This window comes from Sminthopsis crassicaudata, chromosome 5 (assembly GCF_048593235.1).
Source record: "Sminthopsis crassicaudata isolate SCR6 chromosome 5, ASM4859323v1, whole genome shotgun sequence".
Lineage (NCBI taxonomy): Eukaryota > Metazoa > Chordata > Mammalia > Dasyuromorphia > Dasyuridae > Sminthopsis > Sminthopsis crassicaudata.
The window spans coordinates 275015-333985 of record NC_133621.1 but is presented as its reverse complement, the minus strand read 5'-3'; the positions used below and the strand labels follow the sequence as shown (position 1 = coordinate 333985).

General features: G+C 38.8%; 1 protein-coding gene across 1 annotated transcript; it reads right to left on the bottom strand.

Annotated features, from left to right (window-relative positions):
* Positions 1-42692: 42692 nt before the first annotated feature.
* Positions 42693-57633, bottom strand: LOC141544495 (uncharacterized). Its single transcript, XM_074270757.1, has 5 exons — positions 57425-57633; positions 56042-56094; positions 48220-48346; positions 46659-46754; positions 42693-45955 (listed from the first exon to the last, which is right to left on the bottom strand). Exons 2-5 carry the CDS (start codon positions 56072-56074, stop codon positions 43848-43850), a joined length of 2364 nt encoding a protein of 787 aa, XP_074126858.1. The 5' UTR covers positions 56075-56094; positions 57425-57633; the 3' UTR covers positions 42693-43847.
* Between the last annotated feature and the right edge of the window lie 1338 nt (positions 57634-58971).

Here is a 58971-nt window from a genome sequence, read left to right as displayed (position 1 = left end):
CCCTCCCATTTTATCCTGAGTGCTACAAAGTATAATACCTGGGATCAGCAGGGATGGCTGGATTGCAACTTGTGTCTTGTGTTTTTTGCAACATGTATCTTTGTCAGGAGATCACATTGTGTCTCCTCCAGCCTGTTTGAACTCTCTTTTCCATCCCTTTGTGACCCTAGTTGCTTCTGGTGGTCACTGTACAGCCTGAGGTGTGAGACCTTGGGTTTCCACAGAAACATGCAAATGAGAGAAATATCCTGTGAAGAGAGCAGCCTTTTGTAAATCTTCTAACTGGAATTTAGAATTAAAACCAGACTTACCTGGCTGGGGGTTGTGAAAGCAGAAAAGTAGGCTAAAGTTTGTAGCTTAGCCTTCCATCACATGCTTAATTTCTTTAGGAACATTAACTTCTCCTTCCTGGAGGAGCTTAGGCTCATCTTAATGATCACGTGATATATATATATATATGGTGGGAGGGGGAACATATGTAGGGATAAGTATATGTGAGATGAAGGGGGAAGTTGTATGTCCTGGAGCATCCAGCAAATGGGGAAGTGGGAAGGACCTTGTGGCCAGGAAGAAGGAGAGAGTGCTTGATCTTCCTCTCTCCTGGTGTGTGCCTATTCTATAATGGACACATGGGCTTTTGCGGGTGTGTAATAAGACAGCCTTTTAACATCCTCCCTTTCTGAGTCCAGAAGGTTTATTGCCTCCAGAAGGTAATCTTTACAGAAGAAATCCCTGGGTGGAAGTGGCACTCACCAAGCATTTGAACCCCTCAAGATGATGATTCCTGCTGCAAAAGCATTGCAGATAATCTATGAAGAATGTATCACTCAATGCCATGTCAAGGTTCAAAGAGTTGAGATTAGGCCTTGTTGCATAGCTCTGCTGATACAGAAGGGACCGGGTAGAATATTACACATAGTCGTGTCCAGAGAATCAGCTTCCCATACAAAACTAGAGGGGGTATAAGAATTGTAGCCTTCAAGCCTGGAAATGTCCAATTCAAGAAGAATCGAGGTCAGGTGAGATGGGTGCAGAGGGCCCAGATTGATAACAGCCCTACATAATTGGCCCCCAAATGGGAATCTACTCATTGACATTGACTATTGCAGTCAAGAATCCTGAGTTCTGGTCCAAACTCAACCTATAGATAGTAGCGAGACTTTTGCCTAGTCATGTCCCCTTACAGGATATCATTTCCTCATGGATTAATGGAAGGAGTTAACTTACTAGAAGCTGTTGAATTACACCATTTCAGGTTCCAGTTATACCATCATAGGATGATGGAATTGTAGAGGATTATAGAGGTGATCTGCTTCAACCCTTCATTTAACAGATGAGTAAACTGAGCCCTATAGAGAGAAGTGACCACAGGATTTAAAATTTCAAGTCCCCTTTTACATGTTTCCCCATGTAATTCTCTAATTCTCAAAGAGAAGTCTTAAAGGGGAGACGTCAATGTTTTTCTTTACCAATTCATAATCTCCAGGAAGTAGTGGGACAGAAAATATCTTTAATTTATGTCCTAATCCCACCTCAGGAAATTATTTCCTGAAAGTACTCAATTCTTCAACTAATTTGACTTTATATCGGATCATGTAAGTTTCCCCAGGTATTTCTGAAGCCATTCCTCTAGTCATCTCTCATTCTTTAGTTTTTATTTGTTTGTTTGTTTTGTTTTGTTTTGGTTTTTGTTTTGTTGTTGAGGCAATTGGGGGTTAAGTGACTTGCCCAACACAGATAGGAAGTGTCCGAGGCCAAATTTGAACTCAGATCCACCTGACTTCAGGGCTGGTGCTCTATCCACTGAGTCACCCAGCTTCCCCCCTTGTCATTTCTTATACAAGAGGAGTTTTCCATGCCATTTAAGTAGTAATAGTTTTTATCTCATTCCCTGTGAGGTGGTTATTACAGGTTATTCCCAGTTTATAGTTAGGAAACTCAGGTTGAGAGCCATCAACTTCCACACTGAGAAATTAAACACCACTACTGAAGAAATAGAAGGGGCAGGATTTCATTCCAGGCTGTTCTAACTCTAGGACCACTGGGCTATCTGCTACACTTCTATTCCTTTACACTATATTAGAGACAATAGGATTCAGTAAAGAGTTTTGCATTTGGAGATTTCCACTTTTGTGACTAGAGGCAAAGGGCGGAATATTGGAATTGAGCCCAGGCTCTGGAGCTCCATTCCATACTTAATTCCATACTTAAACCTGCTTTCAACTACAAGATGCCCTCAGGGTTGTAAGAGGGCTCTTGAGATTTCTTTCTTTCTTTTTTTAAATTAATTTTATAATTTTAACATTTTTTTGACAGTACATATGCATAAGTATTGTTTTACAACATTATTCCTTGTACTCCCTTCTGTTGGGAATTTTTCCCCTCTTTCCCTCCACCCCCTCCCCTAGATGAGAGGCATTCCCATACATATTAAATGTTGTAGTAAGGGGCAGCTAGGTGGGGCAGTGGATAAGAGCACCAGCCTTGAATTCAGGAGTTCAAATCTGATCTCAGACACTTAACACTTCCTAACTGTGTGACCCTGGGCAAGTCATTTAACCCCAGCCTAAAAATAAATAAATAAATAAATAAATATGTTATAGTATATCCTAGGTACAATTTATATATATATATATATATATATATATATAATATATATAATATGTGCAGAACCGAATTTTGGTGTTGTTGTTGTTGTTGTTGCAAAGGAAGAATTGGATTCAGAAGGTAAAAATAACCTGGGGAGAAAAACAAAAAAATGCTAACAGTTTACACTCATTTCCCAGTGTTCCTTTCTGGGTATAGCTGATTCTGTCCATCATTGATCAATTAGAATTGCATTAGCTCTTCTCTATGTTGAATACATCCTCATACAGTATCCTTGTTGAAGTGTATAATGATCTTCTGGTTCTGCTCATTTCACTCTGCATCAGTTGATGTAAGTCTCTCCAAACCTCTCTGTATCCATCCTGTTGGTCGTTTCTTACAGAACAATAATACTCCATAACCTTCATATACCATAATTTACCCAACCATTCTCCAATTGAAGGGCATTCATTCATTTTCCAGTTTCTAGCCACTACGAAAAGGGCTGCCACAAACATTTGGCTCTTGAGATTTCAGGGAAATATTTTTGCCACTATTCTCCATGTTTACAATTTATCATCCAGTAAGGTTGGTCAGCACATTTCCAGGTCTACAGGAAAACACTGGGAATTGTTAGTTGCACCTTGGAAAATGGCAAACCACACACACATACTCCTTTTTTTTTTTTTTTTTTTTTTTTTTTTTTTTTTTTCCCATTTAGATAGCCATTTACTAGTATGCCATTAATAACCATAGCTCAAAGTGCTTTAAATGGCCTCTGGCAGCTGTGAAAACCTTCCATAGACTAGCTTTCTCAGGGGAAGGTTCACCCTGTGGGGCACAAGTTCTTTTAAAAAATAGTTGTTCATCCATCCAGTCATTTTTTTTTTTTAACTTATATATGCTAAATTATTTCCCTCATCTCTTCTCCTCCCCCATAATTGAAAAAATAAGCAATATTTTACCCATTACATAGGAACGGAAATTCCCTGAAGAAGGGACTTTTTGGTGTTTACAGACACAGATGTGCTCAAAAGGATAAACAGAACATATTTTGGAAGTGAATTCATAATGATTTCATGTATTTTTGTAGCTGAATATCTATACCTGAATTTTTACTCTTTCTCTAAATGTCTCAGATATACAAGCAAACTTGTAAACTTGGAACCCTACCCTACACTCCTTTGGATTTCCTAGGATCCATTTTTTCTTGGATAAAAGATTTTTTAAAAAAATTCAGTCTCAATATGATTATTATTCAAAGTGGAAAAAAATTTCTGTTGCACCATCTTGAAGAGTCTTCATAAGTGCCTGAATTTCCCATATCAGCAATGGATTCTAGCCTTTAAGCCCCTTCAGCCATCAAGTCTTTTATTAAAATAATATAGATTTCCTAGGTGAAAATGTATAAGGAGCTTTTAAACTAACATTTGCCTAGAATTTAATTTATGAATTCTTTCTAATTTCCCTATCTAATGTAACAACTACCTGATTGGAAGTCTGCTAAAAAGGAACACAAAATAAGGCTCTGGAAGAAGAGGAAGGAGTGCTCCCCTCCACCTCCAAAGGCAAACTCTTTCTTTGCCATTTACAAAGGACCTTCCCCTGCTAGTAATTCAATGATAACTTGTAAAGGATGGCAAGTATGAAATATCTTGTACAGTGTGCTTCATCTCAAAACCGTAAAATTTCCAAATCACTATTGATCAGAGAAATGCAAATTAAGACAACTCTGAGATACCACTACACACCTGTCAGATTGGCTAAGATGACAGGAACAAATAATGATGAATATTGGAGGGGATGTGGGAAAACTGGGACACTGATGCATTGTTGGTGCAGTTGTGAAAGAATCCAACCATTCTGGAGAGTAATCTGGAATTATGCCCAAAAAGTTATCAAACTGTGCATACCCTTTGATCAGCAGTGCTACTACTGGGTTTATATCCCAAGGAAATACTAAAGAAGGGAAAGGGACCTGTATGTGCCAAAATGTTTGTGGCAGCTCTTTTTGTAGTAGCTAGAAACTGGAAGTTGAATGGATGTCCATCAATTGGAGAATGGTTGGGTAAATTATGGTATATGAAGGTTATGGAATATTATTGCTCTGTAAGAAATGACCAGCAGGAGGAATACAGAGAGGCTGGAGAGACTTACATCAACTGATGCTGAGTGAAATGAGCAGAACCAGAAGATCACTATACACTTCAACAACAATACTGTATGAGGATGTATTCTGATAGAAGTGGAAATCTTCAACATAAAGAAGATCCAACTCACTTCCAGTTGATCAATGACAGACAGAAATAACTACACCCAGAGAAGGAACACTGGGAAGCGAATGTAAATTGTTAGCACTACTGTCTATCTACCCAGGTTACTTATACCTCCGGAAGCTAATAATTAATGTGCAACAAGAAAAAGGTATTTACACACATATATTGTATCTAGGTTATATTGTAACACATGTAAAATGTATGGGATTACCTGCCATGGGGGGAGGCAGGGAGGGGATAATTTGGAAAAATGAATTAAAAAAAAATGTTTGTGGCAGCTCTTTTTATAGTGGCTAGAAACTGGAAAATGAATGGATGCCCATCCATTGGAGAATGGTTGGGTAAATTATGGTATATGAAGGTTATGGAATATTATTGTTCTGTAAGAAATGACCAGCAGGATGAATACAGAGAGGCTTGGAGAGACTTACATCAATTGATCCTGAGTGAAACGAGCAGAACTAGGGGATCATTATACACTTCAACAATGATACTGTATGAGGATGTATTCTGATGGAAGTGGATGTCTTCAACATAGAGAAGAGTTAATCCAATTCCAGTTGATCAATGATGGACAGAATCAGCTACACCCAGAAAAGGAACACTGGGAAATGAGTGTAAACTGTGAGCAATTTTGTTTTTGTTTTTGTTTTTCTCCCCAGGTTATTTTTACCTTCTGAATACAATTCTTCCTTTGCAACAGCAACAACAACTAAATTTGGTTCTGCACATATATATTGTACCTAGGATATACTATAAGATATTTAATATGTATGGGAATGCCTGCCATCTAGGGGAGGCGCTGGAGGGAAGGAGGGGAAAAATTCAGAACAGAAGGGAGTACAAGGGATAATGTAAAAAAAAAAAAAAAAATGACCTATGCATATATACTGTCAAAAAAAAAAGTTATAATTATAAAATTAATAAAAAAATAAATATTTTAAAAAAAAAACCTGTAAGATTATAGCGTCCAGTTTTCTATTGTTGCCAGAGAGGACTTATTGAAATGAGAGCAGTTTCACTAGTTTGGTGTATAGTAGAGTACTGTAACCATTGTTTATGGTTTTCTATCACCTTATGGTTCACTTCTTTTACATTGTTTTGCTCTCTCTTCTTCTAATGCCCATAACCCATTGCCTTTTATTAGTTTAGTGTTGACTCCCTATTCTGGTTCTCTACTAATAGCTGGTATTTCTAGAGTTATCTAAGTTTGCAAAGTACTTTACAGATGTTAATTCATTTGATCCTCACAAAACAAATCTGGAAGGTAGGTATTATTTGTAAATGTTTGATTTCTTCCCTGTTACAGGTAAAAACAATTTTTGACATTCACCTTTTAAAAATTTTGAAGTACAAATTCTCTGTTTCCTTCCTTCCCTGTCCTTTCCACCCTTTGAAAAGAAAAGCAATTTGATAGATTATATATTTGCAGTCATGCAAAACATAGTTACGTGCAGATTAAATAAATGTAAGAGAAACAAAGTAAAACATATGCTTCTACCTTCATCTGGATTCTATCAGTTCTTTTTCTGGAGGTATGGAGTATTTTTCATGATGAATCCTTTAGATTTGTCAGAATATCCGTCATTCCCAGTTCTTCACTGTACAATCTTGCTATTATGAAGTGCAGTTTTCTTCGTTCTGTAAACTTTGTGTAAGTCTTCCCAAGTTTTTCTAACTATATCTGGCTTAGCATTTCATATTGCATAACAGTGCTTTCTCAACACTATGTACAAGTAGTAGCAGCCACAGCAATAATAGTTTGGCTCAGTAGTGGGGAAGCTGCCCGAGGGCAAGTTCTGATTCCTTGGATCTAATGTGTCTGCCAGGAATTGTCCTACACGTCATTGGCATGTTGTTACCACTGATGGAAGCATTATTGGGTAACTGGTATGACTGGGTTGGGTGGTTGGCTTTAATGGCAGAGAGTTAGCGTGTACTCGTGTAGTCGGCCTGTGTCTTCTGCATCCGATGAAAAAGTGTTAGCATCTTCCATCAGTATGGAACTTTTCCCTCCTTCTTTGTCAGGTTGCCTTTACTTTCTTAGATTTTTCTTCTCACTTCTCCAAAGCTGAGGATTCAACTGTTCCCTTGGGGCAGAATAATTATTTCCGAAGTTTGCTAAGACACATCACCAGCTTACATTCTGAGAATACTAGAACATACATTGGCTATCCCTTTTTTGATGAATACTGACATAGAGAGAAGTGGGGAGATGGGGATTATAAAAGCACAAACAATCTCTCCAACATGGCATCTTTGGGGTACTGTGGCCCTTAGCCTAACCCCTTGAAAAACCAATGGGCTTATAACTAACTGGGATCACTTTTTAAGCTGGGACTTTTTATGTAAGAGGCCAGCATGTTCAGGAGGATGCTTCAGAGGCCTGTCAATGAGATAGATAGATTTGGGAATTTAGACATGGAGGGGACTGAAATACCAGTGGCTTTTGAACATAGGCTTATTAGGACATTGATGTGCTAGCTGGGTAGTTGTGGATGATTAAAGCAATCCTTTAAAAAAAAAAAATTCCATATCTCCCCAAAAGTAGTAATTGCTCTCTGTGAAGACCAAGTTAGCCCCTGGATACCTTAGAATCAGACAAAGTCATGATCTCCACACCTTTCTCTCTCTCCACTGCCAAAGAGTGATTCCCCCATGTCCTACTCCACCCTTTAATCCCTCTCACAAATCTCTGTCTACACCCACAGACCAAGCCAGCACAGAATAGTTGGGCAGGGCCATTCTCCCAAGCATATGTTAATAAAGTATTGTCCAATTGGTAATTAGCTTTAAGTGCTCGGTTATGCAAGTGCATCTGCTTAGAGATTCAGCCCTTTACAATTCTCATTCAGAGCCCTTTCCTGAGATGATCTATGACCCATCCAGAATCAAATCCAATATAAAATGCATTATCTGTGGAAGACTGTCTTAGGGGTTTCCCCTTGACATCTGAGAAGAATTCTGGAACAAAAAAGAATAAATAAGTTAGCTCCTTTCTTTTTCTTTCTTTCTTTTTTTTCTTAATAGTTTTTATTTACCAGATATACCCATTGGGTAATTTTACAACATTGACAATTGCCAAGCCTTTTGTTCTAATTTTCCCCCTCCTTTCCCATCCCCCAGATAGCGGGTTGACCAACACATGTTAAATAGGTTAAACTATAAATTAAATACAATATATGTATATATGTCCAAACAGTTCTTTTGCTGTACAAAAAGAATCAGACTTTGAAACAGTGTACAATTAGCCTGTGAAGGAAATCAAAAATGCAGGTGGACAAAAATAGGGGGATTGGGAATTCTATGTAGTGGTTCATAGTTGTCTCCCAGAGTTCTTTCCCTGGGTGGAGCTGGTTCAGTTCATTACTGCTCTATTGGAACTGATTTGGTTCATCTCATTGTTGAAAATGGCCACATCCATCAGAATTGATCATCATACAATATTGTTGTTGAAGTATATAATGATCTTCTGGTCCTGCTCATTTCATTCAGCATCAGTTCATGTAAGTCTCTCCAGGCCTCTCTGAAATCATCCTGCTTGTCATTTCTTACAGAACAATAATATTCCATAACATCCATATGCCAGAATTTATTCAGCCATTCTTTAATTGATGGGCATCTACTGTTTCTAGTTTCTGGCCACTACAAAGAGGGCTACCACAAACATTCTTGCAAATACAGGTCCCTTTCTCTTCATTAAGATCTCTTTGGGATATAAGCCCAGTAGTAACACTGCTGGGTCAAAGGGGATGCACAGTTTGATAACTTTTTGAGCATAATTCCAAATTGCTCTCCAGAATGGCTGGATTCTTTCACAACTCCACCAACAATGAATCAGTGTCCCTGTTTTCCCACATTCCCTGTGCATTATCTTTCCCTGCCATTCTAGCTAATCTGACAGGTGTGTAGCGGTATCTCAAAGTTGTCTTAATTTGTATTTCTCTGATTAATAATGAGTTGGAGCATCTTTTCATATGGCTAGAAATAGTTTCGATTTCATCTGAGAATTGTCTGTTCATATCCTTTGACCATTTATCAATTGGAGAATGGCTTGATTTCTTATAAATTAGAATCAATTCTCTCTATATTTTGGAAATGAGGCCTTTATGTTTTCTCAGTTTATTGTTTCCCCTTTAATCTTTCTGCATTAGTTTTGCTTGTACAAAAACTTTTCAATTTGATATAATCAAAGTTTTCGACTTTGTGGTCAGTAATGATCTCTAGTTTTTCTTTGGAGATAAATTCATTCCTCTTTATTAGTAATCACCTCCAATAGACATGAGGTATAAATTCTGTCTGCCAAGTACTTGACTATTCCTCCTAGAAACTGAGAGGAGCTAGGCAACACATATGCTTTATAGAGTGAGAAAAGCTCTATATACATAACTTTTTCAATGATCTAAAATCTTCTACATTGTTCACTGAGGGCAATCAGTTGAGAGTTTCAGATGGATAGATGCATAGAGTAAAACAATGAATTGAACTGATGTCATTTGAGTGTCAATAATTGTAAGAGGACTTGCCAACTCCCCTCCAGCCTTGGACATTGAGCAGGGCACTGCTCAGGTCAACTGAGCATAGCCTCGTAAGGGTGAACAGGATGGCATTGGGAGGAAGGGGGTCTGACCCAAAGGAGCAACGTGGCAGTTCCCAGGAGAGGCATGCTGCACCTTGGAGGAGAGTACAATGACCATGTGCACCATTACGAAAAGGAATGCTCACTCTGTGTCTGGGTGCCGCTTTCCATAGAGAATCATGTATCTGCTGTAGGTTAGGTTGTGCTTACCTTAAGATATAGGAACTAGGGGCATGCACTGAGGAGATCAAAGTACTAGCTATCTTTGTAATAAAGGGAGTCTCACACCACCCTGGCTCTCTCCCTTCATTGCTCATAGTCTTTGTTACTCAGGTGAATAGGCAATGCTGGTGGCATAAGGTCTGTTTCATGGGGAGTTGAGGCTGAACCCAAACAAATAGCTATTTCATATTTTAAATCCATGAAATAATTTATTACATTCTAATTTTTCTTGTTTGGAAGTGTGGGGAAACCATTGTGTAGGAGGTGCTGCTAATGAAAAAATTGTCTCTGGAGAATCATACACTCATACCTTTACTACAATGAATAAAGCTAATCCAAAGTGGGCTTACAATGCTTGAGTTTCAATTGGGGAAGCTTTGTTTAGAAACAAATAATAACTCACTGATTGGCAAAAGTGAAGAAGTGCTTGAAAATTCTCCCAACTCTTTGGGAATTTAATAGATGACTTGGGACCTTCTTTTCGGAAAAAGTCAAAAAATCTTATCAACCCTGGGGAAGACATTGATAAAAGTTTTTCTGATACTAAATAAATAAGGTCTCTTGGCATCCGAGGGCATTTTTATTTAGAAGTATATTTCTCACATGGAAATGATTTTAATATGACAGATTGACTACTAGTGGTGAAAATTATGAAATAGGATCTGGAAAGGTATATATGGAAGTTATCCCATCAAGCCATCTTAGTCTCAGCATACTCTAAACTTGGTTTGAAATGCTGGCAACTTAAAAGATGAGATTTGACAGGATCACATAACTGTACCCATCCTCAAAAGATACCATTGGCAGAACTTTTTCCTGAATATATTTTATAAATAGGGAAAATCATCACACCATAGAGGTATGACCTAAATGACTGCACTTAAGAATATGCTTGTGGAAGTGATGAATAAATTGAAGGAATGGATCTAGTAGATAAGAGTACCTGAAGAAATAAGCAGTAGCAGTAGCAACATCAACTGGAATAAACTTTCCAAAGAAAAAGAAAGAGCAAGAAAAGAAGATGACTCTACAAATATCTGAGGAAAGAAGGAAAGGGAAAAGAGAAAGACAAAGATATAACCCACTGAACTCAAAATCCAGAGAATATTATGGAGAAATAAGGATTGCTTAAATGAGAAATCCAGAGACAGAAGAATAGAATGGGAAAGTCAAGAGATCTCTCCAAGAAAATCAGAGATACCATCACATACCAGTAAACCTATGCTTAAGATTCTTCAGGTTAGGCTTCAGCAATGTGTGAATTAAGAATTAGCAGAAGAGCCAGAGGGTTTTCAGAGACCCTGAGCAACCCTGAGAAACAAGGGAGTTTTCAAGGGGAAAAGATAGATACTTCTGGTGCACTGATTAGGCAAAAGCCTTTGACAGTATGGATCACAACAAAATGTGGCAAGTCCTCAAACAGATGGGAGAATCAGATCATCTTGTCTCCTGAGGAATCTTCAGGAGGGCTAAGAGGAAACAGCTAGAATTGAATGTGGAACAACTACTGATTGATTTAAGATGGGGAAAGGAACCTTGCAAGGTTGCACACAGTCACCTTATTTATTTCACTTGTATGCAAAGTATTTTATGTGATATGCCAGGCTGTAGGACTCAAAAAATGAAATTAAAGTTGCCAACAGAAATACAAACAAAGCCAATCTCAGATATGTAGAAGGAACCACTTTCATGGAAAAGAGTGAAAAGAAATGAAGGCTCTTGAGAGCTTGAAAAAGGGGAGTTTGGCTTCCTGCCTGGGGTGTGAGAAGACATAAAGGGAAAATATTAAATACTTTGTATAAAGCTTTGATTAAGAGCAAACTGTTTGCTTATGCTATATGAAAATGTTATAAATATATAAAAATGTTATTAATATTAATAATTACTGGTTATTACTGGTAGTATTCTTCAAACTATTATCATTACTAAGATAATTTGAATGAAAGATTGTGATTAACTTGTTTGTGACAGGGTGATTCTAAAGAACAACAACAAAAAAAAAAGGTAAAAAAAAATACTTTCCTCATAAAGATGGGACATGAAAGGAAGAACTAGTACAAAGGATGGAGGTGGGGGTGGAAGGCTGCAATGTTGGTGTTATTCTCATGTGGGCTGAAGAGGAAACATACACATGTAGAGAGGTCTAGAAGTCTTCTGAACTTGGAACAGAAAGATGGTACAATGGATAGAACAGCAGCCCTGGAGTCAAAAGGACCCAAATTCAAATTCACCTAGACAGTTAACACATAATAGCTGAGAGATCCTGGACACAAAACAAAACAAAACCTGAGGGGTAGGATGAGATTGGGGCTTTTTCAAGGGTACATGGAATAAAATTAGAAAAGTAGGGAAAAGATAAGGAAAGGGAATTTAAAGGTTTGCATTAAATAAACAATAAGAGGGTAAGAAGCAAAAAAAAAAAAGTATCAAAAGTAGGGCAAAAAGGAGACTTCAAAGAAAAATAGGGAATAATCATAAGAGGGAGACTCAAATTGTAAACAGAACTTTGTTAAATCTCTGAGAATATAAATCATTCCCCAAATTGATAAATGAAATGAATGGGCAGTTTTTCAAGGAAAAAACCAAAAAAACAAAATAATTTATAGTCATATGTAAAAAAAAGGTTTTAGATCAACATTGATTACATATGTAGACTAAAATTACCTTGAAGTGCCATTTTACACCTACCATATTGGCTAAAATGATCTGAAGGGAGAGGGGACATGCTAAAGTCTTCCCTAGCTTATGAATTTTACTTATAGGGCAGCTACACGGACTGGGACATGGATGCACTGCTGGCAGAACTGTGAATGGAGCCAACCATTCTGGAGAGCAATTTGGAACTATCCTCAAAAAGTTTTCAAACCATACATACCATTTGATCCATCACTGTTTCTACTGGGATAATATCCCACAGATTTTAAATGAGGGAAAGGGACCCACATATACCAAAATGTTTGTGGAAGCCCTTTTTGTAGTGGCAAGAAAGTGGAAACTGAGTGGATTCCCACCAGGTGGAGAATGGCTGAATAAATTATGGTATATGGATGTTTTGGGATATTGTTGTTCTGTAAGAAATGACCAGCAGGTTGAATTCAGAGAGACTTGGAGGGACCTACATGAACTGATGCTGAGTGAAATGAGCAGAACGAGAAACAACAAGACAATACAATGATCATTTATGATGAATGTGGTTTTCTTTAACAATGATGTGATTCAAACCAGGTCCAATTGTTCAGTGATGAGAGCCATCTAAACCCAGAGAGAGGCCTGTGCTAACTAAGTATGGACCACAACATAGCATTCTCACTCTTTCTGTTATTGTTTGCTTGCATTTTATTTTCTTTCTGAGTTTTTCTTTTTTTTTTTTCCTTCTTGATCTGATTTTTCTTGTGCAGCAAGATAACTGTATAAATATGTATAGACATATTGGATTTAACATGTATTTTAACATATTTAACATGTATTGCACTACTAATCAGAGAAATGCAAATTAAGACAACTCTGAGATACCACTACACACCTGTCAGATTGGCTAAGATGACAAGAACAAATAATGATGAATGTTGGAGGGACTGTGGGAAAACTGGGACACTGATGCATTGTTGGTGCAGTTATGAAAGAATCCAGCCATTCTGGAGAACAATCTGGAACTATGCCCTACAGTCATCAAACTGTGCATACCCTTTGATCCAGCATTGCTGCTATTGGGCTTATATCCCAAAGAAATACTAAATTGTGGTATATGAAGGTTATGGAATATTATTGTTCTGTAAGAAATGACCAGCAGGAGGAATACAGAGAGGCTTGGAGAGATTTATATGAACTGTTGCTGAGTGAAATGAGCAGAACCAGAAGATCACTATACACTTCAACAACGATACCGTATGAGGATGTATTCTGACTGAAGTGGATCATAAAGAAGATCCAACTCACTTCCAGTTGATCAATGATGGACAGAAATAACTACACCCAGAGAAGGAACACTGGGAAGTGAATATAAACTGTTAGCACTACTGTCTATCTACCCAGGTTACTTATACCTTTGGAATCCAATTCTTAACGTGCAACAAGAAAATGGGATTTACACACATATATTGTATCTAGGTTATACTGTAACACATATAAAATGTATGAGATTGCCTGTCATCTAGGGGAGGGAGTAGAGGGAGGGAGGGGAAAATTTGGAAAAATGAATACAAGGGATAATGTTATAAAAAAAATTACTCATGAATATATACTGTCAAAAAATTTTTATAATTATAAAATTTATTAAAAACAAACAAACAACAACAACAACAACAACAAAAAAAAAAAAAAAAAAAAAAAAAAAAAAAACCTCTCTAGTGAGGATTCTCTGATGTATACTGTTATACCCCTAACTCTAACCTGGTAGCTCCCCTTAGTCTTAATGCCGTCTGTGGATGGCACGGCTAGGCCACACTTACCGTCTTCGGGCACCAACCCGGATCCCACAGAGACAGACCACCAGGAGGTAGGGGTGAAGTGAAAGAGAACTTTATTCTTAGATAACATATTTATACCCCGCTGATGATATGGGGGAAGGGGGAAGTCCTCTAGGAACCTGGCATAATGGGATTGGCCTGAGAAGAAGGAGGGAGGTGTGCTAGGCTTTGAGAGCACAAAGGAGGGAGATGTGGTAGCTGGAATCAAGACACCGCCTCATGGGGCTGTGCCCCATCACCACGTAGGACTCGCCTGCGCCTCAGAACCTCTCATCCCTCAAGTCCTCCCACATGCCTTGAACTGCATTCCTTGCTTCTAGAGGCTTTTTAACCCTTACATATACTATAGTAAGAAATGCCTTTTTTTTGAAAGCCTTTCCATATTGATTACAGTCATAAGGTTTTTCTCCATTGTGGATTCTCTGATGTACAGTAAGATTTCCTTAAGACTAAAAATCTTTCCACATTGGTTACATTTATAAGGTTTCTCTCCAGTGTAGATTCTCTGATATGCAGTAAGAGATACCTTATGTATAAAAGTTTTTCCATATTGATTAAATTTATAAGGTTCCTCTCCAATGTGGAATCTGTGATGTACAGTAAGAGCTATCTTGTCTCTAAAAGCCTTTCCACATTGGTTATATTCATAAGGTTTCTCTTCATTATAGATTCTCTGATGTGCAGTAAGACGTGACTTTTTTGTGAAAACCTTTCCTCATTGGTTACATTCATAAGGTTTCTCTCCATTGTGGTTTCTCTGATGTACAGTAAGAATTCCTTTATGATTAAAAACCTTTCCACACTGGTTACATTCATAAGGCCTCTCTGTAGCATGGATTTTATGATGAAGAGGAAAACTATTTTTATATTTGAAAATCTTTCTATATTGGTTACATTCAGTAGGTTTCTCTCTAATGTCTTATGTCCAGTAAGAGCCCATCTTTCTGTGAAAACTTTTCCACTTTGATTATGCTCATAGGATTTCTCTCCACTGTGGATTTTCTCAAATGTATTACAAAAATCTTTCCAAGGGAAGCTACCAGGACCATCACTGATGAACCTTGACTTTCTGCTCAAATATCTTGGATCCTTACAGTAAACCAGTTACAGTACAGTAACAATACAGAAAGTATTTTCATTTTCACTGTGTGCTCAACTCAGGCCAACAGCTCAGAATGGTTGAAGAGAGTTGAATGAAGTCCCAGCAGCTGAGACTGGAATTCACACTGTGTGGAATTCACCATAGCATTAGATACATTATCCCCACTCTCAATTTTTCCCTTTCCCTTTCATTGTCTGTACTTTCTGGTGATCACTTTTAATTTATTAATTAATTTTTTAAAAAATTTATTTAATTTATTATTTATTTAAATTAATTTAATTTTATTTATTAATTTTTCTGACATTATCTGAGGTCACATTCACAATACTAACACTCTTGCTTTTTGTAGGTTTTTTTTTTCTTTTTATCTAAGGCTGTGTTTCCCTAAGTGTGGTATGAGTACCCCAAGGGATATGGAAAGAGTTTGGTGGGGGTACACACTGCACTGGAGTTTGGTGTGGATATGTGCTGCACTGTGCTTAGCTGTGCCTATTTCTATGTTCTCATGAATCAAGTCACAAGATTGTGAGGCGTGAGATGGTCCTGTGTGACAAGGCATAAAATATACCACACTTCGTTACAGAGACAACTTACTTCATTAATAGTTAGTGGCTTCTCCAGGTGTCTGTGTGTAGTGTTTTCTTCTCTAAATATATAATCATTCTCTGTGAGCAGATCCCTTGGGGAACTTGTGGAGGCAGCCTTGGCTTCAGTTCAGTTCAATAATCCCAAATGCAGCCAGGAGTTAAAGTCCAGATCCTTTATTGCGTCCTTCAAAATCCAATCTTTTCCTGGGCCCGGTTAGCTTTCTTAGAGGCCTATGTCTCTCCTTGGTTCCTGAGATCCAAATGTCCAAATGTCTCCAGCCAGCACGAAGGTGGACTAAAGGATCATCTTTGTCTAACCCCCATAAAATTCTTTTGCAAATCTCATTGGCATTTTCCTTAGCCAGATGTCTGGTCATTATTTCTGTAGCTGCATTTTCTCCAATAGTTCTTTTGACAGCAGTTTGCAGACGGCCCACAAAATCCGCAAAAGGTTCATTGGGACCTTGCTCTATTTTAGTGAAAGCCTCTCCCCGATCTTTCTGTCTAGGGAGGACACCATAAGCTTTTATTGCAGCCTTAGCAATTTGTTCATACACTGTCATGGTATAATTAATCTGTTTTGAATTCTCTCCATACTGACCTTCACCAGCTAAGTGCTCAAAAGTGAATTGTGTGTTGACACCTGTTTCCAAATTGCATCTGACTTGGATCTTACATAATTCATGAAACTCTACAAGCCACAACAGATTTTGTCCAGGTTCTAAACATGTCCTTGCTATGGATTTCCAATCATTTGGGGTTAGGACTTCATAAGACAAACCATCTAGTAACATTTTAACATAAGCTGATGTAGCCCCATAAAGGGTACAACCTTTTTTCAAATCTTTAATTTTATTCAAATCTAAAGGTGCACATTTTCTCCTTTTTTGACCTACAGAGTCAATCTCTTCAATCACAGGATATATCCTGTCCTTCTCTCTTAGCTTTAACCAATACTTTTTCTAGTCTTGTCATAGGCTGCTTCACAGGTGATTCTGTTTGTGTTTCTGCCCCTTCCCCTCCTCCTTCCTCCTCCACCCCTGAAGGGTTAATTGAGGGAGGAGATGGGAAATGCTCCTGTTGCTCAGAATTGTACTTAACTCCATTGTTATCCGATTCATCCTCTTCACCTAGTTTAGTTGGATCGTCCTCCTTTGGCTCTTTCTTCTTTTTCTTTAGTCTATAACTTATATAATTTTCTAAAGCCAGTTGAATTATATTGTAAGTTTGAAGTGTATATTTAGAAATTGAGTTTGAATTGGAATTGAAGTGTTCACCTTGTTGCTCTCCTACTAATTCCCATTCATCTAGATCCAATTCTTTTTCCAGAGAAAAACAAGAACATATGACTTGCACAGTTTTTAAAAGTTCAGTGATCTCCTAGATAGAGCACCAGCCTTGAATTCAGGAGGACCCGAGTTTAAATCTGGTCTCAGATACTTAACACTTCCTAGCTGTGTGACCCTGGGCAAGTCACTTAACCCCAGCCTCAAAAAAAAAAAAAAAAAATTGCCCCATTTCACTGAAATTCTACTTTAGCTCTTTAATAAAGTTTCCTTGTTATTAACGCTTATTTCTGTGTCAGAGAGACTTTTCCACTGGAATCAGGATCTTGTCAGTCCCTGTTGAGGTGCCAAAATGTCAAGGTACGGGCTAGCTCCTCTGAAGGGCTTGAATAAGTCCTTGTCAGGATAAGCAAAAGTCTTTACCCCACATTGGGCGCCAAATTGTAAAGGTCCTGTCAGCTCTCAGTTGTTAATCCTTCTCTGGGAAGAGGTTTTTTTTTTTTTTTTTTTTTCTGTATAATCATTTCCTCTGTGAGCAGGCTTCTTCTTTTTTTTTTTTTTTTTTTAATTTTATAATTATAACATTTTTTTGACAGTACATATGCATGGGTAATTTTTTACAACATTATCCCTTGCACTTACTTCTATTCAGATTTTTTCCCTTCCTCCCCCAACCCCCTCCCCCAGATGGCAGGCAGTCTTATACATGTTAAATATATTACAGTATATTCTAGATACAATATATGTGTGTAGAACCGAATTTTTTGTTGCACAGGAAGAATTGGATTCAGAAGGTAAAAATAACAGTTTACACTCATTTCCCAGTGTTCCTTTTCTGGATGTAGCTGGTTCTGTGTGAGCAGGCTTCTTACCAGGCTTCTGGAGCCTTCTCCTCCAAAAGTGTGGGACTGCTGGACTTGCAAATCTACAGGATGTCTTCTCTTTGACTCAATCCAGACTGCTGCACCAACTCAATGTCCCAGTCTAGATTGCTCTTCAGACTCAATGTTGCCTTCTTTTATCCTAGAAGAGAATGGGCTTGTGAGAACTCCCAGGCACTTGTGGGAACTCCTACAGCCAATGAATTTGCTTCTTTAAAGGTGTAAACTCCTTTCAAAGGTTTGAACTAAAGGTGTGAACTCTGAGCTAGAGAATTGTTTAGATAACCTGAGTTATCACCTTGTAATCCTAACAGGTGGAAGTGGGAATGACTCTTGATTCCTCCTCCCAGAGAGTGGGCTTGTGGGTTTCAGTGGGCTTGTGGGAGCTCCTGAAAAGTATGCTCTCTTAAAGGTGTGAATCTTGTGGAATTTTAGTAAGTACATTTCTGAACTAGAGAACTGTTAAGTTCCATGCTAAATTAGATAATTATTGTCTCCATTCCATTCCAGTGACTTAGCACCTTGTAAGAATGCTAACATCTGTGTATTTTTAGCTTTTGTGCAATTTTTCTTATAATAAAAGTTTGTTATGTGCTTTATTAAGTCCCACTGATTTTGACTATTTTTATATAGAAGGATGAAATTGTTTGTGCTGAGATAACAGATTATCATAATTTGATTCCCTGGTTGCTAATTTTAATCTGAAATGCGGCTCTACATCCAATAGTCTGTTCTTTTTTTTTCAATTTAATGTCAACAAATGCTGAAAAAGCAACTTCACATAAATATGAATTTGGAAAAGGCGCAAAAATTATCATTGTCTTTCTCTTTAAAATGTAGTGTTGACTTCAGGGTAACTCCAGGAATCCTCAGTCACCACAACTTTCATACCCCAGATGGCACCAACTCACCTGGAGAGTAGCTCCTCAGGCCTTCTTGGTCATGGATCCATTGTGATTTTCTTTGCTTAAATAAGAGATCACATATTCACTGGGAACTAGAAGGCCTAGAGAGGGAAATGAATTAGGAAAGAAGATGGAGAGAATTTTGTCATTTAGTTTTCCTGAGGGAAACAGTGAAGATCCAGAACTGCCTCTATTTTGAGATTTGCCTCTTTAGGTTCATGTATATCAGGCTATACTCATCCATTAGTGCTGTGAAGGAAGGAAGTCCCAATAGGATGTGCCCTATTCTGCTGTTGTACCACTTGTTCTGAGAAAGAGAAAATGTTCTTCCCTCACCACCTCTCCTTTTAGGCTCCATTCTAGCAGAAACTTTTAATCTGGGTAAAGAGTTATTGAGCCTGAGAAGCCTTGAGCCTGATCAATAGGCCTTTAGTCTTGCCACCCCTTCTTCATAGAAGGACAAACATATCCTATAGTTTCCATTATCTATTATCTAGAAATTATCTAAAAATTTAAGGGAGCCAGTAGTGCAGTGGAGATACAGTGTACCAGAGTTTATATTAAGCCTCAGACAGTTACTACCTGTATACTCCTTTCTAAGTCAATTAAACCTGTTTGTCTTAGTTTCCTCAACTCCTAAATGGGGATAACAGTATCACCTAACTTGGAAGGTTAATATGACATAAATTGACATATTCTGCTTTATCTTTCATTTATAAACAAGCATTTCTATAACATAGTAGAATAAAAAAGAAGATTGAACACAAAACTGCAAATTTACAATGTACAACAACTTCAATTAGAGAACCAAATTATCAAGTAGATTTTTTTCCTTTACTTTGCCTGTCCCCATACTAGAGATGGCTACCATTACATAAAAACATGTATACATATACCCACAAAAACATATAAGTATACATATACATATACATATATATGTGTGTGTATGTGTATATATATATAAACATATAGATGTGTAAAATAATGCTATACATATTTGTACCTATTAGTTCTTTATGTGGATGCAAATAGAATCTTCATTTCCTTTTTTATCTATAATTTGGGAACTTAAAATAGTCAAAATAGCTCATTTCCTGGAAGTTGTTCTTATATAATATTGTTGGGAATATATTGTAAAGAAAGCAGATGGCACAAAACTTGGCAAGAGTAGTTGAAAAGAAATGCTTATTCCCTTCCACCTCTTTCCCACTGTTTATGATGGAATTTAAGGGTAATGGAAAAGCATATCAAGGATAAACTTCCTGTACTGGGGACAAGTAGGACTTTGGGATATAAATGGATGCTCTTACAAAAGAATATTCCAAATGCTGGAACCATGCCAAAGAAGAATGGATTGTAAGGAAAAGCTGCTTGAGCAATTTTCAGAGCTTTGGAAATGAATTTGTGTCCAAGTAGAGGTTAGACAACAAAACCTCTGAGATTAGTTCCATGTCTGAGAGGCTTCTACACTGATTTGATCTCTGACTTGAAGCTGCCTAGAATAGGGAAGAGACAGCTTCAGGATCAACAAAAGACACCCTCAGTTTCCTATCATACAGGGCAAAGTACAGGAGGAGACTGTCTCTTGGACACAGGAGATCAGCACTTTCCCCATTCTGAGATCCTGGACCCAAAGATATTCCCTTTGATTGCAGATCCAGAGTTACCCATAGAAATATCCTTACCCAGGGAGAGCAGGTTCCAGGTATTCTCCAACAGGACCTCCTTGTACACCTCCTTCTGAGGATCATTCAAGAGGCCCCATTCCTTCTGAATAAAGTCCACAGCCACATCCCTGAATGTCACCACCTATTAAATCAACAACAATCATGAGATATGGAGCCAACACTCTCTTCAGAATTCAAGAATCCAATCACCTTCAATTTCCAGAAGGAAACTGAAGCACAGAGAAGGGATTTGCTCAAAGATCACACCATTCGTGAGTGTCAGAGTTAGCTCCTGGAACCGTGGTCAGTAAGAGCCTTCTTGAATTTTGAGAAAAGCATTTTATAGGATCAGTTGGAAAAAAAAAAACTTGAGAAATGTTTTATGTGGAATGCATTTCCTTGTGGAATCAGGAAGAATGTCTGTGTTTTATCTGTAAGGTAGAGAGAACTAGAGGGTGATAGGAAATTTCTTCCTCAGCAGAACTGATTTCAGTGATATGTTCTAAAGAAAATTCTGCACAGTGTTTGTGAAAAGCTGGCAAGTACAGCATAGTCTGGGAGAAAAAAGGTTTATGTAATCATTTAAAAGAGAACAGAATTAAGGAAAAAATGTATTTCATTTTCTGAGAAGCTGGAATAAAGTCTTATCTGATGAAAATGAGGATTCTGAAGAGATATTCAGGAGGATCTGGACAGCACTACGTGATAGGAGACAATTTCCAGTGGAGTCAAGTAGAATTACCTATTGTTATATTGAAGGCCATCCTGTGTATGATGTTGTCATGGGCAAAATAGCCCACATTTGTAATTATTTGTAATTGCTTTCATTTGTTTAAAACAATTATTAATTGGAAAGAGGCTTCCTTCATGAATTAAAATCTAATTCATGGGGACAATATTGCCAGATTCTGTATGAGAATTGAACCTTTTAAAGAGATGCCTGGAAATCTATCATTTTGGGAGAAGAAGAATCACAAAATTGTGTTAAAAAGCCAACAGACTGACGAGATATTGGAAAGGATGGACAGATCTTAGAACATCCTTGTGCTTGGCAAGGTTTGTCCATATTTCCAGCCTGGTAGACAGACACCATGTGTTTGGCCAATGCACTTAGATTCTGATGGTTTTCCATCCCATGTTTACCTTTTCTGTTGATGTGATCTGTGGTGTGGGTTTGTCACCAAATGATGTCAGGCACCCAAAGTTGGGGTTCGGTCATGTGAAGAATTCACTCTGGCCACACTCTTTGACAAAAGGTAGATGTATTTAGGGGAATAGGTTACAGGCAAAATGAAGGGATTCAATAGACCAGGAGTGGTCATAATGAAGTAGATTTGGGAGAGCATATCAAAGAGAAGGAATTCCTAATTATCTTATAGAAAGGGAGTACCCCTAAATCCTAAATTTCCTAGGGGAAATATAGCAATAATTTCAAGGGTTCCTGACCTTTGAATGCTTCTGTTTTAATAATCTGTCAAGGAATCAGGGGGCTCTTGGCTTTAGAATCAGTGATCCCAAGGTCCCCTTGACCTTAGAGTTCTATTGTCCTGACAATCTATCTGTCAATTATTGTAAAAGTCTTCTGACCTAGGAATAGAACAATATGTCTTCCTTAGACTTTGAGGAAGATACATTAGTGATCCTGAGACCCTCTGACCTAAGAGTGTGATTGTCAGTGATTTCAAAGTCTTCTGGTCTACACACATTGTTGACTGACACATTATCTGCTGGTCAGTGACCAGCAAGGTCTGACACTCTTACTGTAGCTCACTTAGGATCCGACCTTTAGAGTCCTCTAGGCCAAGAGATCATGTGACTTCATGCAACCTGGGGTCCCATACCTGATCTTCTGGCTCTGCAGGCCTCTGAAAACAGGGACCAGGTTACTTAGGCCTAGTCTCACAGACTTTTTGAGAAAACTTCAGCCAATCCCATTGAAATGGAGAACCAGAGAGGGCACATCCCAGGAGGCAGTGTTCCCTGCAGTGGAGCAGTGTTCTCCCTGTCCCCTGCAGTTATCCACAGGATTCTGAAAGGAAGACACAATGGAAAGGAGGAATCTGGAAATGGGCTGCAAGCAATGGCAGAAAGTGCCTATGATGAGGTCTAGAAATGGGGTTCCCAAGTGAAATTAAGGTTTAATTGAGGTCTAGTGGCAGATTCGGGGTACAAGGAGACAAATAGAGCTCCCCTGCAACCTCTTTGGATTCGGCACAAGGATACAGAGTTAAATGAGGTCTAGTAGCAGTGCCACGTAAAGGAATTTACAGACCCGAAAACCTAGATTGATAAAAGAGGTTTATTATGGGGTTTGGAAGTAAGATTAAAGACTAGTTAATAAAAAGGGAAGGTAGAGATGAGAGGGCACTGGAAATAGGATTCCAGGGGGCAGAGAGCCTTTGGTGCTAGGCATGGTGCTGGCATGTTTACTCCCTTTGCAAAGAAAGCACTCCAGCTTGGTTCTTTTATAATGAGAGATTTAGCTAAAGGGGCCTGTGGGTGAAGTCCCAAGTTGGCTCCTAGCTGCGTTTCAGTGAGGGTTAGAATTTGCTTGGTAGGGGTTGGGAAACCTGAGCAGATCATTAGAATGGGGGCTGGGACAGCCTAAGTTGCCTCAGATCCGGTGCGGGCTTGGAGAGCATGATATCCAATAGGAATTCCAAGGGATGCTTTTGACCAGGATTTGTGAATCAAAGGCCCTAGCTTCTTGAATTGGTAATGCATCAGCTAGTAGGGGTTGGGAATCAGAAAGGAATAAATCATTCTGAAAGGAGTAGTTTCTTAAAGGGACCACAACCCGCATCACCTACAAGGCAGAGTTCAGAAGGGTCATCCTGGGGACTTTCACTGCAGGAAGTGTACAGGGAAAAGAGAAAGAGTAGAGAGAGAGAGAGAGAGAGAGAGAGAGAGGCCATGGATCAGAGGAGAATCTAGGCAAAACAGAGAGAGAAGAGGAACAGTGAGGGGAAGGAGAGAAATGTTCATTGGAAAAGGGAAAAAAAATGGATAAAATTTAAGAGATGAACAAATGTTTAAAGAAACTGGAGGTAAAGGACATTCAGCATCTTCTGAATGGGACAAAAGGAATATTCAAATTTCTTTGCAACATGTGGAACTTCTACAAAAATTAAGCACTAGCATAAAGAGAGACTGCACCCAAATGTAAAAAAGGTACAAATAATCAAAACATCATTTCATTCCCTGTGAGAAATGGACGGATATTTAGTGATTTCCCCAGTTATGAGAATTAAATTGGAGAAATGAAACTTAAATTAGAAACCTGAAACCCACAAGGCCATCAATAATCAAGGGTGGAGGTCATCTTCCCCCAAGAGAATGTAAGCTCCTTCAAGGCAGAGCCTGTCTTTTGTAATTAGGGGCTTCCTGCCAACCCAATCTGGGAGGGATTTGCTAGTCCCAGAAGCTCCTTCCTGTCCATCTTAGAGGAAACCCTTTCATCCAATCACATTTAGGGGCAGGATTTAAGGATTCTCACTGCCTCTCCAACTTGATCCTTGCCCTGCCTTCTCCACTTTCACCCCCCCCCCCCCACCAAACAGGTACACAAAACTCCTTCCAGGCCTCAAAAATCCACCCTAGGCTCACACTCCACCTGAGTTGTCAACTCCCTGGCTGGTTATCTGTGAGTTCTTTCTTCCCTCCCAGACTCATCTCCTGTTGAGCAGAGAGACTGCCTGCTAAAAGAAGAGGACACTAAAAAAATGTTGTTCCCTTCTGACTGAGAGACCTCTCAGTATTCATGGTGCTGGGGTTTAGATGTTTGTTTTAAATATGAGTGTTTATAATATACAATAATATGTAAAAAAAAATATATATATATATATATATACATATATATATATAAAATCTGGTAGATTGACCCTTGATGGTAAAAACTGTAACCCTGAATGTGGAAAAGTTTGTATGGAAGTTCTACCTTTGAGCACCTTCAGTCTCAGCAGGCCCTGGCCTTGATTCAGAGTGGGGGGAGTTGATACAATCACCTGGGAGTTGACAGGATGACAGGATAAATCAGGTGAAACTGCTGTGAATCCTGCCCTAAGATTTCATTAGATGACATATCTTTACCAACCCTCCAAAGAGTTGGATATGACTGAATGACTCAATAATAGCAATAACAAAAGTTCTATAAACTCACAGCCTCCTCTAAGGTGAGACTAAGCACTGCTTGGGGGGTGCCACAGTGCCCAGAGCCCTGGCTTTGCAATCAGGAAGATTCAACTTCAGAGGTTTAAATCTTGCCTCAGTCACTTATCACACATGTCAGCCTGGTCTGTTTCCTCATGTGTAAAATGAGCTGGAGAAGGAACCCGCAAACCACTCTAACATCTTTATCACCACAGAAATGACTGAACCACAAATCACATGAAACTGCTTTGAATGAAGCCCATTGGATTTAAGTGGTTGATGATGGCTTTCATGAGTCCAATATGTTCATGTACCACAATTTGTTAGACATCCTTCAACTGAAGAGCATCTATTTTGTTTATCTTTTGCATCTGCCTTTCTCTCCCTCAGTTCCTTTGAGTTTAAGCATTACACTGGGGTCTCTGTGTCACATTTGATCACCTTTTAGTAAATCCTAATACCAACTGGCTTTTCAGAATTTTTGCACCAATTGATACTACATACACTGTATGTTATTGTCCCTCTGATTCTCTAGCCCCCTAATGATATTTCATCTTTTAGGGTCATCACCATCAGTCTCATGGATGTAAGCTGTAGCCTCAGAGTTGAAATATTTCATCAGTGAAAGCATCTTAATAAAACATTTTCTGCCTGAGTAAATATGGCAAGGAACCTGCTTCATTAGTTGCACAGAAAGATCTGCTTATTTAGGAAGGACGTGCAAGTTTGCCAATTCAAAAAAAACCTACGTTTACAATTCCCCATATCTTGCTGCCTCTCCCAAGTGCCAGTCACATCCAGAAAACTAAGTGAGTTCATCTGAAGTATGAGCCCAAATCGGAAGCTGAGGACCCGGCGAGAAGTGGCTTTGAGGATTTACCTTCAAGTTCCTTTGGCTTCTCAGATCCACAGGATCAAAAGATTCAGGCCTTGAGGACACCTTAACCCTCACCTAAATGCAATGAGAGCCAGTTAATTGCAAATACTTCCCCCAAACCAGAGAGGTGCAGAGACAGGATTCCTACTCATGTCCTCTGACTCAAAATCTAGTGATGTTTTCATTCCACCATACTGCTTTTCTTATAGGACTTCCAGGTAGAAAAGAAGGATCCTACATGCCTAAGAAGCTATCTGCTATCTCTAGTCATCTTTCCTTTTCCCTCCTTCCTGCTCCTATTAGAATTATGACTAGAGTAGGTTAAGTATAGAAGGCAGCAGCAACACTACTCTGCTGCCAATCTTTACTGTCTAATTCATTTTCCTCTTCATTTTAATGATTTTAACTTTTCTTTTTATTAAAGCTTTTATTTTTCAAGTCATATGCTTGGACAATTGTTGTAAAACCTTGTGTTCCAATTTCCCTCCCCTTCCCTCACACCCTCCCATACATGGCCACTAATCCAATATATGTTAAACATAGTAGAAATATGTTAAATCCAATATATGCATATATATTTATACAACTTTTGTGCTACAGAAGAAAAATCAAATCAAACCCATAAAAAGCAAAAGAGAAAGAGAGAAGCAAAAGAAAATGCAAGCAAACAACAATACAAAGAGTGTAAATGCTATGTGGTGACACACTCCATTCCCACAGTCCTCTCTCTGGGTGTAGATGGATCTCTTCATCACTGAACAATTGGAATGTGTTTGAATCATGTCATGTTGAAGAGAGCCATGTCCATTAGAACTGATCGTTGTATAGTCTTGTTGTGGCTATGTACAGTGATTTTCTGGTTCTTCTCATTTCACTCAGCATCAGTTCATGTAAGTCTCCCCAGGCTTCTCTGACATCAGACTATTGATCATTTCTTAAAGAACTATAATAATGTATAATATTCATATACCATAACTTATTCAGTTATTCTCCAATTGATGGGCATCCATTCAGTTTCCAGTTTCTTGCCACTACAAATATTGGCTGTCACAAATATTTTTGTACATTTAGGTCTCTTTCCCTCCTTTAAGATCACTTTGGGATATAAGCCCAGTAAGGTACACTCATTTCTAAAATATGTAGAGAAGTGACTCAAATTTATAAGAATTCAAGCCATTCTTCAATTGACAAATGGTCAAATGATACCAACAGACAATTTTCAGATGAAGAAATTGAAGCTATTTCTACATATGAAAAGATGCTCCAAATCACTATTGATCAGAGAAATGCAAATTAATACAACTCAGAGATATCCCTACACACTTCTCAGGTTAGCCAAAGTAAAGGAAAAAATAATGATGAATGTTGGAGGGGATGTGGGAAAATTGGGACACTGATACATTGTTGGTGGAACTATGATCCAAAGATTCTGGAGAGCAATTTGCAACTATTCTCAAAAAGTTATCAAGCTGTGTATACCCTTTGACCCGGCAGTATTTCTACTGGGATTATATCTCAAAGAAATTTTAAAGAAGGGAAAGCAACCCACATGTGCAGTTTTTATTATTTTCAAATCTTATGCAAGGATAATTTTTCAGCATTAACTCTTACAAATCCTTGTGTTGCAAATTGTCCCTTCCTTCTCTTACTCCCTCCTCTAGATGGCAAGTTATCCAATATATGTTAAACTTGTTAAAATATGCATTAAATAAAATATATATATACATATATATATTATATATTTATGCAATGAGTGTATTGCAGAAGAAAAATCAGATCAAAAAGTAAAAAAGAATGAGAAAGGAAACAAAATGCAAGCAAAAAAGAGTGAAAATGCTATGCTGTGCTCCACACTCAGTTCTTACACTCCTCTCTCTGGGTGTAGATGGCTTTCTTCATCACAAGTTCATTGGAACTGGCCTTGGTCATCTTCTTGTTGAAAAGAGCCACTTCTATCAGAATTGATCATCATATAGTCTTGTTGTTGCCATGTATAATGATCTCCAGGTTCTGCTTATTTCACTCAGTGTTAGATTCTTACTAAGTGCTAATGAGATAATGAGATGGTAGGTTCTAACTAAGTGCTAAGTCGGTACTTAACAATTCTCTAGTTCCTGCCTTTAAAGGGAGTTTTACCCCTTTGAACTTTGTAGTGTACGGTTGTCTCCAGATGCTGCCGATCGCTCTCTGGGGGGAGATCTGCTGTGTCAACTCAAATCTCTCAGGACAGATTCTTCTTCCTGTAGAGAGCCGACTTCCCTTCCTGCAGAGAGCCGAGTCAGGCCTGATGTAGCCAGATACTTCTCCTCTTTCTGGAGTGCTGTCCTCTTTTATCCTCCCAGAGAATGGGCATGGGGTAATGCAAGGGCTTGTGGGAAGAACCACTTCAACCAATGAGCTTGCTCCTCCCAAGCATGCAAGCTCTTCCTTAGGAATTCACAAGTCAAACTACCAGGAAAGGCCGGAACTAGAGAATTGTTAGGTACCGACTTAGCACTTAGTAAGAACCCAACAGAACTTCTGGGGAGGAGCTTAATGTTTAAAAGGAGCAAGTTCATTGTAGAAGTAATCTTCCCACAAGCCCTTGCGCCCATTCTCTGGGAACATAAAAGAGGGCGGCACTCTGGAGGAGGAGGTCTCTACTCTAGGTCAGAATTGGCGGCTCTTTACATGAAGAAGAATCTGACAGCAAGTCTCCACCCAGAGAGCGATGGGCAGTTTCTGGAGACGATCAGAACTTTACAACTCATCATCAGTTCCTGAAAGTCTCTCCAGGTCTCTCTGAAACTTCCTGCTGCTGTTTCTTACAGAACAATAATATTCCATCACATTCATATACCATAAATTATTCAGTCATTCCCCAACTGATGGCAGTCACTCAGTTTCTAGTTTTTGCCAATATGAAAAGGGCTGCCATAAACATTTTTGCACTTGTGGGTCCCTTTCCCTCTTTTAAGATCTCTTTGGGATATAAGCCCAGTCAAAACAAAACACTGCTGGGTCAAAAGGTATGCACAGTTTGGTAGTGCTTTGGGCATAGTTCCAAATTGCTCTCCAGAATGATTGAATCAGTTCTTAACTCTACCAGCAATGTATGAGTGTCCCAATTTTCCCACTTCCCCTCCAACATTTGTCATTTTGTTTTCCTGTCATCTCATTAAATCTGAGAGATGTGCAGTGATACCTAAGAATTGTCTTAATTGGCATTTCTTTGATAAATAGGTGACTTAGCACCTCTTTATATATGACTAGAAATGGTTTTAATTTAATTTGTTTATTTGAAAATTGCCTGTTTGGGGCAGCTAGGTGGCACAGTGGGTAGAGCACCAGCCCTGAAGTCAGGAAGACCTGACTTCAAATTTGGTCTCAGACACTTAACAATTCCTAGCTTTGTGTTCCTGGGCAGTCATTTAACCCCAATTGCATAGGAAGGAAGGAAAGAAGGAAGCAAAGAAGAAAATTGTTCTTATCCTTTGAGTATCAATTGGAGAATTGCTTTACTTCTTATAAATTTGAGTCAATATTGTATATATTTGAGAAATGAAGCCTTTATCAGAACCCTTGAATACAAATTGCTTTCCCAGTTTAGTCAGATTTCTTTTGGATTTTTTTGCTCATTTCCTTTAAAAGTTGATATATATTTTTCACATGCCCTGGGGCCAGAGTTTATGACTGACTTCCAGTGCAGGCCAAGTCCCAACCCGCTGGCTGAGCTCAGCAGACTGTTTCCTGAACAATTGGAACAGAACTGTTTTGAAGTTCTTCCAAAGTTTCTTCTTCTGGAAATGTGTTATACTCTAAATATTTGTGGGTTCTGTCCCTCCATAAAACAGACTTCAGAGGCTTAATCTGCTTTTGGTTTGAGAGAAGGTTAGATCTTGGCTCCACCCCACCTAGATTTAGTAATTTTAACTATGAATGGCAATAGGATAAAATCTCCCAGAAAACAGAAGTGGATAGCAGACTGGATTAAAAGTCAGAATTCTACCATTTGTTATTTACAGGAAACTCTTTTAAAGCAGAGTGACACATTCTGAGTAAAGGTAAAAGGCTGGAGCACAAACTGTGATGCTTCAGGTGAAGCAAGATAAGCAGGGGTAGCCATCCTGATCTCACATCAAGCAAAAGCAAAAATATATCTCATTAAAAGAGATAAAGAAGAAAATTACATCCCACTAAAAGGTACCATACACAATGAGGCAATGTCAATACCAAATATATACATATATATATATATACACACACCAAGTGGGATAGTGTAACATGCTGTCGTCTCCAGAAGCTGCTGATCGCTCTCTGGGAGGAGATCGGCTGTGTCAACTCAAATCTCTCAGACAGATTCTTCTTCCTGTAGAGAACCATTGTCTCCAGACAGTTGCTGTTAACTGTTGTCCAGAGAAGTGGCTTCCCTTCCTGCAGAGAGCCACATCAAGCCTGATCTAAAGCAGAGACTAATTTTTTCTTCCAGAGCTGCCCTCTTTATCCTCCCAGAGAATGGGCATGGGATAAGTCAAGGGCTTCTGGGAAGAAGTACTTCAACCAATTAGATTGCTCCTCCTAAGCATGCAAGCTCTTCTCCAGGAAAGGCCGGAACTAGAGAATTGTCAAGTACCAACTTAGCACTTAGTAAGAACCTAACATCTCCCCCTTTCTTTTGATTTAGAACATAGGGTGGTCATGACCTTGAAACATAAATCCATCAATATGGGGGGTATTACACATAATTACATAAATTACATAAGCACATAGTAACATAATACATGCTAGAAGTATATAACAAATAACATGATCAAATAATCATAAATTGAAAATTTATACATGTCCATAAGTCGATTGTCCATTAGTTAAATCCAATAATTCCTGCAAGTTTTTAAGACCTACAATAGTCTCATCTTGTGTTAGGGAATCTTTAAGAGTCTCCTTATCAGCCATGCTCTTTCAGTGTCAGATGTTTCTTAGATTTTCTCCTTTGTTTTGAGGTCTTTCTCTTTTTCTGTCTCTCTCTGATGGACAAGGTGAATACGACTCATTGGCATCCATCTGATTCCTTCTCCATCTGAAGAAATCCAAGCAAACCCTCTCTCCCAGGCAGTTAACCTATCTAATTTCCTCCTATTTACCACTTTCTAAATCTCTCCTCATCATCTGGCAATTACATTGGAGCTGTTTGCACAGGACACAGCCCTGTTGGTTTAAAAGGCCTGTATTCTCCCCAAGTGTAATCCATTTTTGCAACCTGATTGCCTTTTGGCTGACTTATTAGGTAATCCCTTTCTGCCATGTGATCGCTTTTCTGCTGGTTGATCAAATCAGAATCCTGACCTTCTAAAGACTCTTTGGGTGTAACCTCAGCTGCCATCATGCCCCAAGTCTTTTTTGCCTGGGGCCCTGGACCTGGGCCCCTCATCCCATTTCCCTGAATTATTCTACACTCTGATGCCCAATGGAGTCCTCTGTTGCATTTTGGACATGGGGTTTTAGGTCTTCTCTCACCCTGTTTTCTTGCTCTATCTCCATATTTCCACTGAGCTCTTAGATGTCCAATTTTTCCACATTGAAAACATTGCCGAGTTTCTCTAGAAGTCCCTTGCCAGGAAGGACCCTGTCTTTCCATGTTCATCATTGTCCAGGTGTAAAAATCATTTGTTCCCACTGTAGTATGTCTTATGATCTCCTCTAAAGAAGCATCTTTGTCTAGTCCCCATATAATTCTTTTGCAAATCTCATTGGCATTTTCCTTAGCCAGATGTCTGGTCATTATTTCTGTAGCTGCATTTTCTCCAGTAGTTCCTCTGACAGCAGTTTGCAAATTCTGATGGATGTGGCCATTTTCAATAATGAGACGAACTAAATCAGTTCCAATAGAGCAGTAATGAACTGAACCAGATACACAAAGCAAAAGAACTCTAGGAGATGATAATGAACCACTACATAGAATTCCCAATCCCTTTAAGTTTGTCCACCTGCAGTTTTGATTTCCTTCACAGGCTAATTGTACACTATTTCAAAGTCTGGTTCTTTTTGTACATATATATACATATATGTACCATTATCTTATCAATTCCATTGAGTTAACACCTTGTAAGAATCCCAGTTTCAGAGTTCTGGCTTATTACATCCCCTTTTGCTGTTTATATGTCTCTGTCTCTTGCTCTCTCTTTGGCTGTCTCTCCCCCTCTCTCTGGCCCATTAAATCTCTTGTCTCTCTGGCTTACTTCAGTTCTTTCTCTGCCTCTCACTTGCTATTCTGGTACTTTCTCTCCCTTCCCCCTCTCTCTCTCTTTAATTCTATTTTGTTCTCTCTTTGTCACTTTCAGTATGTTTTTTTCCTCTCCTTTTTTATTTCTTTTTTTTTTTTTTTTACTTTGTTTCTTTCTCTTAGTCTGTCTCTTTCCCTCTTACTCTGTTCCTCTCTTTTTCTGACTTTTAAAACTTTCTCTTTTTCACTCTTTCTCTCACTCTTTGGCTCTCTTTCTCCTTGGTATTTTATCTCATTTTCTGGCTTGCTCTCTCTGGCTCTGTCTTTGTCTCTATCTGTCTGTTTCCCTGTCTCTCTGAATTGCTCTTTTTTTCTCTTTCTCATTTCCTCATTCTATGCCTTCTTACCACTCTGTGTTTCTGTCTCTGTATCTCTGTCTCTCTATCTCACTATGATTTGCTCTCTCTGGTATTCTCTCACTTTTTCTAGTCTGTCTATTTGGCACTTTCTCTCTTTCTTTCAAACTTTTTCAATTTCTCACTCTCTCTTTTTATTTTTACCATTCATCTCTCATTAATCTAACCCCAAATCACTGGTTATTCATCAACTGATTCACAGAAATTCATGGAAGTGCTACTATGAGAACACTGTAATATAAAGAGGAGGGAGATGGAAAGCTGGATATAAAAAAGTCTGAGAAATGGGTAGAGCATTCCTGGAACTTGCAAATTACTAGGTTTGGTGCCATGAGTTTAAATAACTAGAATCCATGAGAGATCATGAAAGAGAAATAAGAAAAATTGCTTTTTAATTTAAAGGCAGAAGAGATCACCTCCAAATTAAAGTTTTGTAGAGATTTTATGGGAGTGCTGGCATATGGTGTGTTGAATTTTTGACATGGCTTCATGGCATGTCATTTATATGTTGCATTTGGACATGGATCTTGGCATATCAAATTGTTGACATTTTTCCTGCGGTGCCATTGGCATGTTGAATTTTTGGCATGGTTTTCTTGGCACATAATAGGCTTGCCATTGGCAATAAAACTCAAACATAAAAACCAAGCAAAGAAAAATAAAACCATAGGTTTCTCCCTTCTGAGTAAAGATAAATGACTGGATTGTGCTGAATGGAAACAAAACAAAACAAAACAAAACAAAAAACACATGAATGTCTCCCTCCAGTGTTAGCAATTGATAAGAGCAGCTAAATTAAAATTTCAAAACCTACATTTAATTAATTCACACATGGAGAACTGAAATTTTTTATGTCTCTGTCTCTGTCCTGCTACTTCTGTTTCTTTTTTACACTCTGTTCACTCTTTGGCTCTATCTGTCTCTCTGTTTCTCTCAATCTCTTTTTCTCACATTTTGTTTCCCTCTCTTGCTCTTTCTGGTGACTCCATCATATTGGATGGATCCTCTCTGGTGAACTTAGCACAGGCCATGGTCACACAGAATGCACAGGCAGATATGCATCTACATTGTTGGGAGGAATTTCAAATTGAAAGTTCTCCAATGTGGTTTCTCTGATATATAGTAAGAGTTATTTCTGAGTAAAAATCTTTCCACATCGGTTACCTTTATAAGGTTTTTCTCCAGCACAGACTTTCTGATGTACATTATGAGTTCACTTATGTCTAAAAGCTTTTCCACATTGGGTACATTCATAAGGTTTCTTGCAAGTGTGGATTCTCTGATATACAGTAAGAGATGCTTTTTTAGTATATAGATTTTAGTATACAGATTATACATTTGCAGTTATGCAAAACATAGTTACATGCAGATTAAATAAATGTAAAAGAGATAAAGTAAAACGTATGCTTCTACCTTCATCTGGATTCCATCAGTTCTTTTTCTGGAAGTACGGAGCGTTTTTTCACAATGAGTCCTTCAGATTTGTCAGAATAGCTATGTCATTCCCAGTTCTTCACTGTATAATCTTGCTGTTACCAAGTGCACTGTTCTCCTTGTTCTGCTAACTTTGTGTAAGTCTTCCCAGGTTGTTCTGACAGTATCTGGCTTATCATTTGTTATTGCATAACAATGCTCTCTCAATACCATGCAGAAGCAGCAGCAGAAACAATATTAGTTGGGCTCAGTAGGGGGGAAGCTACCTGAGGGCAAGTTCTGATTCCTGGGATCCAACGTGTCTGCAAGTAATTGCATACAATTGATATGTTGCTAATACATCATTGGCATGTTGTTACCACTGATGGAAGCATCATTGTTTAATTTCTATATCTTGGGGAGCAGCTAGGTGGCACAGTGGATAGAGCACCAGTCCTGAATTCAGGAGGACCCGAGTTCAAAAGTGGTCTCAGACACTTAATACTTCTTAGCTGTGTGACCCTGGGCAAGTCACTTAACCCCAGCCTCGGAAAAAGAAAAAAAAAATTTCTATGTCTTGGTTGGGTGGTTGGCTTTCTTGGCAGAGAGTTATTATGTACTTGTGTAGTCAGCCCAGGTATTCTGCATTTGATGAAAAAGTATTAGCATCTTCTATCAGTATGGAACTTCTGCCTCCTCCTATGCCAAGTTGGCTATATTGTCTCGAGTTTTTCTTCTCATCCCTCCAAAGCTGGGGATCCGACTGTTCCCTTGGGGCAGAACAATTATTTCTGTAGTTTGCTAAGACACATCACCAGGTTATGCTCTGAGAATACTAGAACATATATTGATTATCCCTTTTTTGATGAATACTGACATGCTCACAGAAAAATGGGGAGATGGGGATCACAAAAGCACAAACAATCTCTCCAGCATGGCATCTTTGGGCTACAGTGGCCCTTGGCCTAGCCCCTTGAGAAAGTAGGGGGCTTACAACTAAGCTGGGGAAATTTTTAAGCTGGGACTTTTTATGTAAGAGGCCAGCATGTCCAGGGAGATGCTTCTTGTCAGAGGCCTGTCAATGAGATGGAGAGATTTGGGAATTTAGACATGGAGGGGACTGAAATACTGTGGGCTTTGAGCATAGATCAAAGCAAGCCTTTAAAAAATAATTTCTATATTTCCCCAAAGCACTAATTGTTCTCATTCAGAGCTCTTGCCTATCTTGATCTATCCAGAATCACATCCAATATAAAATGCATTATCTGGGGAAGACTGTCTTAGAAGGTTTCCCCTTGACATCTGAGAAGAAATCCGGAACAAAAAGAATAAAGTTCAAATTTCAAAGTTCAAAGTTCAAAGCTGAAATCCATTTTGTTAGCTCCTTTCCCAGTAAGCGCCTCCAATAAATATAAAGAATAAATTATCTGTCTGCCTAGTACTTGACTACCACTCCTAGAAACTGAGAGGAGCTGGGCAACACATATGCATTATAGAGTGAGAAAAGCCCTACACGTAACTTTTTCAGTGATCTAAAGTCTGCTACACTGGTCATTGAGGGCAATCAGTCCTGGGTTTCAGAGTGATAGATGCATGGTGTGATATAATCAACTAAATTGATGTCATTTAAGTGTCAATAACTTTAAGATTACTTGCCAACTCCCTGTCAGCTTTGGACATCTCACAGGGCACAGCTCAGGTAAATAGAGCATAGCCTTGTAAGGGTGAACAAGATGGTGTTGGGAGGAAGGGGGTCCCACCCGAGAAGCAAAGTAGCAGTTCCCTGTGAAGTCCAGGTCAGCTCCCTGTTGACCTCAAGATCAGCCAGAGTCAGGATCAGTAAAAGTCTTTGGTCTTTAGGGGGAGAAGTAAAGGAGAGGTGTAATGTTCTGTTGTCTCTAGAATAAAATCTTTCTCTGGGTCAGATCTCCAGCCAGAGCAAAGATAGAATCTTGAATCTCTTCTTCCTGAATCCTGTCTCCGAATCTCCTCCAGCTTCCCTAAAGTTCTCCTGGGAAGTCTTGTCTTTATCCCAATCCAAACTGCTCCTCCAGACTCAATGTTGCCTCTTTTTAGACTCCCAGAGAATGGGCTTGTGGGAACTCCCAGGGGCTTGTGGGAATTACTTACAACCGATGAACTTGCTCCTTTTAAAGGTGTGAACTAAAAGTGTGAATTCTAAGCTAGAGAATTGTTAAGTACCAACTTAGCACCTAGTAAGAACCTAACAACTCCCCCTTTCTTTTGATTTCGAACATAGGATGGTTATGACCTTGAAACATAAATCCATCAATATGGGAGGTATTACACATAATTACATAAATTACATAAACACATAGTAACATAACACATGCTAGAAGTGATGTAACAAGTAACATGATCAAATAATCATAAATTGAGAATTTATGCATGTCCATAAGTCCATTGTCCATTAGTTCCTGTGCCAGAAATCCAATAATTCCTGCAAGTTTTAAAGTCTTACAATAGTCTTCATCAACAATTTTTCATTTCAAGAAAACCAATGATCTCTGCTGGTTTTCAAGTCCTTTAACAGTCTCCTTATCAGCCATGCTCTTTCAGTGTCAGATATTTCTTAGATCTTCTCCTTTGTTTTGAGGTTTTCCTCTTTTTTCTGTCTCTCTCTCTAGGTGCTTGTTGCCACTCATCTGTTGCCTTCTCCATCTGTTTCCTTCTGTCTGTTAAAATTCAAGCAAACCCCCTCTCCCAGGCAGTTAACCTATCTAATTTCCTTCTATTTACCACTTTCTAAATCTCTTCTCATCATCTGGCAATTACACTATAGCTCCTTGCACAGGACACAGCCCTGTTGGTTTAAAAGGCCTGTATTCTCCCCAAATGTAATCCATTTCTGCAATTTGATTGCCTTTTGGCTGACCGATCAATCCCTTTCTGCCATGTGATTGCTTTTCTGCTGGCTGATCAAATCAGTCCTGACCTTCTTTTGCCCACCTATCTTTTGATTGATATCTTGGAGCTGGGCTCTTCCTCTTATTTTCCTGGATCAATCTATATTCAGAGGCCCAGTGGAAACCTTTATGACATTTTGGACATGGAGTTTTAGGTCTTCTCTCACCCAATCTTCTGACTCTATCTCCATATCTACATTGAGCTCTTAGATGTCTAACTTTTCCACATTGAAAACATCAACGAATTTCTCTAGAAGTCCCTTGCCAGGAGGGACTCTGTCTTTCCATGTTCATCATAGTCCAGGTGTAAAAAGTATTTGTTCACACTGTAGCACAACGTCTTTGTCTAGTCCCCATATAGTTCTTTTGTAAATCTCTTTGGCATTTTCCATAGCCAAATGTCTGGTCATTATTTCTGTACCTGCATTCTCTCCAATAGTTCTTTTGACAGCAATTTGCAAACGTCCCACAAAATCCACAAAAGGTTCATTGGGACCTTGCTTTTTTAGTGAAAGCCTCTCCATGATCTTTCTGTCTGGGGAGGGAACCCCAAGCTTTTATTGCAGCCTTAGAAATTTGCTCATACACTGTTATGGATAATCAATCTGTTGTGAATTCTCTCCATACTGACCTTCACCTGCTAGTTGGTCAAAAGTGAATTGTGTGTTAACTCCCATTTCCATATTGCATCTGACTTGAACCTTACATAATTCATGAAACTCCAAAAGCTACAAACAAGTTTTGTCTAGGTTTTAGACATGTCCTTGCTATGGATTTCCAATCATTCGGGGTTAGGACTTCATAAGACAAACCATCTAGTAACATTTTAACATAAGTTGATGTAGCCCCATAAAGGGTACAACCTTTTTTCAAATCCCTAATTTTATTCAAATAAAAAGGAGTATATCTTCTCTTTTTTTGACCTACAGAGTCAATCTCTTCAATCACAGGATATGCATGTATAAAATCACTTACATCCTGTCCTTCTCTCTTAGCTTTAACCAATGCTTTTTCTAATCTTGTCATAGGCTGCTTAACAGGCAATTCTGTTTGTATTTCTGCCTCTTCTCTTCTTCCTTCTTCCTCCACCCCTGAAGGGTTAATTGAGGGAGAAGATGGGAAATGCTCCTGTTGCTCAGAATTGTACTTAATTCCACTGTTATCTGACTCATCCTTTTCACCTAGTTTAGTTGGATCCTCCCTCTCTGGCTGTTCTTTTTCTTTAGTCTAACACTTTTATAATTTCTTAAAGCCACTTGGATTAAATTGTATGTATGAAGTGTATCTTTGGAAATTAAGTTTGGTTTGAAATTGTAGTGTTCACCTAGTTCCTCTCCTACTAATTCCCACTCGTCTATATGCAATTCTTTTTTCTTGGAGAACAAAGGAGATGTGTGCTCTACAATTTTTAAAAGTTCAGTGATTTCCCCCAAAATTATAATCAATCTTTGACTTTTTATATCCTTGACAATGCTCTCTAAACATTTTCCTTGAACAGAAGCAGAAGGCTGTTTTCTAATATTTTGCCCCATTTCACTGAAATTCTACTTTAGCTCTTTAACAAAGTTTCTTTGTTACTCATGCTTATTTCTGGGTCAGAGAGACTTTTCCACTGACATCTGGATCTGAGGCTTTTCCACTGGAATCAGGATCTTGTCTGTCCCCGTTCAGGCACCAAAATGTTATGTCTGGGCTAGCTCCTCTGAAGGGCTCAGAATAAGTCCTTGCCCCACGTTGGGCGCCAAATTGTAGTGTCCTGTTGTCTCTCAATTGTAATCCTTCTCTGGGAGGAGGTTTCTTTTCTGTAAATCCTTTTTTTCTCTGAGCAGGTTTCTTGGGAGGCTTCTGGAGCCTCCAGCCAGAGTGAAGGTAGAATCTCGAATCCCTTCTTCCTGAATCCTGGCTCTGAATCTCCTCCAGCTTCCCTGAAGTTCTCCTGGGAAGTCTTGTCCTTATCCCAATCCAAACTGCTCCTCCAGACTCAATGTTGCCTCTTTTTATCCTCCCAGAGAATGGGCTTGTGGGTACTCCCAGGGGCTGGTGGGAATTACTTACAACCAATGAACTTGTTCCTTTTAAAGGTGTGAACTAAAGGTGTGAATTTTGAGTTAGAGAACTGTTAAGTACCAACTTAGCACCTCGTAAGAACCTAACAGAAAGGAATGGAACTGCACAAGACTAGCCACCCACCTCCTCTCTCATCCATGTCCTCCTGCAAAGTGACCCTGGCTTATCTTATTCCACCCTCTAATCCCACCTAAAATTTTCTGTATACACCAAAAGATCGAGCCAGCATGGAATAGTGAGAAGGGCCATTTTCCAAGCATATGCTAATAGAGTATTGTCCAATAGGTAAATAGCTTTAAGTGCTCAGTTGCCTGATTACAGTGTTTCAGAGTTTCAGCCCTTTGCATCTCCTGCTTTCTTTTGTTTTAGAACACATGTGGTCATCCCATCCCTGAGTTCTCAGGGAGTTGAGAATACCAAAAAGGAGGTGATCACACCTTCGTTGACTTCTTAGGAAAGGAGGTGAAAGCACTAAAAAGGAGATGATCATGTCCTCAGTGATTTCTCAGGAAGAGAGATGAAAAACATCAAAGGGAAGTGGGGAGTCAAGCCCCCATTTTGCTAGCAGGTTTGGACTGAAGGGTCTTAGTAGAAACAGTTACGCACAAACCCATCAGCATGGGGACATAGCAGTAAAGCACAGGTTATTAGTGATGATTCTCCTCACAGCCAGTGCAGGCTAAATGTGGTGTAACAAACATGAATTGTACATGCTAGTAGTGACATAACAAACAATATGCCTTCAACAGCAGCCCTGCCTAAAAAATCGAAGTACTCATTTGTAATCCTAGTTGTTATAAAATGTCTCTTGCCTACAGGTTGATAAGGATTTTTTCAACTATAAAAGGAGTAAAAACTCCTGTTTCACCTTCAAATATCCATCTCAAAAGGGTAGCACTAATTTCAGCTGCTATTGATCCTCCTAAGCCAGACATATAGGTATCTGCCTTAATCTTTGGCCAATGACTGGGCCACTTCTGGCACTTCTAATGACTGTACAATCTGCACCTGTGTCTACTAATTCTTCCAATGGTATGCCATTTATATAGATAGTGAGCATAGGTCAGTCAGCTGTCATAGCTGCTGTCCAGAATATTCCTGAATTTTGTTGCTTGGAGTCAGAATCTGGGCGACTAATCCCCAGATTGCTTATTAGGAATCTGTATGGGTAAACCTGATCTACTACTTCTCCTGGTTGATAAATCAGACGTTGTCTACCTGTATTAGTGACTGGGATATTATCTACACATTCCCCAGTTTCCCATATCAGTGTGTGAATGAACACTGTTTTGTAAGTACTCTTAGGAGGTAAGATGGTCAAGCCTCCTGTACCTGGAGGCAAGGGATCCATAGGCTGGAGAGGAACAAATTTCACCTCTCCAGGGGGTATCTCAGCTGTTCTAGCTGCATACAACTCTATTCTCCCCAATTATAATCCCTTTCTCCCATCAGGTTGCTTCCTGTCTAATTGGCCATGGCTGGGTTTTGAACTTCTAAAGGCTGAGTGTAGTGTAGGTTGCCATCATGCTCCAAGTATTTTTTGCCTTGGGCCCTGTGGCTAGGCCCCTCATCCCATTTCCCTGAATCAGTCTACATTCTGATGCTCGATGGAAACCTCTGTTGCATTTTGCACATGGGGTTTTGGGTCTTGTTCTTCCACCCTGTTTTCTCACTCTGTCTCTATGCCAACATTGAGCTTTTAGTTGCCCTACTTTATCACATTGAAAGCATTGACGAGTCTCTCTGGAAGTCTCTTGCCAAAAGGGACCCTGTCTTCCCATGTTGGGATCTTGGGAAGTCTATATCATAGCCTGGCTATAAAAGGTATTTGTGCACATTGTAGCACAGCATCTTATGATCTCCTCTAAAGGAGCATCCTTGTGTAGTCCACGTATAATTCTTCTACAAACCTCATTAGCATTTTCTTTAGCAAGTTGCCTTATCATAATTTCTATTGCTGCATTTTCACCAACAGTTTGTATGACAGTTGTCTGGAAATGTCCCACAAAATTAGCAAAGGGTTCACTTGGTCCTTGTGTTATTTTTGTGAAGACCTCTCCCTTGTCATTTTTATGAGGGAGAAAAGCCCATGCTTTGATAGCAGCAGCAGCAATTTGCTCATATGCTGCTAAAGGGTAATTAATCTGTACTGAAATGTCTGCATAAGAATCTACACCTATTAGTTGCTCATAGGTTATCGGAGTATTAACTCCACTATGACTACTTTGTTTTGCTTGTATCCTACAGAGCTCACTATATTCAGAAAGCCACAACAAGTTTTGTCCCAGTTGTAAGCATGTCCGTGCTATAGATTTCCAGTCCCTAGGGGTTAAGACTTCATAAGCCAAAGTCTGTAATAACATTTTAACATAAAATGATGTAGCCCCATAAAGAGTGCAAGCTTTTTTTAGGTCTTTGAGGATTTCTAGATCAAAAGGAGTATATCTTCTACTTTCTTGACCTGAAGAGTTAAACTGTTGAATCACAGGATACATTTCTATTTTCAAATCAGCTAAATTCTGCCCTTCTACTATGGCTTTAAGTAGTGCCTTTTGTAATCTAGTTATAGGAGGGGGTGATTGCTTGGGGAGCTGATGGTGGTATGACTGCCCCTCCCACTACTCCTCCACCTTCCATCCTGTAAGGTGAAGTTGATGGGGGCGTGTCAAGGACCTCCTCTGGTGTAGGTGGGGTTGAAGGTGGGCTGGGAGGAGAATCACCATATCCTTCAACTTCACTTAATTTCTCATACCCTCTGGTGATATTGCCATTAATCTGTCCTTTGTCTTTCTCTTTTTCCTCACACTTCTTCATCTGGCTGTTCTTAAAACTTTTTTTTTTTTTTTTTTTTTTTTTTAACTTGTAGGATTCTTTAAGGCCATTTGTGTTATGTTGTATATATAGAATGTTTCCTTGGAAATTGAATGAGGACCTTTATCATTGTAGTATTCACATAGTTGATCTCCTACTAGTTTCCAATTATCTGCCCTTATATCTTCTTCCTTTAAAAACCAAGGGGACAAAGAGTTTTTAAAGAAGGGAAAAGGACCTCTGTGTGCAAGAATGTTTGTGGCAGCCTTCTTTGTAGTGGCCAGAAACTGGAAACTAAGTAGATGCCCATCAGTTGGAGAATGGCTGAATAAATTGTGGTATATGAATATTTTGGGATAGTATTGTTCTGTAAGAAATGACCAGCAGGATAGTTTCAGAGAGGCTTAGAGAGACCTATATGAACTGATGAAATGAGCAGAACCAGAAACAAGACTATACAATGATCAATTATGATGAATGTGGTTTTCTTCAACAATGAGATGATTCAAATCAGTTCCACTTGTTCAGTGATGGAGAGAGCCATCTGCACCCAGAGAGAGGACTGTGGGAACTGAGTGTGGACCACAACATAGCTTTCTCACTCTTTCTGTTGGTATTTGCTTGCATTTTATCTTCTTAATTTTTCTTTTTCTTCCATCTTGATCTGATTTTTCTTGTGTAGCAAGATAACTGTATACATATCTATACACATATTGGATTTAACATGTATTGGACTGCCTGACAGGTAGGGGAGGGAGTGTTGGGGAAGAAGGGGAAAATTTGGAACAAAAGGTTTTGCAAGGGTCACTTTGAAAAAATTATCCATTGTTATGGGCAAGAACTTGAAACAAGGTGCTAAGTCAGTGGAATTGATAGAGATAATGATTATTTAACATGGTGCTTAATACTTCTCTAGTTTAGTACATGTATTTAGTACTTACTAGAGTTCTACAAGATTCACACCTTTGATAAGAGACCATATAAGCTGGGACAAACTCAACCAGAATCAGAACTAAGGAAGACAGGGAAGTAGTGGCAGGCTCTCCTCCTTCACTTCTCCATTGAAACCAAGACTCCAGAAGGCCTTCAGAAAACTAGCCAAGCCATAAGTAAAGGAGATAGGACTTTGAAGGAGACAATAACGGATTTGGACCTTAATCCCTGGCTGCACTTGTGGTGATTACTGAACTGAAACAAAGGCTACCTCCAGAGAGCTTAAGAAAACCTCAACAGAGAATATTGTATTTTAGAGAAAATATTACAACTCATGCATATATTTTGTAAATAAAAAAGCTTTATTAAAAAATTTTTAAATGAAAAAAATATAGAAAAAAAACCCCAACAACACAAAGCATTATTTGCAATTGCCCTTTATGTGTATGTGTCATTCAATCCAATGCATGTCATGAATCAATAGAACTATAAATCTATTTGACAGTAATTAACTTTTAATTAGTTTGAGTTGAAAAGAATGAATTTCTATCTCTAAGTGGGAGTTTGTCCAATTTTTCTTCTATTTTTTTACCTCACACATGTGGGAACAATTTTATAATATTCAATTATAAAATGAGAATACAGATGATAGTTCAGTAGATAGATTGGTAGGCCTTAAGACATGAAGACCAGAGTTTTAATCTCAACTCAGAAACTTGATAATCAAGCCAAAGGGTCTCTTTTTATCTCAATTTCTTTCTATGTAAAATGGATTCTCACAAGGATAAAGCAAGACAATATTGATACAGTGATTTAGTGAGGTACTATCTAGTCCAAGGTGGGTTTCCACCTAATAGTTTGTGTTGGCAGGCCCACTAGTCTGTGATCTCCCTAGGAGCAGGGGACACCATTTGCAACTCTCTTTTGGTTCCTACATGCCAGGGCCTGGCATGTATCAGACTCATAAATGCTTGTTTACTTGAAGAACTTCTAAGAAAGAGTGGTGCTAGAATATCAACCCAAGTCTTTTGAGTCCAAATGTAGGGATATTTCCATTATACCATGCTGCCATGCAAGTACATGACTGGGAGGAAAAGAAAGATCCAATATGGCTACGAAGCTGTCTGCCATCCTTAATAATTTTTTATTTTTCCTTCCTCACCCTCCATATAGTGTTATACCTAAGGAAGGTTAAGTATGGAAAGAATCAGCACTAGCACATTTTGTCCTGATGTTCTCTACTAAGTCACTTTCCTTCTTACTTTAATGCTTTTACCTTTCTTCATAGATCTGGCAAGAATCAATCCAATTTTTTTATGTAAAACCCTTTCCATATTGGTTACATTTATAAGGTTTCTCTCCAGTGTGGCTTTTCTGATGTATAGTAAGAACTACCTTATCTTTAAAAGCCTTTCTCCACTGGTTATATTCATAAGTTTTCTCCAGAGTGGATTCTCTGATGTTGAGTAAGAAATTCCTTTTTTGTAAAACTCTTTCCTCATTGCTTACATTTATAAGGTTCCTCTCCAGTGTGGATTCTCTGATGTAAAGTAAGAAATCCTCTATTTGTAAAAGCCTTCCCACATTGGTTACATTCATAAGGTTTCTCTCCAGTGTGGATTCTCTGATGCACAGTAAGAGCTCCCTTGTCTCCAAAAGCCTTTCCACATTGGTTACATCCATATGGTTTCTCTCCAGTATGGATTCTCTGATGTACAATAAGAGATGTCTTATGTATAAAAGCCTTTCCACACTGGTTACAATCATAAGGTTTCTCTCCAGTGTGGATTATCTGATGTCTCTTAAGACCTCTACTTTCTGTAAAAGCCTTTCCACACTGGTTACATTCATAAGGTTTTTCTCCAGTGTGGATTCTCTGATGTTCAATAAGAGCTCCCTTTTGTGTAAAAGCTTTTCCACACTGGATACAGACATAAGGTTTCTCTCCAGTGTGTATTCTCTGATGTACAGTAAGAGCTCCCTTGTCTCTAAAAGACTTTCCACATTGGTTACATTTATAAGGTTTCTCTGCTGTATGGATTATCTGATGTCTAGTAAGAGCTCTACTTTGTGTAAAAGACTTTCCACATTGGTTACATTCATAAGGTTTCTCTCCAGTGTGGATTCTCTGATGTACAGTAAGAGTTCCCCTTTGTCTAAAAGTCTTTCCACACTGGTTACATTCATAAGGTTTCTCTCCAGTATGGATTCTCTGATGTGCAGTAAGAGAGACCTTATCTATAAAAGCCTTTCCACACTGGTTACATTTATGAGGTTCCTCTCCAGTGTGGATTCTCTGATGTGCAGTAAGAGATACCTTATGTATAAAAGCCTTTCCACATTGGTTACATTTATAAGGTTCCTCTCCAGTGTGGATTCTTTGATGTGCACTAAGAGATACCTTATGTTTAAAAGCCTTTCCACATTGGTTACATTTATAAGGTTTCTTTCCTGTATGGATTCTCTGATGTCTATTAACACTCCTACTTTCTGTAAAAGCCTTTCCACATTGGTTACATTTATAAGGTTTCTCTCCAGTGTGGATTCTCTGATGTATAGTAAGAGCTGCCTTATCTCTAAAAGCCTTTCCACATTGGTTACATTTATAAGGTTCCTCTCCAGTGTGGATTCTCTGATGTACAATAAGACGTACCTTTTTTGTGAAACCCTTTCCACATTGATTGCATTCATAAGGTTTCTCTCCAGTGTGGATTCTCTGATGTACAGTAAGAATTCCTTTATGACTAAAAGTTTTTCCACATTGGTAACATTTATAAGGTTTCTCTGCTGTATGGATTATCTGATGTCTATTAAGAGCTCCACTTTCTATAAAAGCCTTTCCACATTGGTTACATTTATAAGCTTTCTCTGCTGTATGGATTATCTGATGTCTATTAAGAGCTCCACTTTCTGTAAAAGACTTTCCACATTGGTTACATTTATAAGGTTTCTCTCCAGTATGGATTCTATGATGTGCAGTAAGACGTGACTTTTTTGTGAAAGCCTTTGTACATTGGTTACATTTATAAGGTTTCTCTCCAGTGTGGGTTCTCTGATGTACAGTAAGAGCTCCCTTGTCTCTAAAAGACTTTCCACATTGACTACATTCATAAGGTTTCTCTCCAGTATGGATTCTCTGATGTACAGTAAGAGTTCCCTTATCTCTAAAAGCCTTTCCACATTCATTACATTTATAAGGTTTCTCTCCAGTGTGAATTCTCTGATGTATAGTAAGACGTGCCTTTTTTGTGAAAGCCTTTCCACACTGGTTACATTCATAAGGTCTCTCTGCAGCATGGATTTTATGATGAAGAGGAAAACTATTTTTATATTTGAAAGACTTTCCATATTGGTTATAGTCAATATGTTTCTCTCTAATATGATTTCTCTTATGTCCAGGAAGAGCCCACCTTTCTGTGAAAACATTTGCACTTTGATTATGCTCATAGGATTTCTCTCCACTGTGGATTTTCTCAAGTGTATTACATATATCTTTCCAAGCGAAGTTACCAGGACAATCACTAATGAATCTTGGCTTGTGAGTTCCTACTACAGGAAGACTGAGCTCTGGAGTATTTTCCTTCATTTCAAGTCTGATTTCTCTTTCTGAGGAAAAAAAAAAAAAGAAGACAACAATAAAACAAATACAGACACTACACTCCTACACGTCTATATTTATATGCTCTTACCTCCATCAGTAGAACAGAAACTCAGTGGTTTTGTTTCCCAAAATAGCCATTAAATGTCCATAATCAGTCACTTAAAATTCATATTGGTTCACATCCCAAGGATGATTTAATTTCTAATGAGCTTTCTGCTTAAATACATTGGATCCTTACAGTAAGCCTGTGACAATACAGAAAGTGCCTTCATTCTCACTGTGTGCCCAACTCAGGCCAACAGTTCACAATGATTGAATGAGTTGAACCAAATTTCAGCAGCTGAGATTGGAATTCACACTCTGTGGATGGGTATATTCTCACTATAGCATTTGATAAATTTTCTCCACTCTCAATTTTCTTCTTTCCCTTTCATTATCTGTACTTTCTGGTGATCACTTTTAATTTAATTAATTTATTTTTTCTACATTATCTGAGGTCACATTCACAATACTAACACTCTTGCTTTTCATATTTTTTTTTTTCTTTTTATCTAAGGCATAAGTGATTTAGTTCTGATCCATTACTTATTTTATTTTATTTTTTAAAATTATCATTGTCTTTCCCTCTAAAACATAGCATTAACTTTAGGGTAACTCCATAAAGCCTCAGTCACCACAACTTTCATACCCCAGTTGGCACCCACTCACCTGGAGAGCAGCTCCTCAAGCCTTCTTGGTCCAGTATCCATTGTGATTTTCTTTGCTTAAAATAAGAGATCACATATTCACTGGGAACTAGAAGCCCTGGAGAAGGAAATCAGTTAGGGAAGAAGATGGAGAGAAATTTGTCATTTAATTCTCCTGAGGGAAAGGGTGAAGATCCAGAGCTGCCTCCATTTTGAGATTTGGCCCTTTAGGTTCACACATATCAGTCTATACTCATCCATTAGTGCTTGTCAAGCAAGGACCTCCATGTGCCCCATTCTGCTGTTGTACCCCTTGCTCTGAGAAAGAGCCAAATGTTCTTCCCCCACCACTTCTCCTTTTAAGCTCCATTATGGCAGAAACTTTTAACCTGAGTAATAAGAGTTCTTGGGCCTGAGAAGCCTTTAGCCTAATCAGCAGGTGTGCCACCTTTTCTTTTTAGAAGGACAAACTCATCCCATAGTTTTCATTATCCATTATCTAGAAATTATCTAAAAATTTAAGGGAGCTGAGAGTGCAGTAGAGATAGATATAACATACCCGAGTTTAAATTAAGCCTTGAACAGTTATTAACTGTATACTCCTTGGTAAGCCAATAACATAGTACAATAAAAAAAGATGATTGAACACAAAACTGCAAATCTACAATGTACAACTTGCTATTTCTTTCAAATAGATAACCAAATTATGATGTAGATTATTTTCCTTGACTTTGCCCATCTCCATGCTAGAGAAGGCTACTGTTACATAGAAACATGCATATATATATACACACAAATACATAAGCATACATACATATATATATATAAACATATAGATGTGTAAAATTCTGCTATACATATTTATACCTATTAGTTCTTTATCTGGATGCAAATAGAATCTTTATTTCCTTCTTTGCCTATAATTTGGGGACTTGGAATAGTCAAAATTGGTCATTTCTTAGAAGTTGTTCTTATATAATATTGTTGGGAATATATTGTAAAGAAAGCAGATGGCACAAAATTTGGCAAGAGTAGTTGAAAAGACATGCTTATTCCCTTCCACCTCTTTCTCACCATTTATGCTGGAATTTGAGGGCAATAGGAAAGCAGATCAAGGACAAACTTCCTATACTGGCAATAACTAGGATTTTGGGATATAAATAGATGCACTTAAAAAAGAATAATATTTCAAATGCTAGAACCATCCCAAAGAAGAATGGGCAGTAAGGAAAACCTGCTTGAGCAATTTTCAGAGCTTTGGAAATAAATTTGTGTCGAAGTAGAAGTTAGACAACATAACCTCTGAAGGTAGTTCCATGTCTGAGATGCTTCTACACTGATTTGATCTCTGAATTGAAGTTGCTTAAAATTGGTAAGAGACAGTTTCAGGAGCAACAAAGGACACCCTCAGTGTCCTATGGTACAATGCAAAAAAAAAAAAAAAATACAGGAGGATCCTGTCTCTTGGACATAGGAGAGCATTATTTTCCCCATTCTGAGACAACTCCCCCTCCAAACAAACCCTGACCCAAAGATATTCCCTTTGATTGCAGATTCAGAGTTACCCAGGGAAATGTCCTTACCCAGGGAGAGCAGGTTCCAGGCATTTTCCAACATGACCTCCTTGTACAGCTCCTTCTGAGGATCATCCAAGAGGCCCCACTCCTCCTGGGTAAAGTCCAGAGCCACATCTCTGAATGTCACCAATGCCTAAACCAACAAACATCATAACATGTAGAATTGAAAGTCCCTTCAGAATTCAAGAATCCAACTCCCTTCAATTTCCAGAAGGAAATTGAAGCACAGAGAAGGGATTTGCTCAAAGGTCACACCATTTGTGAGTGTCAGACTTAGCTCCTGGAAGCATGGTCAGTAATTCTCTTCTTGAATTTTGAGGAAAGCATTTTATAGGATTAGTTGAAAAAAACCTGAGAAATGCTTTATGTGGAATGCATCTCCTTGTGGAAGCAGGAAGAAATTTTGTGTTTTATCTGTAAGGTAGATGAATCTGGGGAGAACTAGAGGGTGATGGGAAATTTCTTCCTCAGCAGAACTAATTTCAGTGATATGTTCTAAAGAAAATTCTGGACAGTATTTGTCAGAAGCTGGCAAGTACAGCATAGTCTGGGAGAAAAAATATTTATGTGCTCATTTAAAAGAGAACAGAATTAAAGAAAAGATGTATTTCATTTTCTGAGAAGCCAGAATAAAGTCTTATCTGATGAAAAATTAGGATTCTGAAGAGATATTCATCAGGTTCTGGCCTGCACTAAGTGACAGGAGACAATTTCCAGTGGAGTCAAGTAGAATTACCTGTTTTCACATTGAAGGCCTGAGGTCACTCTGGGTATGATATTGTCATGGGCAAAACAGCCCACATTTGTAATTATTTATAATTGCTTCCATTTGTTTAAAGTATTTAATCCTTAATTATAATATTTCATTAAAGAAAAGCAAGAGTAACTAGAAAAGAGACTTCCTTCATTAAAAACCAATTCATGAGGACAATATTGCCAGATTCTTTATGAGAAACTTGTTTTGAAGAGATGCCTGGAAATCTATTATGTTGGGAGAAGAAGAATCATGAAATTGAGTTAAAAAGCCAACAGAATGATGAGATATTGGGAAGGATGCACAGATCTGAGAACATCCTTCTGCTTGGCAAGGCTTGTCCATATTTCCAGCCTACTACATGGACACCATGTGTTTGACCAATGCATTTAGATTCTGATAGTTTTCTATTTTTTTTCCCCCTTTTCTGTTGATGTGATATGTGGTGTGGGGTTTGACACCAAATGATGGCAGGCACCCAAAGTTGGGGTTTAGTTGTGTGAAGAATTTACTCTGGCCACATTCTTTGACAAAAGGTAGATTTAGTCAGGGGAATAGGATACAGCCAAAATGAAGGGATACAATAGACGCTAAGGACGGTCAAAATGAAATAGATTTGGGAAAGCATGTGAAAGAGAAGTTCCTCACAGGAGCTCCTAATTACCTAGTAGAAAAAGAGTACTCCTAAATCCTAAATTTCCTAGGGGAAATACAGCAATAATTTCAAGGTTCCCTGATGCTGCTGTTCAAACAATCTGTCAAGGATTTAGGAGTTTTCTGGGAATCAGTGATCCCAAGGTCCCCTGATCTTAGAGTTCTGACATTCTGTCTGTTAATGATTGTAAAAGCTTCTGACCTAAGAATAGACTAATATTTCTTACCTTAGATTTTAGGGAAGATACATTGGGGATCCTAAGACCCTCTGATTTTAGAGTGCAATTGTTCTGGCAGTCTCTCAAAAAATCTTCTGGCCTTAGATTAGTCCAACACACATTCCTGACTGACAGACAGATAATCTGTTAATCAATGATAAGCAAGTTCCTGAAACAATAGTGAAAAGCCTGAAAGCCATAAAACCAGCAAATAAGTAACAGGAAGCTCTGGCCTAACTCTGAGCCATAAATCTCTTCTTGTTTTTGTCAGATCTAAATTCTTTTGGAACTAAGCCTGCTTCAGTTGGAATAACAATTACAATACACTTTGCCCTTTGACTTGGATAAAGGTTCAAGCTTGCAAATTCTTTAGAGACATTTTGTGACACTGGGCCCCCGACCTTTTGGGGTCCCCTTCTGAACTTCAACTCCATGAAGTTGGGACATTCTCTTAGCTGCTAGGCTAAATCGTGAAAGGGCCTTATCACCCTAAAAGAGTTACTTAGCTGTAAGGAGGTGAAGTGGGGTTGAGAAACACAGTAGATTTAGGGGATATCCCATGTGGCATAGGGGAAGGGGAAAGACACTATAAAGCAGATGCCATGGAGGGCTGACCCAAAGGAAGGTAGCAGCCATGGTATAGGGGTTCAGGAGACTCCAAAAGGTTGGGTTCACAGACCACTGTCATGAGGGAAATAATAAGAATTTGTAGGTTTGAGCCCATTTCCAATCAAATCACAAAGTTTATTGTCATTGTGATGCCAATCTAATTAGTTTACTAAACTCCTTTTACATCTGTCATAGCTGTACTAAGGCATATTCCTTTAATGGAAGAATGGTACACTTCCCCAAAATCCCATACTCTGGAGCAGGGGTTCTCAAACTATGGCTGGCGGGCCAGATGCGGCCTGCTGGGTTATGGCAAATGGGCTGAGGGGTGGAGACAGAATGTGAGTTTTTGTTTTTACTTTAGTCCGGCCCTCCCACAGTCTGAGGGACAGTGAACTGGCCCCCTATTTAAAAAGTTTGAGGACCACTGCTCTGGAGTAAGCCTCTGTTTCTCTCTAGATAGGTCTCTACATACCCTATTCCCCCAGAGTCCCAAAACTCTCCTCAAGGGACTCTGGATTCCATAAAGGGATGTGGTTAATTTCTTCATGGCTTGGGGAAATCGAGGGAAATCCATTTTGCATTTCAAATCTTTTCCCCTTCCCAATACAGCAGTTCATATAGGGAGGAGTGCAAAATTTAGGGGGCAGATAGGAGCGGTTGCTATTTTGTTCCTAAGGCTCTGTGTCATCACCTCAGGTCTCAGGTAGTTTACTACCATTTCAAAGATTTTGATCTGAAAATATGTAGTCATTACATCTAATTATTAGGAAAATAAGTTTTTGGTCTAGTCATCTATCTGTTAGATGTATGAAATAAGGTCGTCAAAGGTTTCAAATAATTGATTCAACTGTTTATGGACGTAACTGATTTGATTATTAAAAATAAAACAAGCATCTTTGGTATGCTTTAGAGAAGAGGATTTTAGTGTATTCATATTTTCTTAGAGGGATGTAACTTAGGGAATACTTTGTTACATCAATGGAAAGTCAATTTTATTTAAGTTTGTTACTAATGTGGGAATAACATTTGTTTGTATAATGTATCCTGTGGCACAAACATGTTTTCTTTTGAATAATTTATATGAAAAGCTGCTGATCAATCTTTATTGGCCTGTCCCAGACCATCCAACAACAGATCCTGCAAAAACAGATCCTTGCCTAGGGGAAAAACCACCGGCAGAGAGGCTTTACACATATGACTCATGTAGAAGTCTGGGTTAATCTCTCTGATCTCAATATCCTACCTTTGACAGGCCAATGAGATCCATTAAGGAAGGATTTGGGGAATACCTGTTATTCTGATGGGATTTCTCCTTTCTGAAAAATGCTCGTGGGCTATAACTTAGTCTCTTTTAAAAGAGATGATGTCTGACAAGTTACATACAGAATCTTGAGGGAGGGTATAAGCACACCTCCCAAGACTGAGGGACAATTCTAAGCAGTAAGTATTGTGTCCTAATAGAGGAAAAGAGGATCTTATAGAACAGACTGTCCAATTTTGAATAAAGTCAGTAATATGTAAAGATCTCTCAGGAAGATTTGGAAGCAAGTTAAGGATTTAAGGCATCAGACACCAGTACCTGGGTAGAATTGGTAAAGTGCTCTGTACAGAGTCTGAACAAAAAGCAATTCCTATGTTTGTGCTGCCGGTTGCCCCTTGCCCACATAGTACCATTCTCTGTGGGCATGGAAAAAACATAAGAGTAAATTCTTCCTGTTACCTAAATACCATTCCTGGGGAGAATTGCAGTGCTCTGTGCTAGTCCCTCAGCTCTGGGGAATGAATCAAATTGCCCCTCCTCACAGCAGGGTGAAAGATTCCAAAATCTGGGGACCATAGGGGCAGGTACCTGAGTTGGGAATATACCCGAGAGTAGCTCTGGCAATTACTCAGGGATAAGCATAGCCCAAGAAAACTTGGGTGGTCCTGTAGAGGCAGCACTCTGCTTTCTCTGAGATCTCAGTGGGTACCTGTGCACCAACACATTTTTACCCTGGCATTCCATGAAGGAAATAAGACTGAATCTGGAAGAATTAAGTCAAGGCTAGTAACTGATGAATTCAAGGCTAGGAATCTAGTTCTGGATTTGAGTCATTGCTACTCTGGTGAGTAAATATTACTGAATAAGTTAGATGACAGAGGGAGTGAAGGGAGCTACAGAGTAGAGAGATACAAATGGAACGACTCTAGAAAGGTTACTGGCAAAAAGAGGAAACATGTTTCACTCCTAGTACAGACCTCTCAAAAGAATGAGCAGAGAATTCCAGGATTGATTATCCATCTGTGTAAGGAGATCTGTGGAGAGGTTATGGACTTTTGTGAAGTGGGATGTAACAAAAGAAAATAGTCAAATTTGAAGAGTTAGAAAAGGATGTGGAAAGCAAATTATTAAAAAAAGGAAAAAAGGGGAGGATTGGGAGAAATGGATGGGCATTTAGGTTCCAGTTATGAAAAATACATTGGAGAAATGAAACTTAAATGAAAACATTGACCCCCCTCCCACAAGGGCATTAGGTAATAACAATGGGTGAAGGTCATCTTCCCCCAAAACAATGTAAGCTCTTGGGGTAGGGCCTGACTTTTGTAATCAGGGGTGGTGGCCAGAGATTTGAAAAGAAAATCTTGGTCTTTGCCTGCAGCCCTCCTCAATTACCTTCCCCTTCTAGAATGTAAGTTCCTCTGGGGCTTTGTAAGGGCATGGAGACACATGTTCTGTAACTTCTGTGACATCCAGTTAATAGGGAATCAGGGGAGGGAGTGGGCTCAGGAAAAGAAATAAAATGTTGCCTTTGAAGTCTCAAAGGTCTTGTAAGAAGGTAAAACTGCATTTATCAGTTTCTTCTACTCCCTAATGAAAGAAGAATGGAAATTGATACAGGGATCAGCAACAAAAGATACAAACCTAAATGGAGATTTATCAGAGAGGTATTAATGACTAAATCAGAGAACAAGGATTCAGGAATCTCAGAATGATAACTTTGCAAAAGAAAATGAGACAGATTAAACAATATCCCCAAATTTCAAGGAATCCGCTAAAGTAGTCCTTGGAAGGAAAACACAGACTTACAACCACACATTAAGTATGATAGTTAATAGTTTATGGAAAGTTGCAGGATACACAATGAATCCTCCTAAATTAAGGCCATTTCTAGGAAGTAGTAACAAAGTACATGCAGGAATAATTGAGAGAGAAATTCTATTCATAAAAACATTTATCTAAAACTAAAAGTATCACATGAAATGGGGTCATATTAGAAACTTTTCCAATAAATGCAGAAGTAAAACAAGGATGGTTACTCTCACCACTCTTCTGGAAATGCTAGCAATAGCAATAACACAAGAGAAAGGATTACAGGAAACACACCTGAAACAGGGTGATACATACAGAATAAAGGTAAAAGGTTGGAGCAGAATCTACTACGCTTCAGGTGAAGCCAAAAAAGCAGGGGTAGCCATTCTCATCTCAGATCAAGCAAAAGCAACAATTGATCTAATTGAAAGAGATAAGGAAGGGCACTATATCTTGCTAAAGGGTAGCATAGATAATGAAGCAGTATCAATATTAAACATATACGCACCTTAACGTAAAAACCTCAAAATCAAATACAGTAAGGCAGAAATAGTAAGTGAATCCTTTTCAGACTATGATGCAATGAAAATTACATTCAATAAAAAGCCAAGGGAAAATAGACCAAAAAATAATTGGAAACTAAATAATGATTGGGTGAAACAGCAAATCATAGACATAATTAATAACTTCCCCCAAGAAAATGACAATAATGAGACATACCTAAATGTGTGGCTTACAACCAAAGCAGTGATAATCTCTCTATCTCTAGAAGATACTTGCAGAAGGTCAATGAATTGGGCTTACAACTAAAAATGCTAGAAAAGGAACAAATTTTAAAAACCCCAAACACGAAACTTGAAATTCTAAAAATAAAAGGAGAAATTAATAAAATTGAAAGTAAAAAAACCCTATTGAATTAATTAATAAAACTAAGAATTGTTTCTATGAAAAAACCAACAAAATAGACAAACCCTTAGTAAATCTGATTTAAAAAAGGAAAGAGGAAAAGCAAATTGTTAAATGAAAAGGGAGAACTCACCCCTAATGAAGAGGAAATTAGAACAATAATTAGGAGTTACTTTGTCCAACTTTGTGCCAATAAATTCGATAACTTAGATGAAATGGAAGAATAGCTTCAAAAATATAACTTGCGCAGATTAACAGAGGAAGAAGTAAATAGTCACATTTCAGAAAAAGAAATAGAACAAGTATTATCCAACTCCCTGAAAAAAAATCCCCAGGACCAGATGGATTTACATGTGAATTCTACCAAACATTTAAGGAATAATTAACTCCAATGCTATATAAAGTATTTGAAAAAATAGGGATTGAAGGAGTCCTACCAAATTCCTTTTATGACACAGACATGGTACTGATACCTAAACCAGGTAGGATGAAAACAGAGAAAGAAAATTATAGACCAATCTCCCTAATGAATATTGATGCTAAAATCTTAAATAAAATAATAGCAAAAAGACTAAAAAAAATCATCCCCAGGATAATACACTATGACCAAGTGGGATTTATACCAGGAATGCAGGGCTGGTTCAATATTAGGAAAACTATTAGCATAATTGACTATATCAATAACCAAATTAACAAAAACCATATGGTCATTTCAATAGATGCAGAAAAAGCATTTGACAAAATCCAATATCCATTCCTACTAAAAACACTTGAGAGTATAAGAATAAATGGACTGTTCTTAAAATAATCAGGAGCATACATTTAAAACCGTCAGTAAATATCATATGTAATGGAGATAAACTGGAACCCTTCCCAGTAAGATCAGGAGTGAAACAAGGTTGCCCACTGTCACCATTACTATTCAATATAGTACTGGAAACACTAGCCTGGGCAATAAGAGCTGAGAAAGAGATTCAAGGAATTAGAGTAGGTAATGAGGAAATCAAACTATCACTCTTTGCAGATGATATGATGGTATACTTAGAGAACCCCAGAGATTCTACTAAAAAGCTATTAGAAATAATTCACAACTTTAGCAAAGTTGCAGGATACAAAATAAATCCACATAAATCCTCAGCATTTTTATACATTACCAACAAAATCCAACAGCAAGAGATACAAAAAGAAATTCCATTCAAAATAACTGTTGATAGTATAAAATATTTGGGAATCCATCTACCAAAGGAAAGTCAGGAATTATATGAGCAAAATTACAAAACACTTGCCCCAAAAATAAAGTCAGATTTAAATAATTGGAAAAATATTAAGTGCCCTTGGATAGGCTGAGCGAATATAATAAAGATGACAATACTCCCTAAGCTAATCTATTTATTTAGTGCTATACCAATCACACTCCCAAGAAACTATTTTAATGACCTAGAAAAAATAACAACCCTCCCCACCCCCCACTCCATCTACATCATGCCTAATTCCTCTTTTTGTAAAGAAAGGATCCATAGGGAAATCGCTGCCAGCTTCACATTCCATCTTCTGTGTCTGTGGAAGTGATGGTGAGTTCTGATTCTGCTCAGATCATGGATAGACTGCACTCACCTGAGGAAGAGGTCTGAGGCTTCCAGAACACATTCCCTCTGGCTCCAGGCTCCCTATGGAGGTAGCAAAGTATCCAAAGTGACTCCATTTTGTCAAGTTCCTCCATCTGGTCTCTGGCCTTTACCTCAGACACCACTGTCCCCAACCTTTTTAGGGTCACAAAGGAAGCAACAGCTAAAACTCTTACTAACTATTGTCACAGCTAACTGAGGGAGACTTTAATTCTATGTCTCTTTGAAAAGCAAGAGAAAGTCCTAGAGCTCCTGACAGAGTCCTTTCACTTTCTTACCTTTGCACCCACTGTATCATCTTAGTTCCAGCCTGATTGTCTTGGGGTTCATAGTTTGGGTGACTTCTATTTGGGACCCTCATAATAAAAACCATTCCAATTTTGGTGTCTACATTTGTCCCAGTCCATGCTTGGGCCAGGCCTTGGTCCCCTGAATTCTGAACTGGAGTGGCAGAAGCATCTCAGAAGGGGAAAGGAGTTTGCATGGGCAGGAAGCCATCTCCAGAGACTTACAGGGGTTGAGCCTGGTCCCGGCTTCAGGGAAAAGACAGGCAGCAGGAAGGGCAGGGACAGGATGGAAAATGAAAATAGTCTGAACAGGAAAACCCATCCCCTCCCTCTCTTTCTCCTATTCTCCCTCCTCTCCCTGTTCTCTTACAGAAACCCCAGAGATACAAGGGACTTGGGATCCCAGGTAGGAGGAAAGCAGTCTGTGCCTCAGTGGCTCCTGAGTCAGAGCTCTCCCTCCATTGTATCCTCTCCCCAACAAACACACACATAACTCTAGATAATAGAGTGACTGCTTGATGTAGGAGGGAGGGATGCCAGGGAAGGTAGGGATGGAGAGGGTTGTGGAAAGGAGCGACCAAGGAATGACCAGGGTTAAGCCCCAGACAGGGGCTTGTCCAATGTGAACAAAAGTGTTCTGGGGGTGCAGCCGATCCTGGGAAAGCAGGAAGACTATTTTCAAAAGTCTAAGTAGGAGCTAGGGAAGACAGCAAGGACCCTCTGTTGGAGCCTGGGCTTGGAGTCCCTAAAGGGAAAGAAGACACAGGGAGCCACATACCTTGGACCTTATAGGGAACCAGACCAAAAATCATGGGTTCAACTAAAGGGGAGTAGCAAAGAGCTTTGGTCCAGGGTGGAAAAGTGGGGACAGAAAGACAGAATGCCAGAGTCCTGGTTAGGTGAGTGAAAGCTGCACTCCTGGATTCCTATGTGCAAAGCCGAAGTCTGGGGCACAAATCCGGGCAAGGCGAGCCAGGAAGTTGTGCAAGGGGTTTGGAGTCTGCAAGAGGTTTAGGGGTGGGGAGCTCATCAAGAGGAAGGCTCTGTAGAAAGGGATGTTCCCAATAGACCCGGAGGACACTCACCAAGAGGTCAGAAGAGGAGAATGAGACCCAGTGACAAAAGCAGTCAACAGAAGCTGGGAAATATGGGCGATCTTGGCTCAGACCTGCCTGGGAGCTGCAAGCACAGGGTTGGCTTCCAGAAGACAAAGTGATCATAACTCCAAGGGAAAAAAGCAGATAGATGTGAATTACTGAGAAGAGCGAAGGATCTCAGCTCAGAGACTTCCTGCTTCCTGCCAACCCAATCTGGGAGGGATTTCCTAGTTCCAGGAGCTCCTCCCCCAGGATGGTTGAGGTCTTTGATCCAATCACAACCAGGGGCAGGATTTAAGGATTCTCACTGCGTCTGCTGCTGGATGCCCGCTCCGCCCCCTCCATCACACAAATCTCCCCCCAGGCCTCCAAACTCCGCCCCAAGCTCACACTACACCTGGGCTCTCACACTTCTGGCGGGTCCTCTCGGAGAGCTCCTCCTCCCCAGCACCTCCAGCAGCTCCTTCCCTGCCAGACTCTCCTCCTCCTCCTCCCCAGCACCTCCAGCAGCTCCTTCCCTGCCAGACTCTCCTCCTCCTCCTCCCCAGCACCTCCAGCAGCTCCTTCCCTGCCAGACTCTCCTCCTCCTCCTCCCCAGCAGAAAGACTGCCCTGCTAAAACTGCAGACTGAGCCAAAGCACCAGATTCTGTACTCTGAGCAACTGGAAGCAAATGGCTCTTGGGAAAACGGGGATGCTAGACACCATTCGTAACTGTAAGTCCAGATTGGATTGTACTGCTTCTCTCACTGTCTTTGTGATCTTTGACCCTTTACAAGCATACTAGACTTTAAGGCAAAACCTTTAAAATGTAGCATTAAAGCAATATGAGGAGAAACTGTAAGAAGGAAAGGACATTGATCAGAATTACTCTCTCCTCTGTGTGCAGTCTAGTCAAACTGAGAGATGCAGACTTGATTATTCTATGTAAGGTAATTCAGAAATGCATTGAATGGAATTGATGTCAATTGATGATTTTCTTTCATGTTTTAAATCAATAACATTGTTTATGTGGTTATTTCTCTTCTATTTTTCTAATACTGGAATGTTTGGGAAACCATTATGTAAGAAATGATTTGAGGATGATGATGAAATTGTAGTCTTAGAAATTTTTTTTCATTTTAATTTAATTTCATCTAAATGGTTTTAAACGCCAGAGAAAAAACTTTATGTCTAATGCCAGAGGCAATAAAGAGTTTTATCATGCTGTATCCCATAAATATTTGGTATGTTGCCTAATTGTTGAAATTTTTAAATGAAATTATTTTTTCTATGATTTGCTCTTTGACCTACTCATTTTCTAATTATTTTTAGGGTTATCATTCTTCCCCCCCCCAACTTAATAGTATTTTTTTTTTTTTTTACAATTACAGGTAAAGATAGGTTTCAACTTTCATCTTTGTAAGATTTTTTTCCTTCTTCTCTCCTTACATCCCTTCACCAAAATGACAAGCAATTTGATATAGGTTATACATGTAGAATCATCTTACTCATTTTTCCATATTTGTTATGTTGTGAAAGAAGAATCAGAATAAA

Excerpts from the sequence above, each read along its gene's own strand:
- LOC141544495 (XM_074270757.1), bottom strand. The coding sequence starts at position 56,074 with ATGTGTTCTGGAAGCCTCAGACCTCTTCCTCAG. Across the intron at positions 48,347-56,041 it reads GCCTCAGACCTCTTCCTCAG|GCATTGGTGACATTCAGAGA; the intron begins GTGAGTGCAGTC and ends TTGTTGGTTTAG. Across the intron at positions 46,755-48,219 it reads CTGGAACCTGCTCTCCCTGG|GGCTTCTAGTTCCCAGTGAA; the intron begins GTAAGGACATTT and ends TTCCTTCTCCAG.